At 45.3% G+C, this 71,811-nt stretch overlaps 1 protein-coding gene and 1 pseudogene across 2 annotated transcripts; one reads left to right on the top strand and one right to left on the bottom strand.

Moving 5' to 3' along the window:
* The window catches only part of LOC103354608 (cysteine/serine-rich nuclear protein 3-like), a 7,291-nt pseudogene extending 6,443 nt beyond the window's left edge, over positions 1-848 (bottom strand).
* A 15,910-nt stretch (positions 849-16,758) lies between these two features.
* Positions 16,759-71,250, top strand: xirp2a (xin actin binding repeat containing 2a). Of its 2 annotated transcripts, XM_008278030.1 has the most exons (10): positions 16,759-16,973; positions 40,540-40,651; positions 51,127-51,284; positions 56,784-56,921; positions 58,979-59,059; positions 59,230-59,299; positions 59,652-59,755; positions 60,310-69,604; positions 70,941-71,074; positions 71,159-71,250. In XM_008278030.1, exons 1-9 carry the CDS (start codon positions 16,770-16,772, stop codon positions 71,033-71,035), a joined length of 10,257 nt encoding a protein of 3,418 aa, XP_008276252.1. In that variant the 5' UTR covers positions 16,759-16,769; the 3' UTR covers positions 71,036-71,074; positions 71,159-71,250. The 2 variants fall into 2 exon arrangements, with proteins under 2 accessions (XP_008276252.1, XP_008276253.1); XM_008278031.1 differs by lacking the exons at positions 16,759-16,973; positions 40,540-40,651 and adding an exon at positions 47,128-47,311.
* The last annotated feature ends 561 nt before the right edge of the window (positions 71,251-71,811 follow it).

Below are 71,811 nucleotides of genomic sequence, written 5' to 3'. Positions count from 1 at the left end.
ATTGAAAGTCTGCTTCTGATAAGAGGTGATTTGTTCAGAACCACATGTCAGAACCAGCGCTGATGATGGGAAATGTGTCTTCAGCCCACCGTCGGCACTTTGCTGATAGTTAGACGTGAAATGTGTGGAAACTGTTGAGCTGACTGCTTTGACTGCTGGAGGATTACATCATTTGCAGCAGAGCTGAACGCCGGGCCAAGCTTCTCCTCTCTGACAGTCTTTGTCTGCCTCCTCTTACTACCTCCTGCTCTACAGTTTCCTTCTCCACCATGTCTTGTGCACTCTCATCCTCGTTTCTTCTTTCAGGTACCGCTTCCCTCTTTGTCCTGCAAAATGGTGCTATGTCTGTGTTCAGCCTGTGCACCAGTTACATGTCTTTAAAGGGAACCAGTAACACCAGTGAGCTCTGTGGTGGAGGAGACACTGAACACGTCGATGCTACAGGAGATGTTGCAGCTCTCCCTTCATCCAGGAGGATTTCCTGAGCTTCCTGCCCATGCCTCCTCCACCTAAACATTCATGGTGAAGCTCTGATGACCGGTACCGTATAGAGCAGCCAACACACACACACACACACACACACACACACACACACAAGCCTGCTCACGTGTCTGCATGCATGCGCAGCCTCCCACTCCCCATACATGTCCCCGTCCCAAACACTGACACGGGAATTCTTATTGACAAATGTAAATGGGCATCACCCGGTGACGTGATCAAAGCCGGCGGCGGCGGCCACGCTGCTGCATGCGTTAGCGGCTCTCCGCGGGTCCATCTGACCGCACTGACCTGTTTCCTCGGCTCGCCTTTGGTTTCCAGGAAGTCCTCCTCGACTCTCTCCTCTGCATCACACGGTGTTCACCAGCAGCAGCAGCAGCAGCCAAACATCCCCATGTGTCGTGATGATGCAGTGAGCGCTGCCATGATGCCCCTCTCTCTCTCTCTCTCTCTCTCTCTACCTCGCTCTCTCCCTCCAGCAGCCTCTGGCTTTACCGTAAAGCACCGAGCACCTCTGTCACTGTCTTATGCCTCCTCTCTCTGCACCCTCATCCTCTGCTCATACTGTCAGCTCGCTCGCTCGCTCGCTGTCTATTTCTCCCCGGCTCTGCACCCCCCTTCCTCTCTCTCTCTCTCTCCTCTCTCTCCTCACAAAGACTTGTTAGCTCGGTGCTGCTGCCGGCTGGAAGCGCTGGAGCTTGACTGGGGTGAAGCAAGCCCTACCAGATCAGAGAGAGAGGGGTGGGGGGGTGTAGTGGATGTGGTGGTGGTGGTGGATGTTCTGCGGTGGGGGTGGAAAGTGCATATTCTGCCGTGTGGATTATCTATTTTTCACAGTTTTCAGGGGAATGATTGACACAAATGAAACCTGCAGTAATTCCTGCTGTTGGTGTGCATCCCAGTTCCTCACCGGCTCCAGATCAGGGCTCCTCCCGCCTCACATGTTTACTTTTAGGGTATCGAGGATGTAAATTTAATTAGCTGTTTTGTTTTTGCTTTGTAATGTTCGTTCTTTTTGTTTCTGGAGATCTCATTTGAATTTTAAATTGATGGCAGAGACAAATAGAAGGGAGGAGATGGAGAGAGTGGCTCAGGAAACCAATCATTCTCAAAAATATCCAGAATGTAGGAAGGCTCACGGGCAGGCGTCCAGGCAGGGAAAAGAAACGACCGCCGTCATTACAGAATCAGTTGAGAAAAAATGAACCCTTCATACAAAAAATACAGATGCTGCTCCCTGGTTCTGACAAATCTGTCCAGAATTCAAGTGGAAAGAGCAGCATGTATGAACAAACTTCACCTTTCTTGTCCATTTTAATCTGTTTATTTTATATTAGAGTCCACAGGATGACGTCCCTTATTATTTTAAAGCATAAATTTCCATGAATCTGCTCGTTAGTGATAAAATTCTACATCCAGGAGCTTGAAGTGGACGTTGCTGCGAGCTCGTTTTGTCATGAATGAATTATCTGCTGCTGACTTTAATTCACGGCTACGTAGAATAAAAAACATGTCAGTTTGTCACAAGGGAATTTTTTAATCCTGATACCAGTCAGGGGAGAAATCGACAAGTTTACCTTCAGCTAAAGCTTTAGTTGGGTGTTTCTCAGTTACAGGTAAATCTAATTAAAGCTGCAGTAGGCAGGAATCTGGAAAAGGCACAAATGTCAGCAAACAAACTAAAAACATGAGAATTTAAAGACATAAAGCTCTTCTCCTGTAATTTTTAATCTCTCTGTTCTAAGCCCTCCTAACAGGCTTCAAACGCAACCAAGATATTCACACAAGAAGTCAACGTTTATTTGAGGCTTCGCCAGAGTTTCAACCCTCCTGAACGAAAGTCCTTCATCTAACCAGTGTACCGCCACATCCTCCACTAATATAGACTTTTTTTGTATACGATCTCATCTTATTGGTGAAAAGCCCTGTAACGTCTGAACCCTCCGATCACAGGCTCATTGTTCTAAAGCCTGGAAAAAGAGGAGGTTCAGGAGTCTAGAGTTCTCTCTAAATTATAATATGCTGGAAGGTTAGTGGGGAATTATCACCAGAAATATTTCCCATCTGTAGTGACTGTGTTTGGGTTTGTAGTGAATGGACAGATGTGCTGAATGCTTCACAGACGCATTAGTTGTTCTGTGAACTCAGGTTTTTAACTCCCAACCATCCAGTCCCAACTTTTTATTTTAAAAAAAATCAACTAAAATCTGAATTAGAATGATGTCTGGAGGCCAGCAGACTATTCATGGTTATGGCAAACACTACGTAGCTTATGTTAATACGTTTTTGTATTAGAGGAGACTTAAAACTAGCATTTGAGTCCATAAGGTCATTGGGAAAATGTTTCCTGACGTACAGATCAAATGAGACGTAGGATCTATTTCTCATAGACTTACATACAGTCTGACTTCATGCTACAACCAGAGAAGTCGCCCCCTGCTGGCTGGAAGAGCATTGTTCTCGAGCGTTGTTGATGAACATGTTATTTATGAGCGGTGGTTGTTCAGTGTGGCCTTGTGATGGAGGAATGTAGATTAAAAATGAGATTAATGCCAAAGAAAAGCCAAAGATTTGTCCCTTTTGTTTGATTTTATGATGTCTTGAGAACCAAATCCAGTCCAAGTAATTTTCTAAATCAGCATCATGTTGTAAACAGATCATTTTAAGGCATACGTAGTGCTTTGGAGGGTTAACGTGAACACAGACTGCAGTTTAAAGAAAAGAAAACGTTATAAACCGATCAAACCCCCGCCCACAAGTCCATAACCGCAGTTGCTATAGCGATGACAGACCCTTAATGTCTAAACGTTGTCGCAAGGTTGAGAAATATTAGAAATAAAGCCACCAAAAAGCCTTAACCTTGAGTTTGCATGTGCTGAACACAGGCGGTGGCGTGTTGCAGTGATTCTGCCATGTTCTCTGAATGCAGCACGTAGAACACGGGACACGATGTGGACCCAGATGGAGGAACCCACTGACCGGATCAGAGGCGCTCATCGGTACGGAGTCACACTTTGACTGTTTGTGGGAGACGATTAAAAGTTAATAAACACAACGATCTGTCAGGTTGGAAGATAATTGCACCGCGTTAAGATCGGCGGCGGCTGATTATCTTTGTTTCCTGCGAGGAGCTCTGTTAATCATTTTAAAGGGTAATTTAAAAACGTGGGTGTCTGTGTTCTGCTGGGTTCTGGAGTGGAACGTCCTTGACCATCAGAGCAGAAGTCAGAAGAAATACGTGTGTGTCGTGGAAGTTGAATTTAAGCGTTGAATTAAAAACTTAAATTGTGATGTTAGAAACGGCAGCGTGACTCGTATTATACGTGGTTCGTTATTGCTGCTGGGAACTTAATACGTGACCTCCAGTGGCGGCTCCGCAAGGACGTTTTCTTTTTTTTTTTGGTTTTGTGCTTTGAATTGTCTTGTTTTCTCCTGGCAAGGATGGAGTGGCAATGTGCTGGAGAGACAGAGTGATCCTTCCAATCAGCTTCCATGGCAACGGGCCACAGGAGGGAGGGGGGTAGGAGGAGGAGGAGGAGGAGGCAGCTAGAGGGGTTGTGGGAAGGTGGGGGCTGGGATGCTGCAGCTCCTGACGCTGAAGCAGGAGGGGAAGGCTGGAAGAGGTTTCAGAGAGAACGAGCTCAGTGTGCCTGGAAATCTGAACAATGACCAAAAGCTGACATTGAAATAACAACGTGCAGCTCAGACTTCAGTGTATTTTCTTCTCTTTATTGCAGGATGCATCTGATGTCTGAAGTGGAAAACGTACACAGTAAATACCACATTAACTCCTGAAGCCTCCTATCTGCCCCGCTGTGGCACTTAAGGTCAATGGAGGTGCTGTAATAATAATGATCCCAACATCTGGAAATCTATTCCCATTGTTATCATATACACCAAACAAAGTCATCACTGTGATTATTGTTATTCTCTTAAAGGGACCTGCAGCGTCTCATCTGTGGCTACTAGTTGAGTTTATCGTGACCTTGCTGACCATCTGCTGCACAATGGCTTCTTTTCTACGACGCTACAGAACACGTGAGCGAAGTACGGCTATGAAAAGGCAGCTTCACTCTCAGCTACCACCGATGGATACACTATAGGGGCTCCTCAGTCCTGAATTGGCTATAAAACAGCACATTTACAACCAATTCAAACTGTTTTTAACCTCATCAATGGTTAAAAAATACAAATAAAATGAAATTATGTTGAATTTATATTGTTAGAAATCTATAAAAGCTGGTTAATTATCAATAAAGCAATGATATAAACTGTTACTCACAATGAAAACAATCATCCTCTCCTGTTTTCAGCTATACGGCGCTCATCTGTGGCCAAAGAAATACTGAATCTGACGTGTGCATTAAGGGTAAGTAGGTCCCCTAAAGCACTGAACATGTCATCAAGAATAAATACTGAGTAGAAGCTGAACCTCTGTCCTTCCACAGACCCCCTGCTTTTCTGTTGGTCTTTCCAGTCTGTTCCCTTCACCACATGACCACCAGATGACCTTACCTGTTCCTGACGTGCTCCTGTTACCTGCCCGCCTCGCTGTAAGTCATCGGCTGCCTGAGCACCGACAGCCTACAAAGACTTTTACAGCAGCTTGAATGTCGTTTAGGTCGTTGACTTTACAGTTTTAGTTCACTTTTATTGCCCTCCTCATTGGTTTCAGTGGAAAAAAACAACAAAAAACCCATAATTTGCTGCCTGCCCAGCACCAGACACCAGACACGTTAGCTGTTTGCTAACAGGTTAGCCACCACAGCCTCATTAGGTGACGCTCAGTTTACAACTAGCTGCATTAACAAACCTTTATTTATTAAAAACAAAGCAGGTTTACGTACAGTAACTTGGTTTTCACCTCCAATTCCTTCTGCGTGGTCACTATAATATCATAATATTTTGAGGAATCTCTTTTGTCTTATTTTATTCACTAATTAACAGTCCTTCAGGTTGTCGTTTGTATTCTTTAATTGGGATATATTCACTACTGGGATACTGTGCTTTCTTGCAAGACGGTTTAAACGAATGGATGGTGGGAGTTAATCAGTCTAATTTGCCACGGTGGCGTCAGTGACCAGCAGGGGGCGCTCTGGGTCCGCGACACCATCCGTTCACTGTGAGTTTTCGCTGTGGCTGGAGTCGTGAGCCCATCATTAATTCCCAGCCCCTGTCCGGCTCTGCTGCCTGGCCGGGTGTAATTGTTTCCCCGGGGACTCAGACAAATGGCTCAGCTGTCTAGTTCCACCCTGACCCACAGACCTCTAGCTCTGTGTGTGTGTGTGTGTGTGTGTGTTTTATATGTGTGTGTGTGTGTGTGTGTGTTTTATATATATGTGTGTGTGTGTGTGTGTGTGAGGAAGAAGTAGAGAGAAAAGGATGGCAAAGGAAGTAGTTTAACCTAAGGGGGGGAATAACGCTGTGTGTTACATCTTTTTGCTGTATTTCCATATTGATCAGAACAACTTACACAGTATTAAGAAGGTTAGAAAACACAGGGCTTGTATAAAATGCTAAAGGGAACCCGGTGTTTCTGCCAGAACCCGACATGCAGATCAGTTCCTCCAGCCGTGATAGCAGACAGAGAATAAAGAGCCACCGAAGCTTTTCTTCCTTCACTCCTCTAAGCGCATACAGCCGGTTACGTGCTTCGCTTACAAGTTAATTTTTCCACCTGTATCTCAGTCAGACCTCGTGCTGCACACATTAATATTCTTCCTTTCAGCTGTGATTAACGCACTAATTATTCATTGTCTTCCTGTTGGCATCATGAGGGCAGCATTGTGACACAAAATTAGAACCAGATTAAACTTTGCCGACGGCTTTTCCTGGATCAAATGGTTTCTAAGCATTGGTTGACTTGTTTTTTTGTTTGGTGTAATTTATTTTATTGTGCACACATGAGAACGTGCACCATCAGCCCCACCGTTGCATCCAGGAAAGGCAAACAGCTGGAGCAGATAGCAGGTGTTGTGGGGGGTTCCTGGCATGCAGGGGTTAGCGCCTATCAAACGTGGTCCAAGGAGAGCGATTCCTGAACCTGTAATGGGGTCATGGGTGACCGAGGCTCACTGATACTGGTCTACACACTTGTCTGTGGTCCCAGTCACTAAACTCAAGGCTTTTTGAATGAAGCATGGTGTGTATTTTGTATTTTAGGTTACACTGTGGTTGACAAGTCGCTGCTACAGGATGCACAAAATAACGACAACCAAACTTTACAATATCAGTCCACAAACCAGTTAGTGGCATCATGCTAGCTGTGTTTATCTGATGAGTTTGTACCTGTTATAGCTCATATTATTAGTCCTTTAGTCAAGTAGGTGGCTGACAGGAAGTAAATAACAAAGAATTATTGATCCCTGGACAGTTATAACGGGCATCTTTGCTTTCAGATTTATTATACACTAAAATTATTAAAATAAAATACACAGTGAGCTTTAAATAAAGTTAATTGAATTGAATAAAAAGAGCTCATTGATAAATTAAAAATCAAAACATCAGTGATGAGCTCATTTCTTCTATTTCATGAAGACATGCAGATAAACGTGTTGCCTTTGTCATGTGACCTGACCTTCACACAGTTTATTCATAAAACACATTTGAACATGTAGTAGCAAGAACAGCTGATAATGGAGGATGATTGGGTTTCACGAGTAGCTTCAGTGTCGTGGTTCTGGTAACCTTCACGATGACTCACTGGGACACAGAACCGCTGATGATGTCAGTACTAACTCCCTGCTGTGCTTCTCTTTGGTTGTTCTGAATCCTGACAGTCCAGACTGAGACTTCAGCGGTGAGTCAGATCCTCAGCAACTGGCTCAGAGGACAACTTTGGTTCCTGGATTGAGTAACAGTGGCGAACGCTGAAGCCAATTTGCTCTTAATTTCCTGTTTAATTGCTTTTAGCCAACTCTAATGACTTCCAGTGCTGCTGCCAGTCAGGACTCCCCTGATAGTTCCTCCATTGAATTTATAATGTGAACGTAGCGGCATGGTTTAACTAAATTTACCCTCATTACGCTTAATAATCAATACAATCTAAAGAAGAAAAAACCCAAAACCATGCAGCTAATTGTTTCGCTGCAGGTGGTGAAGCTCCAACCAGGACTTTTAGATCCACTGCTGGTCTTACAAAGCTTTGTTTTATTGTCATGTAGACTTTCCCATCATTTATATTGTCAACAAAGTCTGAGCTTTTTACTGAATACATGAGCAGTGAGCCCATGGTGTGTTTCCATGTAGTGACCACCAGAGGGCAGACTAGACTTTGATAAAAATGTGATGATCCAGGGGTCCTTCAAGTAGCACAAAGAGCTTCATACGTCCAAGCAGCTACATATAGGAGCATCACTTTATGTTAAATATGACCACATGCTTACAGCCCATGATAGATGTGACGATACTGCAGGAAAATAAAAAAGAGAGGCCACCAGAGCCGATACAGCCCGCTACAGGTGCCCACATCCTACTCTGGAAGCCACATAAAAGCCTGATGTCATACCGAGTGTTCTTGTTGGATTAAATGAAGTATTTTCTCCATAAAACCACAAGCTAAATGAGATTTTTTTAAAAGCCTGTCAAGCTCGTAGCCCATTGAAAGGCCTATTGAAAGAGTGAAAGGCGTTCAATAATAAGCATCCTTTATTGTGGCTGGCTGCTCTCTTTAAAGCAGAGTACAGCTGTGATGAGTGTAAAAACGAGGAGGCAGTCAGTTTTTCCGAGTCAGAGGAGGAGGAGGTGGCTGAGAGCCGGTCAGGGAGCAGATGGCATCTCCGTCTGTCTGGTCTGTTTAAAGAGCACCGCAGGCGAAGCCCCAAGTCAAACAAGCCAACTACACGGCCTGGGATGATCTCAGAGCTTCCACTCGTGCTTTTCACCCTAAAGCCATCGAGGTTTAATCCTTTCTCTGAACTTGTTCAAATCACTGGTCGTGGCGGTGCAGCACAGTCTTACAGAAATGATGTTTAATTATTTTACAACCAGCTGAGTGCGTGTATTCTAAGTACTTTATATCTATTGATCCAGAAAAGTGCAACCGTACATTTCCGCAGCTTTACCTCGACACACTCTGGTCTACGCAGTGTTTTGCTTTCTTTGTTGTTGGATCAGGCTGTTAATGCGCTACATTACTAGCCTCTGGCGCTATCGGATGTCCTGCTGTGCTCTAATGAAGGTGATGCAGGAAGTAAAAACCTCAGTAACTGGAGCAGTGTTGCTGTCATCGGATCTTTACTGACTGCTGCCTAGAAAGTGAGCAGGAAGTGTTACAGTCTGTACAGCGGGAAGTCGGATGCACAGAATACTCAAAGAACTCCGTCTGGACAGAATGAAAACATTTTACAGATTGTTTACGACTAAATGTGCTGAAGTGAATCTGTTCTGGGGTCTGTGGATGTTTTTCTGAACCATCATTAATCCTCATTTTGTGATATTTGCTGCAAATATTAATCTTCAGCGATAGTCTATTTATTATTTATGGTCGTGGGGCGCCACAGGGATCTATTCTCGGTCCAGTGATGCTTACATTACATATGCAATGAACAATTTCAAATTAATCACATAATAACTTGGAAAATATCTAATACTGGAAAATGGGTTGGTTGCTATTTCTGACAGTTTCTAAACTCAAAAAATTTCATTCGCATCAGATAACCCAGAGAAAATGAGCAAACACTCACATTTAAGAAGCCAGAGTTTTTCTTTTTTTGGTGTATTTGCTTAACAAATTGCTTGTCAGAAGTGCTGTAGATCAAGATCGCTGAGTGTTGTGACTTTAAAAAGTGCAAAAACTTTTCTGGTCGCTGGTAAAGATGTGATGTTTTAGCATCTCTCTCAACGAGAAGAACAAGAGCAGCAGCTTGTTTACAGTGTGGCGGTGAACACGGAACCCTTTTTGATTGGCTCGTTTGGATTTGTTGGACTGGTAAACTATTAAATTCTCGTTGACTGTCAGAAACTCTGGTTCTGTGATCGGTATGTTGACGAAGCAGCTTCCTCAGATTGGAACCTCTTTCCTCAGAGACACCTGTTGTTCACTCTACTTATGCAACACAAATGAATGATGATGACAAATGAGCGTACAGTTGAGTTTACTTTCACAAGTTTCTGTTAGATGACTGATCAGTTAACCAACCAATGATGTCCAGATGACACACAAATGAAATGATTCCCTATAGTCAGGACTTTAATGTGTATTTTCACCCTGAACACATAACTGTAGACGACCACTCCAGTCTGGTCACTCCTTCCTCCTTCCTCATCACAGATTTGCTTGAAGTCGTGGTTTTCTGTGCGTTCATTTCATTCTTGCTGAGTTGCACAAATACTCAGAACAGTGGGAGTGATTCATTTAGCGAAATGATTTTTTTTTTTAAACGAGCCGAGCGTGCTGCAGAGAATCGATGGCTGTAACGCTGTTGTTCAGTCAATTTTTATGTCTGTGCTTGATGGCGGTGACGCCGGGTCCCGTCACGCCGCCTCGTCCTTACATCTGCAGTTTATTTATCAGTAATGACGAATTCCACGCGTTTCATCGCTCTTGTATCGCATTAGGATGGATGTCCTAATGGGAGAAGAAGAAAAAAAGATCCTACATCCCATATTTGTGCCTTAATATCGCTGCCAGTTTCCACTGAAATGCTCTTTTCAAACTGTCCTAATTCTGAATTCCTCTCGTCCGCTTGGAGATTTTAAAGTTTAACTATTACCCCCTTTTCCAGCAGACTGGTTCCAGTGCTGCTGCGGTTTCATCTCGGACAGATCTGACATCAGAACGCCCTCGTTTGCTCTTTTTAAAGTCGCTTTTGGTCGCACACGGTGCAGAACAACAGAAAATGTTCAGCAGGTCGTGTGTTTTTCCTGTGACAAGGTGGGAAGTAAAAACAAGTCTGGAGTCCTGTGTGGCGCGAGCGTTGTTTGGTAGATGGATACGTATGCAGTGACGTACGGCGTGGCTCTAATTGTGACTCTGACTCGTCTCCTTGCTGATGGAGAAGCCACCAGTTCTTTGGAGGGGCCAGATTTGAACCATCTAAGCACTGGAACTAGCACCTGGTTCTTCTTGGTGGAAAAGGCGTACATGAGTAGTATTTGTGGCCTTATATGTGTTGTCCTTGGATGCTTGTTGTGTGTTTGTTAAACTAAGTACGTTCCTTGTTCTCCCCTGAAGAGACGAGACCACCTGAATATGTAAATGAAGAACAGGGAGGTACAGCAGTGCAGAACGAACCCGAATAAAGCAGCTTCAGAAAATGCAAGTTACTCCCTCTGCAGTGACCTCTCCACATGTGCCAGGCTCTACTGGAAAATCAACACTAAAAACCCTTTTAAAATACAGCTGTTGAGGTTTTCTCTTCTATCTCTGGGCCTGTTTTGTGCGTTTGATGGCGTCACTTTCCACATTTGACTGAACAACTGCAGCCAGTTCAGCTGTCAGAGTTCAAACAGCCAATCGTGATGCTGTTAGTTAGGACGTGTGCTTGTGTGTGTGAGCCTCTCCTGTTTACCGTAGCGCCATGCGAATCATATTAGGAACGGAGAAAAGGTTCTAGAAACCGTCCAGACCCATAAGTTCTGACATCTGTGGGAAAGCCTTCCAGCAGGCGAAGGAAATAAGCACAAATTGAAGTGAAGGAAGTGGGTGTACAATAAATGACTGCACCAAAAACAAACTGCTGCTTCGTATCGTAAACATTCAAAAGTGTGTGTGTGTGTGTGTGTGTGTGGAGATTTTTCATTTAAGATGGTGATGATGAGATGAAGCTTTATTGAACCCTGCTGGAAAATTAGAGCAGCGAAGCATCGAAATAACAGGAAAAAGGCGAAACAAACAGAGTGCAGACAAATAAAGTCATCGTCTATAAAAACGGGGAACAACGAGGCAGCAAAGTTTACATTTCTCATGAGCTAACGGATTATTTTAGTAATTATGAAAGAGAAAATGTACACAAGTTATATGCAGCAGACAAAAAAGGGCCGTTACACACTGTACAGAGTGTAAATGAGCAGAACAGTTGATTTAACTTCTCTTATAGATGTACGTTAGTATGAAGCATGGCCTCCACATGGATAGAAAAAGGCAATAAAAAATAAAATAATCTACCATTGGTGTTACCAAATCAGCTTATATTAATTTAGTCTCTTGATGCCTGACAGATGATGAACTGTTCGGTTGAATTCATGTTTTATTTTTTGCAGTACAAACTTCATCAGCGGCTTTCTGGAAGCACATTTAAAGTATGTCAAGAAGTCTGAAGGTTTATGAACTGCTAGCTAAGGTCAGGATTTGTTTGCTGGCTTGTTGTTGTTTCATGTTCAGAACATAGAATTAATTTTTATTTGTTTATTGCTTATTAATCCAACCCTAATGGAAGCTTATATGACATGAGTGTTTACATTCTGCTTGGAAAGTTATTATTTTTGGATCTACAGCGATGTAAACTTAGAATGAGTCTTCTGAAATGATTTCTTGTTCAAGTTCCAGTCAGATTACAGACGTACATATTCCATTCCCTTCCATCTCTACAGTCTTTTCATTTACACGCTTTAAGATGATCAGAAAAGCACAATTATATTGACAGCATCGTTACTGAGCTCGTTACAGAAATACATTCGCTTCTAATACTTAAAATGAAGAAACTGCTTTAGATCAGCCACAATCTTGAGCTTGATTTGACACAACTGAACACTTTGACTATAAACTGATGCAGAAAAGGCTCAAATTCATAATTTAATGTTGATAAAAATTCACCAGAATGCAGGAAATTAAGGTTTTGATGCTCAAAGATGGCAGCTTAATGTTTGTATTAAATCAGCTGCTACAGCTAGACGTCCAATCAGAGCACAGACCTTCATCTCAGTTTTAAACAAAGTCCATTAACTCTGAGTCATGTTAGTGGTATGGAGAAGGGCTCACTGACTTTTTAAGAGTGTTTCTGGGTCTAGAAGTTGCTAAAAGCACCACGAGCTACTTGCTAGCTGTGCCTGGTGTTTGTTGCTAAGCAGGTTTCATAAAAGCTGTGTGACTGAACCACAACTGTCGATATTAAAGATGTTAAAAGGCTCAACAGAACTAAAGCAAACTCGACTCATTCTCCTTTGTTTCATCAGAAGAGCGACGTGTTCACATGGTCATTAGAGACGTTGTTTGTAAAGACAAATACGGATTTAGGCAGCTTTAATAGAACTCAATCAGGGCTATAATAATAATAATAATAATAATAATAATAATGCAGTTTAATGTTGGTGTGGTTTCCAACTGGAAGCCCGTGTTTGGTCTTGGCCTGAGAAGCAGCGATGCCATCAGAAATGCGAGCGTGGCGTTCACTGTAATGTCAACAAACCAACAGGAATGAATCACCGGACTGAGATTTTCCTGGCAGGACTCTGTGTCAGGACTATTAGATGTTGATCTATCTTCTCTGTGTTTCCAGACGTTCTTCTTGGGAACCAGAGGGACCTTTTGGCTCTGTGAGTACATACCATGATAAACTATGCTAAGTGGGGCTTTTTCAGCGATCTAGCAGCTGGAAAATGTGACTTCTGTGTACGCGGCTTTGTGCCACTGTAGACACAATTAAAATAAGGGCTGTTATTCCCGTCTTCTTATCTTATCGGAGGTTTAATATTTCAGTCTGTCCTCTAAATAAAGTCGTCTGGAGTCCTTGGCCAAGAATCAGCATGGGAGCCTCATAGAACCTGCACCATCTTTTATTTAATAGAAGCAGACAGTGTTTTTTTACCCTGGTGGATCCTCACCAGAAAGTCCCGCCAAAGCCCCACTAGGGCTCAAACACTGTCTTGTTGTTTTAGAGGAAGGCGGCTCTGGAGCTTTGTTTTCGGGGCCATTATGTTCACACAGAACTCTGTTCGGTCCGTCACTTTAAACTGCGAAGGGGCTTCCACGAGACTCACAAATCAAGATGCACATCACAGAAAGTCTTTACTGCTCAGTTAGTATCCAGCGTGTCCTCAGCGACCGTCTGCAGGCGCTAAAACCAAACCAGACTGGGATGAAAGTTAACAGAAAGTGACATAATCGGATGTGTACCGGCGCTTGTGTTTTTATTTCTTCTGAGCATGTGAGTAAGTGCTGTAAGCTGAGCATCCTCAATGGACACAGGATCCAGCTGAAAGTGACACACATACCTCTGGCCCGTCCTAAATAATGTATCTGCCTGTGGTATAAATGGAGCGACACCGAGTCCTCCTCAGCACTATCAGATGTATATATCATGAGCGCTCATTCATTAAGATTGGATTATCTGGATTGCCTCTCGACTCCTTTCTCCGCCTCCCGGTCTATTGATGTTTCTATTGTGGCGGTGACGGACTGTTAGGGCCTCGTAGCTCCGCTGTCTTTCTTTCTATCCGATCCTGTAACTAAGCTGTCAATCTCCTCTGTCATCCCCGCTTACTCTGCTCTGCATCATTTGACCCCTGCTTCTCTCTCTCAGCTCTCATGACTGTAACGGGGTGAAAATTCGGACTCCGGCTCCGTCCTCCTCCTCCACCACCACCACCCTCCAGAGCAAAAATATCACAATGCTGAAATGTGAGTCACGGAGGAAACCGAGTTAAAGTGTTAATTTCTCTTTTCTTGCCAGGATCCGGTGCAGGAAAACACTCCCAGGGACGAGCTGGTGAAAAATTAACAGCACATTCCCGGTCGGCCGGCAGGTTAGCTGTTAAAGGCCTTCCTTGATTTGTTCAGGAATAATGAGCTTTCCTACCCGGCCCAGACCTGGTGTCAAAGGGAGGATGGGTGAGGCGGAGAGTTGTTAACCTGCTTCCTGGAGGCATGAGCTTCACTCAGGACCAGACCTGAATGCTGTAACATCTAAAATAATTCCTAGTTTTTTCCCCTCGCCTCACATATTTCAGCGTTAAAATCAAAAAGTTAAGTGTGACTTGACACCAACATCTAGAATGTACAGCTCTACGTTCTCTGCTGCAAGCCGAACGCTCTGCATAGCTTAAACTTACTCCAGATTCCTAGAAAGAACAGTGCAGATGTATTGGATTCATAGGAATTGAAGGCATCTCGAGTAGTCGGAGTGAAGCTGTCTGAAAATGGAATTACAGTGTGGGTGTCTATAATGGCACTTCTGTATAGGAAGACTGATATCTGAAATATTCTTCTTGACGAGGAAGAATTGAATTATGGATATCTGCGGTGCACATCCGCTCCAGCTGTGAAATGCTAAAATGGCGAATCTCTGAACTCACAACCAGCAGCTCACATAAATGACAGATCGTGTGATATCGGAGTGATTTAACCACACATGCACCTCCAAAGAATCTTGGGATCATCTTGGATCCTATTCTGACATTTGATAAGCGCGTTAATTCAGCAGTAAAACGTTCCATCCTGTGTTTGAACGACTATAATGTCTATGCTTCTCCTCACTGTCTCGTCTCAAAGAAAGTACGAAGCACTACACCGTCGTCCCCGTGCTGGTTGCTGGTTAAATACAACATGTCTCGGCACCTGGGTGCACTTGAGAACTTCTTTGCCGCCACTCCACCTCAAGGCCTCTTAGATCAGCTGCTTTTAAGTGCTCCAGGTTGGCGGGTAAGTCGGATCGAACCTCAGCAGTCGCAGCTCGACAGCGTAGCAGCAGCCTTCATGTTTTAATTCAAGAAGAACCTCAAGGCGTGCGGCTTCCAGGAGGCTCTTAGTGGAGGTAATAGTTCAGATTTATTGTTATTTTTGAAACTGATCTTATGAGTTGCTATCCTCTATGGACTTGTCTTAGTATTCAGTACTTTTTTATTTTGTTTTAGTAACTGATTTCACTAGTGTTGTTTATATGTCCAACTGGCAGGAGACTCAGGAACACCTGGATCAGCTGGAGGGAGTTTACATCTCATCTGGCCTGGGAACGCTTCAGGAGCCGACCCCGGATAAGAGAACGGATGGGTAAGTATAACTCTACAGCCTCAGTAACTACATGAACATATTCAACACAGATATGAAGCAGCCATACTTTGGGGGGGAAGCCTTTAAGGTGTTAACAGACATTCGAGCCACAGTTGAAGCATCTGTTTCCATCGATGTAATTATATCGTTGGACACACAAACAAAAGCATCAATCACTCCAGTTGCCCTGCACGTGTAATTTATGTGGACAGTAGCAGCTTTTTATTTATTGCTTTTGTTCATGCCGTGCTCCGTATCGCTGAACTTGCTCATGATAAATGGCGTTATTAGTGTTTGACTAAAGGGAAGCAGTTTTATGAGCTTCTAGGTGTGGCGGCGACATCCTTCAGGTTATGGGCAGCCTCACAGGGACGAAGGTACGCAGAGAGCGATGAGACATTGAGTATGATGGAAGCATACACGAGGACAAGAGATGGGTCAGTGTTTGTTTGTTGATGTGTGTTTATTGTTACTGAGATAAGAAATGGTTTGGAAGCTGTTCCTGAGCATGACGGGGTGAGGAGGGAGAGCAGGAGGCAGGGAGCGAACTGAGAGAATGAGCACATCGCTTAAAAATGATTATTAAAGATAAATCTTCTCCATACATCCAGCTGTGTTTATGTCGTGTAGGTTTTAGAAGCCCAGGTGTTGCTTTGAGCAGTAATGATGGCAGCACAACATCAAACGCTGAACTGGTTTTATCGTTTACATCTGTGCCTCGTGCATGTGTCTGCGTTTTGTACGTAAATTCAGAATCTATTAAATAAGTTAGCATAAAGTGGAAACAGCTAAGTACACGAGGTTTCTTAAATCTGTACTTGATAACAGAACTGGAATCACAGACACATCATATGAAAGTCTTGTGTGTTACCCTCCTGAATTCTATGCTCTGTCACATCAAGCTGAAGCTAAAGTTGTTTTTTGGGCTGTTGAAGCCAAAGGGAACCAGAACATTCACAGCAGCTCCTCTCTCCTCCTTTTTTCTCAGGCCTCCCTCCCTCCCTCCTTTCCTTTGTCGTCACTGCTTTGGCCTGCCTTACAAGTCATATCTCAATTTGCCTTTCTGAGCCCACATGTGAGTTTACATAGGCTTCTGAGTGTATGAGTAATTACAGGGCAGAGGAAAGAGGGGAAAAAAAACTCCCCCTGTGAACTTTTCCTTCTCTCCTCCTCTTCCCTGCAGCCTCTTGGTGAGCGATCCTGAGCGCTGCCCAGACAGAGAGGGACCCCGCTAACATCTCTGCCTCTCTTTCTCCCTCACTTCCTGAACCACCTTTCACAATAGACTTCCCCTCCGATCAGCGGCCTGAAGGGAAAAGGGGGGGTGTACGGTTTCTCTGCAACAATGGAAATTCAATCAGGAAATGGAGAGGAGGTGGCGAGGGCGACCTCGGGCTTCGTTTCCCGTCGTCCCTCCGGGCCGCAGGTAGAGGCATCAGACGATCCGGTGCTCAGAGAGGACCTGCAGGCTGCCAAGAGGATTGAGAGGTTTGACATCCCACTTGATAGCCTGAAGAGGATGTTTGAGAAGCCGGCTGCAGAGAACACAGTAAGTACTGCCGCTGTACGCTTTTGTTTTCTGCTGTGAGCTGTGCTTTTTTTTTTTCCAGGTGAGTGGAGTGCCGGGTCACTGTCAGGCCGTGTGTTCGGTGCAATGTGCATTTCAAGAAATCAAAAAGCTTTTGCAACCGTTAAAGTAATTTAAAAGTCAGTAGTGGGGACATGAGCAAGAGGTTGAGCTTCAGGTGAAACGGATTAAGTGTTGGTGTAGTGAAACTGTACACGATGTAGATCTCACCGTCCTCTAACTGTATGTAATGACTGTCGAGGAACACGCAGGTTGACCTGACCGGTGACCGAAGCAGAAGAAAAGAGGATTCTGTTATCATTTACTTCTGTGTGATTCACTTGCCAGCAGTTTTCTCTCAGTGTGCTGCTTGTGGTGAAATGTGCTTCTAGGACACGTCTCCTCGCCGGAGAGTCGGGCGGCCTTCTCTCTCCCGCTTTGTTTTTCCGTCCCAGCTGGCTTCTCTCAGAGGAAAAATCTGCGTCTGTTGGACGTGAATCGTTCCATTATGAGGCAACCTCCCATTTACCAAATGTCTGATGGAGAGACAAAAAGGCCCAGATGACCTACTTTCTTTGCCCCTAATGTGGTTGTTAAATTAAATGGAACCCTTTCAAATGTTCCAAGGACTGTGAGCTCAGCGGTGCTGTATGGAAACCTCTCTGCTCATAGCATCCAAACTCCTAAAACGAGAGCCGGTGAATTATGGGGAGTGTAGTCCTCAGTCGGGGGCAGTGCTGGCTGGTGGCGGAGGGACGTCGGGCTGCTGATATCCGACACCCTGTTATTTAAGACTTATTTTGGGGGGACTTTATGGCGAAGCAGGATTTTAAAAATAACCCCGTAATTGATGTGTCGGTTGCTGCTGGAAGCATCGCGAAGCTTCTGTCAGACCAGAGACTCTATCCGAATCACATCTGGCTCCTGAGATGAAAATATTTCACAGATTACTGTGGTTAATGAGCCACATCAGCAAAGACTTAATGACAGGATCTTTTGAGGTTCTCCTTTTTTCTTTCAGTCCAGTTTTTTGAAGACTAATCTATCCTTATTTTTCTTATCAGACGTGTGTGGTATGACCCGTAGCAGTCTCAGGAGATAAGCTTTGGTTTTGTTATGGCTGCTGCATTCCTGTTTCTCATTGAGCCCTCTATCTTTGGCTTATCGTCAGGAGAACTTTCCCAGCTAAACAAAGGGCCACTGAGCCATTTGTGTGCTCCACTATTAATCAGTGTGTCTTTGTTCAGAGCGTTTGATTCTTTAAAGCTGCTAGAAATGAATCAAACGACATGTAGTGATGTGAACTCATTATCCTTGTACTTTGCCGTTTTCCTCATATGTGGATTTTTTTTTGCATTTTTCAACTTATTTAGTTTTATGTGGTCTGCAGCTTTTGGTTAGACTTCAGCTCTCTCATTAGCATCATTTCCTTTTGTAGGAAGTCTTGTTTTCTCTAAAAACCCCATAAATTCACACCCGCTTCAGCAGACAGGTAAAGTTAGCCACTAGCTCACGTTAGCATTTAGCACTTTAGCGGAGCCGACAACTGCCTCAAGAGTTGGTGTAGAATTTTTAAAAAAAGAGTAAATATTAGACCGACATTACAAGGTGGCAGGAAACACAACTCCAGACCAGTGTTGGTGATGTTTCATATCTGACGTATGTATACTTGGACAACAAGTTTAGCAAATGTAATGTCAGTAGGGTGCAAAAATGAAACCTGAAATAAATAAGAAATAAAAATCTGTTAATGCACAATAAATACCCTGAATGACACATACTTGTACTGTGTATATAAAGCTTCAATTGGTAGATCTACATCATCATTATTGTTTATTTTTTAATGTCTTTATAATAAATCCTCAGGGAGCTTTTGAATTGGCCCTCGGGGATAAAGAAAGTTAATTTAATTTAATCCGACAAATTGATAACTGTTGTTGGCAAAAAAACAATAAAAAATTGTCATAGCTATAAAAATACTTTCTGGGTTAAGGTATAGAGAATAATAATTGTAGTATATTGTTATAAGGAGCTGCTGTTGACTGTGGAGAGGAAATAGAAATTGAACAGTGACTTTCCAAGTCCATCCACTCCAACCTCCTCCCTCCGTCGGTTTGATGCTGTTCCCTATGTCTCCTACGCATTTTACTGGTAGTACAGTCACATTTTTTCCTAAATAGTATTTTCAGGACTTTACACTGTATTTGTGACAATGGTTTTTTTTACTGCAGCGTTAATTCACACATGAATTCTTTTGGGAAGCTGATTCGTTCCCTGATTCCTACAACAGCTAATTTACAGTAATCAGTCTTGTACATTATGCGGTGGAGTCTTTCCTACTAATCTTTACTGTTTGGCCAGGGGACAGAAACAGATAGTTTATTCACCGTGTTGTTAAAATAACGAGTCAGATTGTCTGTGTGCCACAAGCAGGGATTGCAAAACATGCTGGATCCTGGCATTGTGTCACGAGTGCTTATAGTCTCTTCCTATCTTTGCTTGAAAAAAAAGCCTGTAGTGGGTGTCAATGGAGCATATGGGCAGTGTTCCCAGATTCCCAGAGAGAGGAGGGAGGGGACTGTGCAGCAGCCTGCTGGTTATAAAACCCGACCTTGTCTCCAGCTCATCTGTAATGCTGAGCTTAATATTTGATGATGCACCATATTTTTCTGTGCCCCATTTCATTTATTTAAACAGCGCAATGTCATTGGACGGCCAGCCCTAACAATGACTGATGGACTCCCGGGTGGTCGCTCAGCTGTGGCCAGAATCCTCAGCGTGAGGGGTCGGGGGTGGACGGCGGCGGCGGTGAGGGGGACAGTCCGACGGTCCAACATTTGTGAAGCAATGCAACGGTTTATCTCGAGAGCAAAGAGCGTGTTTTTCTGCTTGTGTAGATGGCCGGTCCTCCAGGGATTGTGTTTACAGCATCTGTCTGACCTTCTGGTCATGACTGTGCACACAGGAAAGAACACACACACTCTGAAGCGCTGCCCGACACAAGCTTGTGTTGGTGTAATGCGTGTTTTTATCTATCAGGAAGGAGAGCTAGAGGTCTCAGAACGCACACACAGCAAATAGAAGACGGCTCAACGTTTTACTTCCCAGTAGCTCGTTAATAAATTTGCAGCAACATATCTGAAAAGCTTCTAATTTCCTGACCTGACTTGGCACCCAGTCATGTTGTAATGGCTGCCTTTGGCCAGTGGGTGGCAGTGTAGCACCTGTTGGATTGAGCTGGTGCTGGTAACAGAACCAACCTGTGTGAGAGGGACGATAAATGATATGCACTTAATCAGGAGTGTGTCACAGCGAGACAATTACTAATCACCTATGTTAATTAAGGTTGATTTTTATTTTTTTTTACTGCCTGGAGGTTTCTCAAAATGGCCTGTGTGTGTGTCTAAGGCTGTCAGATTATCAGGATTTACATAATTGGTGAAACATCTAATTCTGATGTGTTTGGTAAATTTAAAACGCAGGATAAAAGATGCTAAAGGGATTTCATAGCGCGGGCTAATGCTAGTCACACCTGAGTAACAGGATAACGCGGGTAAAGATAGACGGGGAGGCTTATTTTAGGTGAAGGACTCATGCTCTCTGGTTTCCCACTCTGACTGAGGTGTCTACATAAATTCGGACGGCGGCACTAGAGGTCTGGAATGTTCTCTGGGTTTATTTTCATAACCGGAATCGTCGCTGTCATTCACTCGTGCTTTTGAATGGATCGAAGAGACGGCTGTAAATATTTTCTCTGTGGAGCTTTCAGGATGTGATGGTCTGAATTCAAAAGGCAGAGTTTGATCTAAAAGGCAGTAAATGCGGCGACGCATTAGGCTGCTCGCATACTTCATCTCTATGGCTTTTTAAAGTCACCTTTCTCCAGCTTTTAAGCAAAGAGAGTTTTGTCACTCTGCCATGTTGGAGAATCGCAGTTTGAAGTGGCGGATGACAAGCGAGGCAGCCTCTTGGCTAATTGTGAACCATTTCTCCTGGAAAAAAAAAAAAAGAATCAATCAATATGCAGCGCCGTACCTAAACGCACTTAATTAAATGTTAAATAAACTAAAAGCCATAATGTGTCTGCGAGACATTGATCCAGACTTGATGAGGACGCCGCTGTCCTCATCAAGTCCATTGAGCTCGTAAAAATTCCATTAACTTATACCAGGCATCTCTTTCGTCTCAGTTTCCCAGATTCAAATCTTTTAATGGAGCTGGCAGCGGAGGCAACGTGTGAGCGCCGCTACTCCGCTGTGTGCTGATGACTTGTTGCTCACCTCCTCCAATCTGAGAATAGTCACAGTCTGCGAAACAAACGCGGCACCGAAAGCCCCCGATTCATCGAGTCTAACAAGTCTACCTGCCGTCTGCTTTGTTGATGGACTGTAAAAATCTGCGTCTCTGTGTGCTGTCGGTGCTTATTAAGACGGAGCTTTCTTCTCCAGAGCTATTGTGCTAGCATGTGCGCATTCATTCCCATGTAGGATAATCCATTCCCATCGCTGGGTTGTGTCTCCGGGCCCTTTTCCGTACAGATTTATGTGTGACTCAGATGGTCTTTTCTGTGAAGCAGTTTGACACCCACAGCCCCACAAGAGCATATGTGTTCGACAATTAGCCAAAGACCTCGAGGCTCGCTGCTTCAATCATTCATTATGGTGTTATGACAGTGCGAGGGCACGACCACGCCGTCTCTCATCTCCGCCATTCATCGCTGCCGTGGCAAAAACAAAGAGGAGGCACTCTGGAGATGAGGCGCACAATGCAAATCTTTTGGATGTAAATCCTTTTGACTGGAGCTTAGAGAAAACAGAGCATAAAGAGGGAGGTTACAGTGAGGTTACAGACACGCTAGCAGATCTGTCAGACTGAATGTGCTGATATACAGATGTTTAGACGTGATGCGGTTTACTGTCTTAGTTTAGCATGTTAGCATACTTAGCTATTGATTGTATAGAAGCACTATAGCGACATAGGCTGCAACAATTAAGCTCCTGACTAGCCTTGAGCAGTACTGAAAGAAACTCTGTGTATTTATTGTGACATGAAAGAAGAGCTCAGTAGATGCAGGGTCCAACGCACCAACAGCAACAAAGCAGTGTGTGGCCGAAGACGCGCAGCAGCTTTGTGCACTTGTTCATCATGTTCCCCACATTGTCTGGTTTTATACATCAAGGCCCCGAGCAGCCAGACAGCGCTCGTCTCGTCCCCGCTGCCGCGTTGTCGCTCTGTGATCATTAGGAAAAGTTTTCACTTGTTAATAAAGTGGACGCTCAGACTTGTGTAGTTCTCTGTAGTCCAGCTGCACCACAAGTCCAGTGTAGCTGCATGACGGTCCGGTTGGGACGGTTCTGTTTGAACTGGTGCCGTTTGCATACCTGTGTCAGGTGACTGGATTGTGTCTTTAAACCTTCTTTGGTAAATGTGTTGAGTTCAAAGTTATTGCATCATCTCGTACGGTGTGACACTGACAAAGACGATCATGAACGTTAGGATGGAGTTCAGATCTGGCGTCGCCCACGTGCAGAGCTCTGTGCCGCTGATTTAAATGGTCAAACAAATCCGTTGGGTTCCCGTGTAGCGAGCAACAACTGTTTTTAGTCGAGATCCTCCTTTCTGCAGCTGAAATATTTCCATACGTCTGACATCGTGCTTTGGCTCCGAGGTGGCTCGGTGGTTAGCATCGTTGGTGATTCTAAAGTGTGCTGGTTGTCTGTCTCTAAGTGTAGCCCTGTGATAGACTGGTTACCTGTCCAGGTGAACCTGCCTTCACCCTGAGTCAGCTGGGATAGGCTCCAGCCCCCCATGACCCTAGTGAGGATTAAGGTGTAGAGATGATGGATGAATAGATGACTTTGCGCTTCTTTTTCCAACCAAATCTTCATTTTCAGTTTCTCCAATGTTCCCCCTACGCCTGTCAACAAGACAAGACTTTTTAGAAAACGAGAGCTGCACAAGTTTTCTTTTTGTCCAAGTGGGAATCAAAGTTGGATCATGACGTGTGTGAGTAATTTGCTGTACTTGACGTCACACTTTTTGCAGTGTGATTATACCGGGACCATTTTGGTCATTGCTTTGCTTTCTTGGCAGAAACTGAGACGTATTCCTTCCTGGCCTGCTGAAGGAGCTGCAAAGATTGTTTTAATAAAAATAATAAGAAGTGAGAATGCCAAGTCATGCTGCTGTGTTAATCTGAACCAGTGAAAGCAGCAAATGAATCATAATTAAGATTTGTTTTTGACATCAGACAAGAGGAAGTCTTAATGTTATCATGTGGATGTTTAGCAGATCGGATTGTGTCGTCGGTTAGCATGCTAAGGCTGCTAATGAGGTCAGGAGACATTACAGATAGATTCAATCTAAGTCACAAAGTTTGCATAGAGTTTTAAAGAATAACACATTCAGAGGATTAAAGCAACAAACAAGGTCCGTCTGTAATTACAAGAGAACACCAGTGTGAGTGTCGTGGATGATGTAGAAGGCCTCGGTTCTGACCTCAGCACAAGAAGCCTCTCAAGGCTCCGAACATCCTCCTGGAGAACTCAGCCTGCTCCAAAATATTACAGTCACACCTCTGCAAGGATCTAACGTGAGAGAAAAACATCACATCAAAAGACAAATTTGCTCTTGCAAGAAAACATTGGTAGAGAACAAGCAAAGCTGGATCTGATGAATTATAAATGATGCTCGCACACGTCCTCGCATTAGCCAGCGAACAAACAGAAAGGAATCAAGCTCACTCTGCTGACAAACACTTCAGCTGAGATTAATTATACATGTATGACTTCGTAGCCGGCTTGCCAGGTTCAATCATTGTTCAGTTTAATACGTTCATGATCTAAACTTTGATGATGCAAGAAAACAATCCGGGAAGTTTTCTGATGCCTACAATCTACTGATGCATTTCATACTTTCTAGTCAGCTCACCTGGTTAAAATTAACTCGGTTCTGTTTTGTTCAAAAGCATAACTTTTGCAGGATAAACAACCGTCAGACTCAACAATCGCTTCTTCAGCTTTCTCCTGAACGTTTATTCTATGAGCCACATTTGTGTTGAGTCCTCGCTTGGCCCGTGGACGACTCTGAGCCCCATTCAGACGGATTCACGATGTGGGGGAGGCGGGCCTTAAAATGTCCCTGCTAATTTAAGTCGGGATTTTGAATTTAGCGAAAATGCAGGATGTGGTCCGTGGTGGGCATTCAGCAGAACGAACCCGGTGATGGTTCAGAACAGCGGCGACCGCCTACCTGTAGCTGGCAGTGCAACAGTCCATCGTTTTCACACAGGAGCCAACTTTCACAGCGAGCTGATAAGAAGGAGCAAAGATCTTCCTGCGAGAAAAGCTCATTTTAAAATACATGGCTCAGGTTGGGATGGAAACAGCAGGTACGCTGCAAAACAGGAGGTAATTTTGGCTCTAATTATCAGTGAGAAGAGGCGGGGGCAGGAATTCCTCACATGTGGTCCCCGCATTGGATTAAAATCACTGACCAGGGCAGGTAATATTAAAATCAATCAACCCCCTCCAGAGAAATAAAGGCTGCCGGGGTCACATTCGCTTTAATATAACAGCCAGTTTGTTCACCTGCATGAGCTTGAATTACGCACCCGCATAATTATAGACTTTAATTCCCAGAATATGAAGTCGGCATGCGGCGTGTCAGCCGATGTCACTTCCACGGTTCGGTGTATATTTTGAGAAGCAGAGTTGGATCCCAGGCCACTTTGGAGTCGTCGCGTATAAATAGTCGGAGCCTGGTGATGCTGGCGTTGCTCAGCGAACACTTAGAGAGCACGGAGCCTGATGAAAGAGACTGAAATATGATTTACATTCAGTGAGCATAGGCCCATATTGTGAAAGAGCGGACTGAGAGAGTTGATGGGAGGGGGCAGGCAGAGGGTAAGGAAGATGAAGATGGATAGGGAGTAATGGAGATTCAGAGTGAGTCGGTGGGAGGGGGGGTTTAAAAGAGAATCAAAATGAAAAACGAGTTCATATTTTAGTAGGTGAAGCAGGTCAGAGTCTGATTAACAAATTATATTCATGTTTCAATAATGATTAGCTTCATCAGGGCCCACTTCAGGGCGGCAGAATCACTGCCACTTACACTTTCTGCTCTTTTTTTCTTCACTCTACTCACTTTGTGTCTTTTTCCACAACTTTTTCTCTCTGGACTCGAGCAGATCCGTGTCAGGCTTCAGCTTTAGTTAAGAGCAGTGATAATCAAGGACGAGAGGCCCAGCATGCAGAATGAAGAGCTGGCTCATGAGCCTATGTGCAGCATAGGAGGGATTCTACAGTCCCTCATGTCTTAGATGACTTCATGTGTTCACTATGAAGCTATGTGAGCGCAGTATCACAAAGAACACAGAGCTACAGTATGTTATCTATGCACCATTTCTACATCTCTGTCCCATGTGACTCACAGAAACGTCTAATATTAGTTGGTAAACATTTCCATCGTGTGTCAGGGCCGCGCTCACCTCCAGCCTGCAGCAGCGTCCTGCCAATGTCCCGGCGTCAGCACCGAGCTTCTGCTGCCAAGCTTTCAAAGTCACAGTGCGTCTATCGAGCTTTAATTTATCTTCTGTGCGCTAGATCTGGGTCAAATTTGTCATTTGGAAATGGACCCAGTTGGGCAAATTAAATCGCTCGGCTCTTCCTTCATAGCTTCCATCCCGGAGTGTCCCTGAGCAAGGCACCCGAGGAGCTCCTTTCCTTTAGGCCTCCGCTCCAGTGAAGCCCAGTCTGCTGTGATTGGGTGGCTGGCACAACAGAAGTGTGTTTTGTAGTTCAGATGTCCGTGCATAGAGACGTAGTCCTCGCTGAAGTGGCTCGAGCAAGAAAATAGTGGAAGCAGCTTATTCTGTTTCAAGGGTAAAGCCATGCTAACACAGTCAGGTGTTATGCAAATGTGTTCCATGGTGATGCAGACCGGTAGGAGAAGAAAAGCCTGGACTTCTACTGAGGCATTTCAGGCAGCGAAGCTGTGTAGCAGAGAATAATGGATTTTGCAGATGTTTTACATAAAAAAAAAAGAAAATACTGCACACTAAAGAAAAAGGAAACCCAAAAAGCATAATATAGGCTGAGCCGGTGGCTAATAAATGCTGGAGTGGGAACTACATTACTGTCATGTATGGTTTGTGTTTTCTATAAAAAGAGCCTCACTTGAATTAATCTGTGATTAATGTTGGATTAGAGACGCTGGGTGCCTACTCACAGAACATACCAGCCCTAATCAGTCACATTAACCACCAAGTTTTCTTCCTGTTCTGTCACGCTGCTCTGTTTACTCCCCTCTGGTGTCTCATCCTCCTCATCATACATCATTTCATTCAATAAAGATTTACTGAAAAGGGAGAAAGCTCTCAGAGCTCATCGGTTTGCCAGCGGTCAGCTCATTAGCTCAGTCGCTAATAAGTGTTAATATGTTGCACACAGTTTACACGTAGCTCTGCCAGCCAGGCCTCTGTAACGGATCGGCTTACACTGCCAGAGGAGGTTAGGTACAAGTGGACGGTGCAGCACAGCTAATCAGCTATGATAGCATCTCCCATTTTGGACTGACTCAGCGCTCTGTTCCCTCAGAGACCTGCACTGTCAAGACAGTTTCCTCACAGCGAGAGCTTGCAGGTCAAAGTTTGGGCAAGTTGGACTAAAAAAATAATGTTTTCTTGCTCCTGTGAGATTCACTCACTGTAAAGATTACACTGTAATAATAATAATAATAATAAAATCTGCTTATAGAGCATGTTTCTAAACTGACAGAATTATTTAAAACAATGATGACAAATAAATACAAGAAGTACCATATAAAACACACCATGAAGCAACAAAGCAGTGACCGTGAGTAAAACAATGACCATACGTATGGAATGAAAAGACTTTGCTGAGAAATTACTGGAGCGTAGTTGAAGTGCTGATGCGCGTGTATCAGCTTATTGGCGTCAGCTGTTTGGTTCATGCTTCACAGTTATTGGGAGTATGTTCTCCCAGCAGGCGTCTCGCTGCTTCTCACATTCTTTGCCTCATGGCAGATTATTTTTGCCTAACTGTGAAACAATTTGTGATAAATGCTGTGTGTCTGACTGGACTGGAAGTCATTATCCATGTTACAACTCTACTGGAGTCCCCCTTATCTGTCCTGAAGCAAGCTGCCCCGTGATGGTTGTTAGGAACGCTAAAAATAGCAGCAGGTTTAGTTATGAGCAGCTGCTGCAGTGAAGCTGCTCAGTGACCAGCAGGTGATAGCTGAGGTTGTACTGGACGGACCCAGGTATGGAAGGAGGATGTAGTGGGGCTGGACTTTAGATCTGGGAAAGCGTTGCCACGTAGAACCAAGAAAAGGAAATGTCAGATTTGTGTGACTGAGGCACCATTTTGCAGCTTTCCTATGGATGTAAGGGACGCACTAGAGTCCTTCTCCAGTCACATGATAGATGCGTGTCCGAGACTTCATGTGAAGAAACATCAGATTCCTCAGGAGGAAATCAACATAACTGGTTTAGCTAATGTTGGGTAATGACTAGCTAATGTTAGGGTTGGCATTAGAATACAGGATTTGTCTTTACATGTTTATTGCTTCTATGCTGGAGCCTGATGTGCATCCTCTCTCAGATGCTCATCGCAGCGGCTCACAGCCAAACAGCTGTAATCGATGCACTTAGTCCGGTGGCACTACTAGCGCTGTGTTTAGGCGGCTTATTGATCTGAGCAGAGATGATGCCTCTGTTAAGCCAAATGTAATATCTAGGAAGCTGTAATTGTATCTGACCTGCTCATTGATGTAAACACCAGAGCCAGCGTTGTGCCGATGTTTTCATGGTTCTACCAATCTGTGCATCGACACAACATCTCCTCCATGTCGCAGTGTTTTCATCAGAAGTAGCTGCTGTTTAGCATTTATTAGCTTCAACTCTTCAGACGCCGTCACTCAAAAAGCACACAGTAGAAATAATAAAAAAAAAAAATCCTGATGCCTTCATAATAGACTTTTTTTTTCCTCATTATAATGTATTTGGAAATGGTTTTGGGGCCAGTGTTGATCACATGATGAATCTAAAGGGTATTTTATCACAGTTTGGCCACACTGATAATATTATTTCACCGCCCACAGCTGTTCCTGGGTCCCAGTTTAACTTTGGTAAACTCACCTGCACCATCGATCAATAGCAAACCATCCTGCCTGTGCTGAGCTAGCTTATTAGCTCCGCTGCACGATTCGCTTTATGTTCTGCAAACGACCAGTATTGAGTACTGGACTAAAGACGAGATGTTTGTGAGACTCGAATCAGTGGTACAAAGACAAGAATAGACTGAGTGACCAGACTGAGCTACGCTAACAAGCTAATGAGTTTGCAAGTGGGTTTAACTTGGAGAGCTTTGTTTTCCCCTTTTACTTCCTGTTGAACTTGTGTTTAGAATAATTGACGATATAGATTCAGGAAATGAAGGCACAGCCGGGGTGAGGAGGGAGTCTGGTTTGGCCAAGTGGCGTCTCCTTTTTTTGCTGATGATGTGATTCTGTAGGCTTCAGCGAGTTGGTTTGCAGCTGAGTGTGAAACTGTAGATGTGACGCCACGATTCTCTGAAACTCAGGATTGCTTCTTCTGACGTGGGGACGAGCTGCTGCTGCTGCTGCTGCTGCAAGGAGTTCAAACATCTTGTGATCTTGTTCAGAAGCGATGGGAGACGGACCAACCGGTTGGTGCAGCGTCAGCATTTAAAAGTTGATCTACGCTGCTGATCGTAGAGATAGGCTGAGGACATCCCAAACCAGCTTGGAGTAGAGTTGCTGCTCCTTCACATTAAAGAAGTGGTTGGGCGTCTCGTTAGGAGGCCTCCCAGGAGCCTTCCTTTGGAGGTTTTTCCAACTGGGAGAAGACCACTGGGTCGACCCAGGACTTGCTGGAGCCTCACAGAAGAAGCAGGAGTTCCCAGTAAAGTGAACACGACAGCAGAGAGGAGCTCTGGGAGACATTCTGCCGACAGCGCTGGTGAATTAGCAGGTAGTTAATGACTCATGTTGCTGCACCACCTTCTGTTTGACTAGACATTCAGACAACACCTGTCAGCACAGCCCGAATCGCCTAAAGTCAAAGTGTTTATTACAGAAACATGTACGCCGTGTTTTTATCTCGCTCAATGCAACAAGGAAGAGAATTCTGACAGGACAGAACCACAACTAACCCTGAGGGAAAACTCTGACTAACTGTTGCATCATATATCCAAGAAAACCAACACGGGACGGGATGAAAACACGTCAGCCGAGTTTTAACGTGTCAAAGAGCTGCCAGAGTGAAGAATGAAGCCGAGGCTGCGACCAGAGCAGCGATCACGGCGCTCTTTGCTCATTTATCCAGACAGGATTCATACCGGAGAGCTGGAATATGAAAATGTCCCACCTGTTGCTGTTGGTTGTGTGTCTGAGCATCCTCTCTTCTGTTTTGCTGCTTCATTTCCTCTGCCTGTCTCTCAAAATCTTTCTGTTTTGCTGTTATCCGCCTCTCAGCCTTTCACTGTGGCTGTGTTTGGCCTTTAGTTAATCCATTCTGTCCCAGCCGGCCTCGAAAGAAAAACAAACCAGACTACCAAAGTCTCCCTCTCTTCCCCTCTGTCACTGTTTTTCTGCTGTTTATCAGACTTTTTTTAATGCTCCATACAATACCATCCTCTCTCCGTTCCTTTACTTTTTCACCCAGACTCTATTCAGATTTTTTTTTCTTTTTTTGGCTTTTCGGCTCATCTCTTCTCCTTCTGTTTCTGGACCGTGTCTCTTTTGTGCCCATGAGTGCCTGAAATATTGATGTGGGCGGTTCTCGTCGTGCTTCTGTTTAGTCATAATGAGGACAGTCGATGGAGGATTGAAAACAAAATAAATTGTTTTCATACTTCTGGATTGCAAAAGGGAATGCTCTGCAACTCGGCACAAACAAAAACACTGGCGAGGAGAGAGCTGCTGCCAAAGACAAGACAGGGGGAGGAAGAATGAAGGGAAGGATGGCATAAGAGCTGCAATGACCTTCAGATGAACAATGCACACAGTTGCATAACCACGTGCATTGTTCCTTAACCAACGAGGAGGAGGTGATGGACGAAGGCAACCTTGAGATCCAGATAGAGGCATTGTATCCGTCAGGCTTCTTACTTCTGTGGCGCAACGAAAAAAAATAGTCTTAATGACTCAAAGAGGCTGCGAGGTTTGGTTTCATTTGTTCCAGTTGTTTCGGCTGCTTATCTTCTTCTTTATCATCTTCCAAACAATCAGCAGCTGATTCCGGTGCGTCCCGGATCAAGGGCAGCAAACATCACAGGAGAAAAGGGATGCTGACGAATCTGCATCTTCCCGGAGTTAAAATGAACAAGGACACCGTTCAGCCTAGAACATTTGTACTTCTCTGACTGGTTAGTGGGTTTTAAATCTAATAAATCCAAGGGCAGCAGTTGCCAGAAAGACACCCACGTAGAACAGAATCAACAGATCTCAGAGTTAGCGAGCAGATAGAATTAGTAAACAAATGTGTCTCAAGTGGTGCTGACAGCTGACCCGGCTGTCTTGTCTTGTTTTGACATGTGTCTTGTTTAAAGCTCTTTGTGTACGTACGGAGGCTGGAGACTCACTGGCGGTGCTGCTCCGGGGTCAGTCCGTGTCAATTCAGACAGAGTTCTGGAAAAACGTTGATGCAACCGACCCACTTTGGTGCATAGAGTTTCCCCTCACGTCCTGCTCGTCTTCATCCTTGTCAGTGATGAATCCCAGCCATCACTGGCTGTCATACACAAAGGCTGCGTTGATCACATTGCCTCCATCTGATGCTATCTGCTGGCTGCCGAGGCGACGTGTTCTGTCACCAACTCCAACTACAAACACGGTCGTAAACAAACATTTACATACTCATGTAGGGATTGTGTGTATCGTGGCAGTCTTACGTTTTCAATTACGACTTATTTTCTATGATGGAGTCACTGAAACAGACATCACAACAAACATTCATGCATTTTTTTCACCTCATAGATTTATTCTAAGTCTTCTGGGAAAAATCTGCTTGGTCACAAATATACAGCAAGTTGAAATATCAATTCTGGTTATGTAGGAAGTTGTGTTAGTCAGCTTTTCTTTTAATAGATCATGAGTAACTGCACCAGTTCAGGAGTGGTCAAACATACGACCAGAAACGTGCTGGTAGCTTATCAACAGCTGCCCAGGACCAAAGGACACTTAACCACATACCAGCATTTCTGTATGTGTGTGTTTGACCCAGAAGATTTGGTTGTATTCCTAAAACATCTCCAATAAATCTATGAAAGAACCAAAATGCAGGATTGCTTGTTCATGAGTGTTTATTTGTGACACATGTTCTAATGAATCCATCACAGACGATTCAGAGTTACAGGAGTCACTGGACACTCAAGACTGCCCTGATGTGTAAGTTTAACTCTTGTTCACAACTGTCCTGAACTTAGTTTAGTTTTAATTTGAAGCTCACCAAACTTCATAGCTGTGGTAGTTTCATCTCTGAAGATCCTGAACCCTTAAAATGGCTTCACACATGAAACTCTTCAAATTCAGCCAAAATATTTGACAAACCTTGTGGTTCCAGGAGGACGTCTGATTGATTTTGGTGGTTTGCGACTCTACCGTTGGTGCAGCGTTGGTCAGATACAAGTCATAAACGTTCCCTTGATGTTGCAGGCTCAGAAAGTATTGACGAGTGTTAGCCAGTTGGCTGCGCTTTCAATTTGCTCGTAGCTGGATATATATAAGTAGCTAGAATATATAAGTATTCCTCAGTCTGCTCTCTCTCTTTTTTTTCTTTGCATGCCTTGATTTTTAGCATTATGTCTTAGCAACTATTGAATGTATTACCATAACAATAGGACTCAGTTAATAATATGTAGGACCAATTTTCAATGTAAACCCACTCGAGGAACTTCACATGCGAGGTCAGAACCTCACAGTGTTTTATAACAGAGTAAAGCTCGATGAATTCAGCACAGTCAAGGCCGCTGGGTCGCACAGATCACGTCTTAGTAGTTACAGCTCCAAAGCTTCAGAATAGCTTTTGTCAAACGTTCCTCCTTTGTGGACGTTTACAAGAGAAACCTCTAGATGTGTGTTTTAATGGCTCGTGGTTGCTCACAGTGATCTAAATATTTTTATTATTACTGATCTGAAGTTGTCATCCTGAGTGTTGTGTTTTTTAGTTTTATTGATTTTAAAACTTTCCTGCCTGTCTTATAACATGTGCAGCACTTTGGTCAGCTCTGTGCTGGTTGAATAGACTTGGTTTGATTATTTATTTGATTTGAGGACAACAGCAGGTCAATCTGGAAGCTGTTTGGTGGATTTGTTGTGTAGGAACCGGGCAGTTTGGGGGAAAGTTAGCTAGAGTCGGATCTTATTTAACTCAGCCATGAGGCCACAGAGCAGCACTGGATGCTGTAGAATGAAGACTTAAATCACTTCTGTTTTCTTTCCTAAATGCATTTAATAATGAAGCACTTTGTGAAGACGTGTGAATTGTTCACAAAGAGGAGCAGCAGCAACCAAGACCAGCTGACCAAAACACATTTCACACAGTGTCGGTTCATAATCTCTTTAATTTCGCCGTCTTTATCTGCCTCATTCCCGTTTTTCGCTCTGAACTGTGCGTTATTTGTTTGCCCAGAACAGCTGCAGGTGCAGGGCTTTGCTTTCATTTACTGCCACTCACAGAGCACATAAAGCTGCCTCCACAATGCCGGGCAATCCATCACATTAGACATGAAAGCTTTATGTAATTTGGTCAAAGTTTCTTCTTTCTAAACTTTATTATTTCATTATGCTCAAATTGAGTGTTTTCATTTTCCTCTGCTCACTATCAATCACCCAGCAGCCGGCGGTAGCAACGGGGATCCCACAGGAAATAAGGAATAAAAGTAATTTTTAAAAAGTCGCCTCCACAGATGTATTCTCATATCCATCTTTTCTAAAGTAACGCATCAGTACGAGCAAATCGGGTCAATGTTTGGAAAAGTAATTACACCTACAAACATATCTAAATGATTTGGGTGAATGTGAACTACAGCTGAAGGAAAGTGAACGGCTGCACCCTGCAGAGGAATCCTATTAGATCCCTTTGTGCAAGTCTCTGTGCAATCGCTGTCTCTTTCAAGATTGCATATAATTAACAAAGCTGCTCTCTCGGGCGCTGATGCATTCATTCACTCATGGATTTATTCACACCGTCACAGTGGTTTAGCTCCAGAGGTGGAGGCTGCAGCCAGCTGCGACCACAAAGCAGGACGGCCTTAAGGGTGCGTAGCTGCAATATAACAGACGACCAGGTATCCTCAGTTTAAACCCTCTAGCATGGGGTGTGAAAGTTTATGTTTAGAAGTCCAGAAACCCATAATTCTGTTTCACTGTCTCCTCTAGTGGCTGGAGTGATTATAACAGGAGCCAACAAAGAACTCAGGAACAGAGTTACAGAGCAACAAAGTCCACGTAGTGAGGAGGTCGGGGTGGATGGATGAGTGGTCGAAACATCACACTTTTTGTTCCTGTTTAACTGCATCTTTATTATTGTAGCCATGACAATGCAGCTCCAAACCTTGATCTGTCCCTAAACCTAACCAAATTATTTTATGTTCTAACCTCAACCTAACTTTATCGTAGCATGTCGCAGGTCTAGATAGTACACCGGCCTTCACACACACCTTGACGTCCAGGTTGTCAACCCTCGAGGTGGTGGGAGAAACCGGACCGTGGGGGTTTTTAGACCACAAGGACCGCTTTGCAAGGGCAACCGCTGGTCCAGACGAGGGTGATGATCGTCTGGCCTCTGTGATGGAGGGGTTCCATTATCAGGGGAGATAGATAGATAGATAGATAGATCTTTATTGATCCCTTTGGTAGAACCTCAGGGAAATTGTTTAATTAAATGATTGGCTGTTTATGACTTGTTGCATTTCCATTTTGTGCTTTCATGGCTGATTTGCGTCGGCTGTATTTAAGTGCAACTGTTCTGTCCAACAGCCGTCTTACTGCTGTTGATCAGGTGTCTATCAGCGGTACGTTTTATTTCCTTGCCCCGTGTCCGTGGAAGTGGACGTCCCCAAGCAGAATTGAAGGCTCTCTGTAATGAATGTGTAGTTTGAGTGCTTTTATTTCCTCCGGCTTGAGGACAGAGACATTTATAAAACTGGTTTCGCTCCTGACAGGATTCCTTCCAGTGAACGCTGCCGCTTCCTGCAGCCCAGAATTAAATGATGCAACTTTATGAGTATTCATGCGTTTTTTTGAATAAATGATGTAAAAATTGCGACTAAAGAGTTCACCCTCTGACACTTTCTGTCAGGAAAAACAATGTTGGTCAGATAGACTTCATCAGACATTTCTTGAGGCCTTCTGGGCTGTTTAGTTTTCCCTCTGCTGTGCCAACTGAAACAGTCCACTTTGTCTTTTTGACCTTTTAAACTCCATGAACTTCTCAACTCACTTGAGGTGGAGCGACTCAGGAAGAGGGAGTAAAAGTAAAGTATGAAAACCATGTTGGTGAGATTATTAACCCGCTACTACCAGCTCACTGCTGTCTGTTAGCTCAGCGTGGCCCAGATGGACTGAGACCAGTGTACAGAACCAGCGCTCTGTTAGCATGAGCTGTCTGGGGCAGCCTGTTAGGAGAAAGTCCTGGAGCAGCAGACCACTGCAGTCCTTCCTGAGAGCGCGGCGTCGGTCTGCTTGGACGACCATATTGCATACGTTCATCTGAGGTCATATGTAAGTATTAATTGCACTGCTGTCCTTCTAGCACAACCTGAATGGACCCAAGTTTCTGCAGCATTGTTCAAAGCAGTTCATGTTGGATCTGGCTAACTTTGGGAGTCATATCTCTGGCCTTCATAGTCAGCAGATTCCAACCTAATTAAACACCTTTGGTAGATTGAAAACCAACTAGTTAGACAGTTAAATGAGGTGGTTTTATTAGGAAGATCGGTGTTTTGCTCTCCAGTAGAGCTGCAGAGGCTTGTCGAGTCAGTGCCAAGGACCACTGGAGCAGATCTGGCCTCATGTGGTGGTCCAACTCCTTCCTGAGATGCTTCATGTTTGTTAATATATTCACCTGCCTGTATTTAGGTGTACAGCATCCTGACTGTGGAGTCAGCTCGCTGAGTATCTTTACTCTTTCAAATATTTCACTCATTTTGTTTGGTTTACTCAACTTTACTGATTCCTATCACACCTGGAAGTAATCTGAACCGAGGACTGAAATAAATGGATCTCGCTCCGTTCTGCTGGCCTCTGATCCCAGTAACCCCGACACAAACCCAAAATCCAAGCTTCAAAAAAACCCTTCCGACAGTTTTGGACAAATTTTCAGAAGCTCATCCTTCATAGTGGATATTTGAAATTACTGGCATGACCTCCGGGTCGCTCCTTTGATTTGTTCAGAGAAAGTCCGGCGTGTTTAGAGAAACGAGTCCAAAGCAACTGGTTTCCTCTTGTTGAGTCTCATGAGTCATGTTCAAGAGCAGCCACTTGTATGTTATGCCAGCAGAGCCATAAGCCAGATTTCACAGCCAGAAACACTCGGCGCAGAGTGTTTGAGGGAGTGTGAATGTGGCTAAACTGTACGTGTAAATACAGTGCATGTGTCCTCACGCACACATTCACTTATTTGTCCACAAAGGAATCATGTAATTTAACGTGAAGTACCCAAACAGTGAGTCATGTGAGGCTGACTGCTCTCCTTGGCAGGTCACTAAAGGCACTCACCATAAAGCAGCCACAACTAAAGGGCTAGTCCCCAGACATGAGCCGCTTTGAAGGCTTTAAATGATCTATTTCATTTGTGAAATGACTTGAGGTGTGGGTGGGCGTGCATACTGTCTCCCTACGCTGGAATCCTTTATAGATGTCACCTACGAGATTAATCAGGATAACAACCAGGCTGCAGACTAATTCATGGAGTCCACAGAGCCGTCACAACACAAAAAGAAGGATGAGAAAGTACGAGAGTGAAAGAGACAGAAGCCATGTTAAGAAAATGAAAGCTTAAAGCGATGGAGGAGGAAATGAACAGTGAGCAGTCCAAAAATAAGATCCTCAAAGTGCATAAGGAGCACATCCAGTTGAGGTGGGCGACCTCTCTCTGACGAAGTGTCACGTCTGATATCGAACTGGAGCACCTCATCGATTTGAGCTGCTGCTGTAGATCCAACCAGCTCCAGCAAAAAGCACTTGGAGCACATTTCTGAGCTATTTGATTCCAGAGTGCTCAGGTGCAGGCGAGACAGATAGCAGCCCTTAGTTTTGGCAAAGTGGTGATTTGTATTCAAACTCGCCGTGACTACAATCATTTGCTCGGGAAAAAAAAAAAATCCATTTTCAGATTTCCCATCATGGCTATAACCTTTGTCAAGGACAAGATTCAAACAGTGCTGATGGATTAGGGCTAATAGAAAGATGAGACGTGGTGAGCACACATCCTGAAAGTGAAAGTACAGTCACACGGTAGCGAGGCTTTGATGAATCCAGTCATCGGAAATTTGCATAAATGGTAGAAATACATGCGATGCAATGGCAGCTCAGAAACATTGGACATAACAAGTCCAGCTCTGTCAGATCTTAGAAGCCTTGGAGGCCTCATTAGATGCCCAAACACCTGGCGGTTGTCTCAAAAGCCCCTTTCAAATATGCATTCCTTTATATTCATCTGAGGGCATCTAAACTTTTTAAATTAACCTCTGGATGAGCTCCCTGGTCACTTTTTAGTACTAGGTTCAGACATGTGCATACAGTCGAGCCTTTGTCAAAGTCCCCTTGTCGTGCCACTTTCAGAAGAAAAGTCTGTTTTTGGACAGTTTTGCTGCATAAACATGATGTTTTAGTCCTCAGAGCTTCATCATACAAAAGGGTTCAAAGAGGAAGTTTGAGTTATCCATCTTTCAGGACTTTTAGATCTTTTAGAACTACAGACTTCCCCTCTAGTCTTCCATAATGTTTATTTGTTCATACAGAAGCTGTACTTGTGTGAAGAACAACTCGTAGACTGACGCTACGTTCTCTCCTCCCCACACTCGGCCAACAGCTTTGGAAGATGGCGTCCAGTTGTCAAGAACTGCAGCCCAAAGCCAGGAGGTCGTGAATGTCACATATTAGGTACAGTTCAGCAGTCAAACGTGCACTTTGTTTGAAGCATAGCCTCAGTGTGATTCCATCAGTTTAATCCTCGGATCACCAAACATCAGAGAGCACGAGTCAAACCTCTGTTGGAATAAAGTCCAAGACTGACCTCTGTGAGAACATGCACTCCATCCCAGAGATGTGTGAAACATAAAGTCTTCAGACTCCGTTCTTGATTAATTGACTTACAAAAGGGACATTTTTCAAACAGGAGCAGAGAGGCAGAGGACTCATGGAGAACATTTGAGGAGAGACGGCTCTCCGCTGAGACCCTCCATGTGCCATTAAAGTCCTGCTAGGAGGAGCTCGGCTTGTTAGAGGACATAAATGTCAACAGCTCATACGAGACAATCGGCGCAGGATGTAAAAAGTGCCGCCTCGTGTGATGTTAAGCTCGCAGCTTCCCGGATCGTTCAGCGTCTCCCCTTTAATAGGCGCCGGTGTGAAGGTGGAGGGTGTCGCGGTGTCACCTCGTCTAGCTAGCAGCGCGTGCATTACGATTTCCTGTTACCATGGTGCTACCATCACGGGTCCGACAACCCCCTCTGTAGGCGTCTGTCACACATGGAATAGTCCCAGATGGCCAGCATTGATTTCATTAGCCGAGCTGCTTTAAAGAGGATCCAGTGATTTTTTTTTTTTTTTCTTTTTTTACAGGGATTATCTCTGGTGACAGGCCAGCCAGCAACGTTTAGACAGATTTCACCAGGCACTGTCCCTTATTAACTCTGTCACTCTGTTGGAGATCTGCAGAGACAAACCCCACCCCCCCACCGCCACTGCTGCCCCCATTCCCTCCTTCCTCTTTCCTCTTTGACAGCCTGCGCCAAAGAGAACATATGGCAGGGACTCAAAGCTAGATAGCACCAGTGACAGTTGCAAGAGACGTGGCGCGACGGCACCGCTGCTGTTCGTCCTGTGATTGTGTTTCATAAAGTGGATAAGTGCGCTCCACAGCAGTGATGGGCAGAGTGAGACATCTGTCCGTCAAGGTGACGTCCACGATGTGTTGCTCTGGCAACAGGATTAATCACTGTTTGGATTTGGTCTGATGCAGCCTTCAGATTGTGTTAAAAAAAAAAGAAAACAGCCTTCTGTGGTTGTCATTAGTTGTGTTTTTGAACTTTCTGCTCCATGACATTAATGTGTTTTTTTTTATAGAATTCAGTGTGATGCTCTGTCCTGTTTTAATGGAGCACAGCGTGTTCTGTTCTTACATAAAAACAGTGTTTAGTGAAGCATTCTGTGTCCTTTACCAGCATTGTAAAGAGGTTTACATTATAAATCTCTCTGCTTTGCACACTGACTGTCTAATTCTGGGTTTGTAAAGCTGTCTTCATTACGCCCGTCACATGAATAACTTAGAAACAGCTCCTCAGTTTGATGAAGTGTTGTTTCACTACCAGCTCTACGCCTTAACTGGCTTCAACACGAACTTCAGTCTTTACTCAGAATGAGGCAGGATGAGGCTCAAACACATCAGTGTGTCTAAACGTATTTGTTTGTCACTTTCTGAGCTCAGCGTAGTCGGTTATGAATCCCTCTCTGGCCGTGCGGGTCCATGGAAATACCAGACTTGCCTTAAAATGTCTAAAACTCTGCTTCGTTGCTTCTTCTAGCACAGGGGTGTCCAATCCTGGTCCTCGAAGGCCACAGTCCTGCATGTTTTAGATGGTTCCTTCTTCCAACACACCTGATTCACATGATCAGGATCATTATCAGGCTTCTGCAGAGCTTGATGATGAGTAGTTCCCAAATTGATTTAACAAACTGTTGCTGAATCAAATCAGGTTTATTTGTTACGTATACAGTTGTACATCCATCCATCCATCATCTATGCACCGCTTAAAGTGTGAAGTGAGCGCGTGCAATGTATGAATCCTGAACTGCTGCAGACTTTTTCTTCCACACAGGAGAGATTTGACTCGAGTTTCTTCCTTCTTCATTACAGTATCCAGCCCCTACTCCGCTGTGAAACACTCACAGTCTGCAATGAGATCCGTGTGCGTCCATCTGATGCAGCTGATAAGTGTCTATTAACATACAGAAAAATGTGTTCCCGCCCACGCACCACATGCATACATAATTCACCATACGCGCCGGCTTTAAGTGGCGAGTAAACAAAGCCATCGGATAGACGGAGAAGGGTAACGGCTCCGTCGGTGACATTCGCTCCTGTAACCAGCTGTAATGAACTCACGGCACTTGCAAAGCACACGCACAGACATTTTTCACACGCTGGCCTTTAAAACATCTGAACCGCTCGTGTAGCTAATCATCCGCTGAGCACGGTAACACTCTGTCATAGATACAGTTTAATATCAGAATAAAACACAGAGCACCGGGGAGCTGTTCTCCCATCTGAGCTTCGTTCACCGTGAGAGCTGAGAGCTGAGAGACCGAAAGGACGAGTTAATGTTTACATCCTTGTTTTGCCGTAGTGTGTATACGAGTGTGTGTGTGTGATGCTGCATGCAAATGACCATGCACGTCTTTCTGGAGATTTGCTAAATGGGATTTTTGAGGCCAATGTTTTGTCCTTTATTGCAATTCTGAAATGACAGTCGACACCTTGAGCGGAGAGGAGAGCAGGCGAGACACAAGCCGTTTGCATAGTGTGTATATGATCCACGTGGTCCTGCCCTGTGCAGAGCTGTTTGTTGTCAGTCTGCGTTGACGCGCGGCTAGAAGCTGTCGCGAAAGCGCTATGGGGGTAACATTTGATTTGCAAATGAAGAAACACACCCGCGCATTTGCAAGACACACACACACACACAGACACAGGTGTGTTTGTTCCCCACGGGGATGATTTGCAACTGAATAGGCGTGTTGCACCGGCTGACTTCTAAGTTCTGACAAAATGCTTCCAGGGGAAAAACAAGCGGGTGCACCAAGGACATGCCATTTACCAATGTTGTACCTTTTATCAATAGAAGCCTGTGAAAACACCTTTAGTTACAGCCAGAGTGGCTCTATTAAAATTCAACCAAGTGCTGTTTACACTAACTTTCCAGTCAATGCCTAATGTTCACATTCTGTTCAAGGTCGTCTCTCGTTACACTCAGCTGTGTGTGTGTGTGTGTGTGTGTGTGTGTGTAGTTCTGTGTGTGTACCAGTGCGTGCAGACCGAATGACAACAACAAGGTCCCACTGGAATTCAAATCTTAAATGCTGCCAGACGCTTGATTGTGTCATTTTTCATACTTGAGGTGCGTGTGTGAGCATGAGTGTGTCGCGTTTGTGTGTGTCGGGGTGTTGGACAGGCGATTCGGGCACGGCCAGCTGTTTTTGATGACCCGTAGCGTCACCTCTCCATCTCCCTGTTGAACCAGCACAGGTGTTTCCTCTGATAGCGCTGTGTGTCTCTGACCAGGAAGTTGCAGCCGTCCACGCCTTCCCAGCCAAAAGAGTGACGTCCAGCAGCCTGGCTCAGACCGACCCGTCAGCAGATCGGACCATGGCCTCACCTCAGGATGCCACTCTCTGTAAGTACTTTTCTTGTTTTTCATTTGGGACTTGTATTTTTTAAAAGCAGAGTTCTGAAAGTTATTTTTTTGCAGAAAGCTCTGATGCAACATCTGATGTGTTGTAACATATTGTAGGAGGCCTCGCTCTGCGATTGCATCACGGTTACACGACTCTGTCAACCAAACAACAAAGGCTGCAGGATGCTTAATGCAATGTTTTGTCCCATTTGTTCTGCGAGATAAACATTTGGCAGAAAGCACGTTTTGAAAACTAGATTGTTCATTTCCAGATAAGGCTGCCTCCCTGGCAGCTTTTTTAATGGGAATCTGGGGGCTCGCTAGATACTGGGCTTCCATTATTGCGATAGCAACGCTATGGTGGCTACCTCCAGTTTGTTTTTCACCAGCGCTGATAGTGAACACACAGATGGAGCTTACAGTGTCAGGTACAGTCCGTTTTTTTAGCTCCGCGAGGATCACGAGTGAACTAAATGCAACACACTGGCCTCTCAGGTATCACACAGTGTTGACTTTGTGTGTGTGTGTGTGTGTGTGTGTGTGTGTGTGTGTCTATGTGTGTCTGTGTGTGAAAGAGAAATCGGTTCTAAAACTCTGGCTTACAAAAAACGACAAGCATAAAACCGTTCACGTAGAGCAGAGCACAATCTACTTTACCTTCATGTACAAACTAAAATAACACTAAAGCTGCATTTGAATGGGGGGCAGAGGGGTAACAGTCCCCTGTGGTCCATTTAGCTCCTGATGGGATTCCAAAGTTCATAAAATTAGAGGATGAGATCGATATTAAATGCAGACTTTGAGCAGGACGATAAATAAACTTGAACTTAATCCATAACTATTTCTGTTTTAGACGCAAAGTAAGTCGTGTGTACGTCCATGGTTACGTTACAGAAAGCCGATAGCTAATCCTATATGTTGTTTCATGGCACAAATTTAAGAAAATGTCAACAACCAAAGGCTTAGAAACAACAGCAGCACCTTCCACTAGCAGCTCAGGACTGATGGTTTATAAGACTTTCTTTTTGTTGTCGATGGGCAAAAACATTTCCGACTCGCTCCAGTTTCACACGACGCCAGATTTCACATTGAGCTGATAAAATGCATGCGATGAAACTGTATTCTTGGAGGAAAGAAACACTCCCTTCAGAACACAAGGACGTGGCTCGGTGAATGGACAGAACGCTGAAAACCAGACGGAACAAAGACGCCGTTTCTATGAGTCAGTCGTAGAAAGTGAAAAGTTGTAGTCGTCTTTGGAAACTGCCAGGATGTACGTGACCTTTACTGTTGTATGGAAAGCTTTCAGTTGAAAACTCTGTCAGTAAGAAGGTAAAGAAACTCAATCCTGTTTTCTGATTTTGCTGATGTAGGCAGACTAACTGTAGCTGTGCAGATTTTAATTTATGTTGTGTTGTGTTGTGCATAAATACGTAGAACTCTCTCTGTGGAGACTCTCAAATGGATCCTGATCTAATAAACTCCAAACAGCTGGAGGCAACAAACTAAACTTCAGCTACCAACGTGTGCACCTCGTCAACTACTTAACCTGTGTCCTTTACGACTGGCTGCTGCCGTACAGTCATCTCATGGTGCTTTCATTTGTACTTGGACATGAGAGTTTGAGTGAAGTGGCGCCTATAAGAGTGATGAGAGTGAAGTATGGAAGGAAAGTTTCCAGCTGTGAAGCCAAAACCAGCTGAAAGATGCTAAATGTGAGCAGAACTGCAGAGTTCAGGTTCCAAGCCTTTCATGTACAAGCATTAGGGTAATTGATAGAAATGTACTTAGTGTAGCTGCATTAATGTTTATTTCTTTTTGTCGTGTATAGTCAACACCACCGTCTCGACACACGTGTGTTTACATGCTACGCTGTTGCACAACGAAACTGAAAAAAGACCCGCGTGAGGCAGTGATTGGTAAAAGTAGAAATCTAAAGTGATGGATGCGTTGACAGGTTTCCAAATGGCATGAAGGTGTGCACACGCTCATCAAGCCAGCCGAGCATTCACACAGCCAGGCGGAGCGTCTCCATCTCCACCTGAGATCAGGCAGGCTTTCGTGTGGCTGCGCACGTCTCTAAATCTCCGTGCCACGTCTAAAATTGGAGCTTGTTGATGATCCCCGGCGTTGTCCCGACTGAGCGACAGCTTTTTGTCTTGGCTGACAAGTTGACGGTGACAACGGCGCGTAATCTGCCAGGTCAGATGACAGACGGTAGTGACGGAGGGTTAGGGCTACGGGAGCTGTTCCCTGCAAAGCCACGGCGTTTAAATAAAGCACGGTGGCAGAGCAACCGCGCTTTAAACAGATGCAAAGCTCACCTCTAAATCTCCACACCGCGGCTCTTCGTAATCAGGCGTCCATGTTTACACGTTTCGTCTCGTCTGGCAGGATCGCAGCCACCGAACTGTTGCTTTCCTTCTGGCACACGCAGTCGTGTCGGTGAAACAGGAAATCTTTTATTCTATTATTTAAAAGTTGTGTGTGTGTGCGCGCGCATAAACATCTATGAATTTATTTAATTAAGTCTGGGGCTGATTAAACTTGTCAAACAGGATTCACCCAAGAGAATTTTTCAAAGTCTGCGAGCGCTGCCAGTTGGAGGTGGATTTTGCCAAAAGACTGTTTTCGTTTTAATTAATCTCCTCCCAGATTTTCCTGCCTAATGATGATGTCTTTATAATATCATCCTGTAAAAAACAAAGATTTTCTCTCTGTCACTTTAGAAACTGATCTCCTTGGTGTCTATTGGGGGACACGACTGTCTCTGAAGACACAAATGGAAGTCGAGGTTTGACGATATTGTGCATTGATTTGAGATCGCTCTTGGTTTAATGGCTGCACACTTATTGGGTTTCGACAGAATTGTGCAAATTGTTTTTGACACTTTGACCTAATGTAACCTCGCTTAGCAAACAAGCTAATCTCAATGTGTAGTCTGTGGTTGATCCTTTTCTACCCAAACGGTTTCCATTTGATAGTGTCTGTTTTTCATTCCCTGACTTTCATCTTTAAAGCAACATTATTCCTGTTACATACGACGAACACTTTCTGCTGAAGTCCGGTGTTTTGTCGTATCCATCCGCCCCAACCTCCTCCCTCCAGGACTTCGTGACTCTGTAGCTACGTCGCCTGACTTCCTCCTTTGGTGCTATTTACAGCCGTTAAAGCATAACTACGGGGGATAATGAGGCGATGGAGGTTGGTTAGCTTAGCAGGAGGAAACCGTCTGTATTTAATAGTCTCTGTCCAAACTTCTTGAATTAGTTAATAATGTTTTTGAGTTGGCACCCTGAGCTCACCTTCACATCCAGGGACAGTCCCCGTGGCGGGTTGTTTCCACGCTTACATTTCCTGGTTTACCTTTAAAGACTTTGTGTTAATTATTCTTTAGAATCTAGCCGTTGTCAAGCCTCCTAGCGATGACAAAAACACCACACTGGCCTGAATAACGAGACGTTTGTCATGTGTGGACAAAGCGTCTCTTCCATCAGTTGTTTTTGTACAAATATGAACTCGTTAAGAGGCCAGGCGTGTTAGGAAGGATTCCCAGGATGCTTCTGGCCCAAGGATAAGATCAGATGAGATTCCTGAAGGCTTGTCGGTCTTTAAAATGGACTTCTATCAACCGTATGCACCAGGGTTGTTGTTGTTGTTGTTGTTGTTTTACATTTTCTTCTCACTCAAAAGATGTCTTCTGCATAATATGACACAGTGACAGTGGATTCAATCATTTAAAAAATCAATTACTTTGATTATTTACTTTATAAAAAATGATATAAAGTCAAATCTGCTCGTCCAACATGAGGAGCAGTGACATTTAATTAGCAAGAATTTTTAAATGCGACATGTAGACCAAAGTGATTTTAAAGAAACATCACAATTTTAGAGAACCGTACCTCCTCATGCATGATGCGTTCACAGACCATCGAAAAGTCAAGACTTTGTTGTTCTAGAAGAAAACCTGCTCTTCCAACTCCCTGATGGGTTTCAGGGCTCAGAGGGTTAAAGCAGAATATAAAGTCCATGTTTGTGCAGCTTGTTCAATTACTTTTCTGAGTTAAGCTAAGATGCTTCTTTTTTCAGAGCTTTAGAGACTTTTGAGGACTGACTTTAGTGTCTGTTCCTGTCACATTATAATTCTGAGTAGTCTTTTTCCTGCTGGTAGTCTGACCCTACACACCATAAACAGACTTAATGTACCACTTCAGCACATAAACACTACATGAAGTCATCAGAAATATAATTATTGATGTTTTTTTTTGGCCTGACAATCAAATTATTAGAGGTTGGGAACATGTGAGCTCTGCGTTCCCACAAACCAAAATACCAGGAGAATTACTCCCAGAGTCATTAGTGTTTATTAGCACCGCTCTATTGAACCCAGATACAGTACATTAGCTTCACTGTAAATCTCTTTATTGGCAACTTGCTCTAACAAATTAAAGATCTCATTCGGCTTCACTTTGTTCACTTGTTTCAGTCTGACTGTGGACGCGCTCTGGACCTCGGTTTGGGGATATTCAAAGGCCCCTTCATTTGGTATTCTGCCGGAGTCTGTTTATTTTCCTCTTTAGGAAAAGGAAATCCATGTGCAATTTCAGTGGGATTATCAGCAGAGTGCAGCTTCTCCACGAGCCCGATAACCGAGCTTTTCTCCAGTCGATGTGCTGCCAGCGGCACCTCATGGGGTGGGCTCTCCAGAACACCTTGTGTTTCATATGTGAGGCGGGTAAACAGTCGTGATCGCGGCAAATAATACGGAGAGAATGGACGTGGAATGACTGGTGCATTCTTTTTGTGTATTGTCGAGACGGATGTAGGTTGAAGCAGATTGAACGGACGCCTCGGGCTGATCAGATACAAGCAGGAGGTCACTGGTTTAAAAGTGGACCTTTGCCACTGCTGGAGGCTAATGTATGTCCAGGAAAGAAGGAAATAGAGTACAGACAGAGAGAGAAAGGAACGAAACATGATGATACGATTAACTGCGTAAGTCTTGATGGTTGAACATTTCCTGCTCAGACCTCCAGGGGCCAGCACTGAGCTGAACCCTCTCCTTCACTGACCTCCTGTGAGTCTGAGGAGCTGTTTGTGGAACAGGATCGTCTCCACTGCAGACATTTAGGTTTCAAGATGAGCAAAGGTCCCACCAAGAAGTGTGCTCTCAGTTGCCAGAATGTTCTCAATCATTCACCAGTTTGACAACGTTCAAGGTCGAGCAGCTTTTAGTAGCAATATTTAACTCAAGAGAGGAAACAAACACACAAGGAGGCAGATCTTTGTTAGTAGATTAGTGGACATCTAAAGGAATAGTGAGATGCTCCTCCTGAGAGTTAATTAGACACCAATCTTGGTAAATATGGTGCAGTAGATTAGCTTAGCTTAGCATAAAGACTGGAAACATAGGGACTAAAGCTAGCTTAGCTTTCCAGATAGTTCACAAATACACTTTGCAGCACCTCTAAAGTTTTACAGAGCTGAACAATTCTGTGTAACTGCACCGTAAAGAGATTTGTCATGATATGTTTTGTTCAGTCTGTCTCCCAACTGATGTTCTTATACAACTTTACTGCATTCTCAAGACTGTTTTGAGCAAAACATATTAACAGATGAGCTCCTTTTGAGTGTGACTCATTGCCTTGGTATCCCAGAATATGGAGGAGAAGCATCTAACGGGTTGTATTTTAACCCAAACCACGCTGTTTTCCTAAACTTATCAACATAGTGTTGCTGCCTGGACTTTACTGAGCTTTAAACAATTAGTTCCTGTCATGAAAATGTTGACCAAACCGTCATATTTTCCTAAACTTAACCATGCAACCTAAAAACAGTGAGTGAAAACAGAACGTAGAGGTAACGGTTCCACACAAGATTTGAATCAGCGTCTTTCCCACTGCTTATGTTTCCAGAAAATATTCTATTTAAACCAAACAGAGAATGTACTAGTTGTGTATGAATAGCTGTTGGGAGAGTTTTGTTAAATTTCCTGAGCTTTTGTTGCTGCTCTGTGTATTTTTTATGCCTTTGAGTTGAGCGATCATTTCCTGCGTCTATCAGCATATAGACACGAGGGTGGGATTGATTTTTTCATCCGACTCTCTAAGAGGAAGCAAAGAAAGCTATTTCCTGAAACGTTCTCCTTTTTGATCAGTCTGAACCTGTTCCTTTCTCAGTGTTTGTGTAGTTATATCTATGTTATATATGTGGCTGTATGAATGAAATCATCTGCGCTGTGTGCTCAGTCGTAGAGTGAATTGATATGGAGCCTATATAGAGTCTGCCGGGGTTTTCTGCTTCACACACGTCTGTGTCCGTAAGTCTACTGTGACATAAGGTTAAGGGCATGTTGGGTACCTCAATTCTTACAGCTAAAAAAAGCCAGCCTACATCCACTTAGACTCTCCCCCCGAAGTCCGTCCTGTTTTTTTTACGAAGGGGGACTTCTAAAATAAAATCAGCTGTCACTGGATGCCAGGGCCTCACTGAGCTGTGGAGCGCACTGCTGGAGCTGGTCTCCAAGCCTCACTGTCCCTCTGTGGCCGGGATCGGGTCTCTGTGCCGGGCTGAAACTAGGTGACCATTCTGGTTTCTAGAAGCTCCTTTTCTACTCGGTTGGATTGTATTGTTTTACTCAAAGAGCGACGTACACAGAAGGTAAGCAGGAGTCCACCAGAGCACAAGTGGACGGAGAGAGATTGGAAATGCTAGACAAAGCTGATAATGAGTCCGTGTGATGCATCCAGGCTGCGCAGTGGAATCAGAAATGTAATGAAGTGTTGTGTTCATGTGATCTGAGCTCCACACACACTGAGATGTGATGTTTCCATGATCCCACCAGGATTTGTGCTTTGTCATAAAACATGCATGGGTCCTTCCTGTTTCCTTCCACCAGTCGTCCCCGGCAGCGGTTTGATCTGGAATATTCTGAAAGCGCGGCGAATCGGAGACAAAGTGCTTAGCCTAGCATAAGGAAACGCTCGAGGGCAATCCAGTCTCCTTGTAAAGAAGTTATTTTGATAGATTTGACAGCTTAATTATTGTGCCTGTTTTGCTTTCGTCTGTAAGGAAGAATTCGCCCTCCACGGCTGACATTTCAATTAGTGTAGCTTGTTTTGGCTTTCCTGTCAAACCTCACCAGGCAAAAGCTCTGGTCAGTAAGTAGTGAACAGAAAATTGGGTGGCTTAAGGCTTCCGCTGTGAGGAGAGGGCAGAACAGGGGTGACGCCTCCGTGATTAGAGGACAACCTCGGCCCGACACAGATCTGTGCTTCCTGATTTTGCTTTTAGCTATGAAGCCACGCTGCCTTCCCTCACACCCCAGAAATTCCTCTTCTGTCCTCTGCCGTCCTCTTCCCCAGCGCCCCACCTCGCCTCGCCTCGGCTGCATTAGAGCCGGCGGCGGCGAGGAGACAGTGACAGGCGGGTCGACAACCCCGGGCTCAGCTCAATATAGCCACTGAGTCGTGCACGCCGGCAGCAGCATGGCCTCCCGTGTTGACTTTCCCTGGCCTCTCCCACTTCCATTACCCCTCGGTCAGCGCCATCTCTTGTGCCGCCGCCGCCGTGGCATCGAAGAGATAAGCAGCTAATACACAGAGAGGAAGAAAATAGTCGTGGTGGAGATACTTGTAAGCAGCCCAATATGCTCCCCATAAAAGGATGGAATGACACAGGTTGGAAGTGTAAGCCTCTAAAGAAGTTTGTTCTGATATCGGCACGCCGCTGTAAACAGAGACTTGGCCCTCATTATGCCGGGGCATCTTAAGCAATGAGAACATGTTTGAAAGCTATTATTAATGCTAATTAGACATCCGTTGGTGCCAGTACTAATTAGCAGCTGCATAGGGAGACGGTGAAACGACTTTCACATCTTTGAAAATATCCTATTAAGAGTTCTTCAATTTTCAGTTCTCTGTTTTTTTTCCCCCTTTCATTTCCCTCTCACACACACACACACACACACCCCTACACACACACTCATAAATCTCCGTGTTACAGGGGAACATGACGCTGCAGACAGAGCCGGTTTATAAAAAGGCTGGGTTTATTTTATTCCTCCGCTCAGCCTCCCCCCTCTGGAGCCCGGTTACCTCACCTCCATGCTATGGCAGCGCTGCACACAGCATAGCCCTCTGAAAACCTCCAAACCGCTGTTGTCAACGCTCCAAGCCGTCAAAACGCTCGTGTCTCCGACTGTGACAGCTCCAGACCGTGACACCAGCGTTTATCCCGGGTGATAAATGAGGGCATTATCCTTGTGTTTCTGTCATCGGGCTGGTATGAGGTCACACCGCAGCCTCAGGTGTAGGATTTCTGACCCATATTTATAGGATGTAGCGGGTAAAACCCTGTTTATTTTCAGATGCTGCCGTCTCCAACGGCCTATTTCCCCCTCCGACGGGTTCTTGGTTACACTAACATGCCGGACGTAGCGGAGGGCTAAAATTGGTGGGATGAGCAGAGCTTTGGTCACATGGCGTTGGAGTGGAGGCCCAGTCACACCAGTATGTGTCACAGTACAGTTCCTCCCTGTGGCTTTGTTAAATATCTAGCAGCATGGTGACGTCGTTCATGTCCTGCCGTAGCTGGATAACATACCAGGAAGGACATGGTCACGCTGTTCTGATGATAACCCACCAGATAGAGAGGTCAGCGAGGAGCTAGCAAGCGTCTTAGCCGTCGTAAATAGACAAATAAGTTAACGCATATTTAAAAAATGTCTGGTTTTGTACTTTAAACTGTCTGATTACATTTGAGCAATGATAGCTTCCTCCATTTTGGACTCTTAAAGCTTTTTATTCAGTCAGAGTTCAGCGTTTCTATCACAGCTTCTATAGAAATATTAACAGTAGTTCACTTTTTTCCCTTAGATGTTGGGTTGGGGCATTACTGACACCTTCCTGGGTCCATTACACAAAAACTATCCAAGTATTGAGGTTCAGATCCAGTCAGATAGCAGCGCTAAACGTAGGCAGAAGGTTTCTTATATCACCTGCTGCTTAAATTCATTCATTTTTGATGAATTCTGTAACTGTGGCATGTTGTAGTTTTTGAACTTTTAGAGAAAGAGACAAAACATAAGTTCTTATACAGTTGGGATAATGAAAACGATTTGCCATAGCATAGATCTGTAGGACTGTTAAACGTTCTCAGACGGTTGTTTTTATGTTAAGCAACATGGCCTCTGGTGTTAAAGTTCAACAAAGGTGACGTCAACATAAACAACTGATGCTCGTTTATTCCGCCTGCGCGACCTCGCTGACCCGGGTAACACCGGATCCTTTGTAAACAACATGTTTTTACACTGAATGTCGTTGTTTTGTGAAGGCGGGTATCAAAGTTTTTACCCACTTCAGCCACAGAAACGAGGAGCGGTGCTATATCCAGCCACAGAAGTGACATTAGGATAGCTTGTTCTGCACAGCTAAGCATGAACGGTATGTACTATAGCGAGCGCTGCATCTTCCTAATCTGTGAGCTACTACGGCACCAAGGGGACCTTCATCTGATCCATATGCATTTTAGAAGCAGCTGCTACGAGACTTTTCAAATAAACATCAATCAGCTCTGGAGGAGAACTCGCTGACCTCCGCTTGGAGCCGAACGTACGCCAGTAAACATACATGTGGAGGAAAAAAATGTAAGTGTGAAAATGCAACAAAGAGGAAGATTTCAAAATGTCAAAAGTTTACAGCGCGAGCACATAATGAGGGAGAATAATTTCTATGTGAGGTCTTCTTTCATCCCACGGTGTTTTTGCCCACAGAGAGAAAACATGCCAAGAGCTAAAAGGTCCAGTGTGGGAGTATGCTGAACCTTATCGGAGCCTTCTCTGTTGCCTAATGATGCTTTGTAGCGCTGAAAAGTCAAATGTAAAATCAATGGTCTTCTCTAATTGGCTTTCCGCGGGGATGCACGGAGCGATATGAAGACTGGTGAAGCGGCGCTTTATGATTGATGAGCGTTCTGCTTCGGTTTGGTGTCAGTATTTGCTGCAGGTCGGCTGCCTCCGGCCATGTCTTGGTTAAAACATCTACGATGAATTGAACTACGTCTTCATCAAACTCCTGGTTTGAGCTGATCAGAGTTTTAAAGATGGCGCCTGCGTTTAGTGAACACGCTTGTTTCCTCTCCGTGTAATTTAGGAAAGCACAGTGGGGTTGAGTAATGCTTCAGTCAGGATGCTGTTCTCTCTGAAGCAGCTAAATATAAAAATCCATGGCATTGATTCAGCCTGTTCCACTATAATAACACAAACCTCAAGTACAAAACTGTCCCTTAAGTCCAATTACTAAATGGCAAGCTTTGTCGCAGCCTTCACTGCCGAGCCAAAGGAGTAATGAGTAGGAGGTAAATATCAGCAGATCTCTTGAGGAGACGTATCCAACAATTACACCGGTTTGGTTTGCACGCATCGTCGAAGGCCATTTGCATCTTAAAGGGTAACGTCTTTGTGTTTGTGTGCGTAGCTGCAGGCAGCGCTGCCGCATCCAGGTCCGGACGTCCCGAGGACAGGGCCCCGAGCGCCGAGGACCAGGAGGCCGAGCCGGTGTCGGTGAAGGAGCGGCTGGCGATGTATCAGGCCGCCGTGTCCAAGAAGGAAGGCGGCAGCTCCTCGTCTGCCGCGGTAAGACGATACTTCCACATGCACGTAACGGGAGACGGAGGTGAGGATGTGCAGGCAGCCGGAGAGACGGCAAACAGTCGCCCACAGGAAACCCACCGTCCTGCTGGTGCGCTAGATGGTTGGACAGAGAAGGGAGGGGGTGGACACCGGCCTCTGGAGGGTTGGTCAGGGAATGTGTCATAAGACTAAGAGATGGGAAGAGCAAATCTCTGGAGGGGGAATAAGCTATTCCATACAGGCTGCTGTTCCAGCATGATGCCAAGTACGATCAAATATAGAGTCACAAAGAAGAGCCAATAAAGTAGATCTGAATGACGTTTTACTTCAATATCTTTAGTCCAGTTTTGAGGTATTTATATGTTTGTTTTTTATGATTTGAATGATTATGATGATGACTAGATTTAATGGTAAAGCTTTATTTCATAGGTTCTGTTATTTCTTGCAGGTGTTGCTATGAGGGAGGCAGTGTTTGTTGCTACGTTGCTAAGCTACTCGTTGCATGTGATTTGCATAAATTATGTATTCGATAAAAGAAAAACTTTTCATAAACTAACAAATCATCGTCACAGTTTCCTAAAAAGACAAACAAAAATGGACATAATAGAAAAATGCACGAGCAAATAAAGCATCATCTGGTATGACAAGGCTATAAAATATAACTATTAAAAGTTAAAGCAGTAGTTTTCCACATCAACCTGGTGTTAGCCTCACTCAAAAGTTAACAGATGTTGGAACAGAACAGTGTTTTACTTTCTCAACATGTCCATGACACGGACCAATAGGAGCACAGAGCACTGTTCTGCTCTCAACTATAAAAAAGGCAAATCAAAGGCCAGATGACAGGCCTGACAACACATCCTGTCCTGTAGTTGTGACCCACAGTCAGCTCCACGGTCGCTCCTTCCTTTCACAGACGCCCAGCATCCTGCGCACCACTTTGGGAGGTCATTATTTTTCAAGGCGCTCCTCGGCACCTCCCTCCTGCTGTCCTCACGCGGGTCATGAAAGACGGCAAGCTATGATTGTACCGCGAAGTCGTCACGCGTCTCAGCCGAGTGAGGCCAAGAATTTACTCTGTAGTCAGACGCGGTGACCTTCTCATCAGAGGAAATGTTCTGGAGTCTCAGCCCGGCAGTGCAGAAAGCAGCGTGGCTCTTCCACTCATCCTCAGGTGTCTGGAAGCATCAAAGACACTCTTTTCTTTTAAACTTGATTTCATTCAGATCTTTAATTAGGTCACAATAAGTGTAAGAGAGAGACTCGTCGCTTGAAGAACGCTTGCTGAGTGGCGCCAGCTCGCCTGAAAGGACTCTGGTCAGGTGGTAGTTTTTATTTCTGTCATGCAAATTCATTCCTGGCTGGAATTAGAAAGCATCGTCCAATAAGAGCACAAGAATAAAGTCTAACAACATATTCATAAAAAAGAGCTGCTACGAAACTACAGTTTATCCTGATGAAGATCTGTTCTCTCAGGATTCTCCCAGATTCTGGCAGATGTTTTATATATGATCTGCCAACATAGTCGTCTCCAGTTTGAAGTTAAGAGGACCACACAAAACAAAGAGAAGCTCATGTTCTGCGTCACTCAGACCATCAACTCGTCTTCCCTCCAGACTGACACTGAAGCTGAGCTACATAAATTATATACAACCTCGTTTACAGCATCGTTCTCAGATTTAATCATCTACGACTCTGTGTCACATCATTCCTGTACGACTAAACTGCATTTATGTTTTTAAAGACACAACTAAACTGTTGGGTTTAGTATAATATAAAACTATCCATCCTTTCACTGCGTGTATGAAGCTTCCCTCCATTTTCCGGTTCATGGTTGATTCACGGTTTCTACATCATGGTGCGCTGACCGATGCAGACCTTGAAAGCGGGCGGCCGGCGTGTACATGCCTTTGTTTATTCTAACAGGTCCACGTCGGTCCACTAACATGCAGGGATCCGGAGGCTGTTTACCAAAGGCTGCTTGTGACTTTGCACTTTTTCCAGCTGGTTCCAGATTGAACTGCAGCGCCGTGTCGATGCGGTTGTTCCTGAGGTGTGACGGGCACAGTGGGCCGAGGGGGCGCAGGGTTTCTGGAGAATTTAGAACTTCCTACAGCGTTCGGGCTCCATCGATGGAAAGCAGTCAAAGCACCTCCAAAGTCCTGCAGCGACGGCTTCAGTCACAGCTCTGTTAAAACATTTGTTGTGGGCAGATGACAAAATTTACATCCACTGGCTTCTGCTGACATGCAAACGTAAAAAGCATGACTTAGCATTTATCTGAATGACGACCTCATGTATTATAGGGGTGGTTGTCTCATAGGGGATGATAGTAAAGGCAGGAAATAAACAGCTGGATTTATTGATCAGACATGTTTTTGTGATCTATGTAAACATATGTTTCCCTCCAGTAATTCAGAGAGCAGGTGGTTGTATAGGAGTGGCATTTTTAGTCGACACTGGTTTAGTGGACATTATCATCATCATCATGACCCTGTAGACGGACCTCAGAGGTTTGGTACCACTGGGCTCAGCTACCTGACTGTAACCTGGTACTTTTGATGTGTTGGTCCCATTTTGCTTATGTACTTATGACCTAGAATGTTATTTACCAGGGCGACTGAATTTTTGTTGTGCCAGAGTCTGAATCCTAAAAGAAAGTTGACATTGCTTTCTCCTAACAGGCGTGTGTGTGTGTGTGTGTGTGTGTGTGTGTGTGAGTGTGTGTGTGTGTGTGTGTGTGTGTGTGAGTGTGTGTGTACGCGCCGGCACCCTGCTGACAGCCGTTTCTACTCCACTGCTTTTACTGTACGAAGCGGCAGCAGCAGACAAAACCATCAATCGCCGTGTCAGACCCATTTTTACAGCATCTATGATTAAACAGAATGCGTATTTTGCAGCAAATTCAGATGAGCCGACACAGCCAGCACATCAGCAGGACTTCACACATTATTCCTCTTTTAATTAAACCCACAAAAAAAAAAAAAACAGGAAGAAAAAAAATCCTGAATATCCTCGAGTCATTAGTCATCACCAAGGACAAAAAAGCCTCAGTGGCTTTGAAGCGCCTGCATGCACTTTATAAACCCAGTAATTCAACTGTGTGAGCAGTTTGTCAGCCAAGGCCATTACAGCAAGCCGCTCGGTTTCTAAAACAAAGCCCTACCTACTGGAAAACCTCTCTTCTTTCCTTGTGAACTGTGCTGTACAGCGACAAAACACAACATCACGCGGCAGCTTTCACATAGTTTTCTGTTTCTTTGAGCAGAAAGCTGCAGGGATGCATCGTGGTTTATCTCTAATCTGACAGCATAAGAGAGGAAGGACAGAGGCGTCAGTTTTCCTCCGAACCATCATCGTCTTGTTGTTACACGAGGTGATAAATAATCTATGCAGCCGTCACCAGGCCACTCTGGCATGTTCACGGAGGGCAACCTGCCACCCGCTGGAGCCTTTGCACATGACGAGCCGCAGCAGTTGCATGCAGAAAAATAACAAAACGCTTCCAGTGCGTTCGCTTTCAGCCGGTCACAGTTCTGCATAGCAACAAGGCACTCGAGGGCGAGATGAGAGGTGTTGTTAACAACACACGGTGCTTCTCTAGCTGCACTAAAATCACTGTAAAGCACTGCCTCGAGTGCCTTGTTGCTTTTTACAATGAGCTGTAACACGTAATTATCCTTTAAATGACAGCCACTACACAAATTCAATAAATCCTCGACGTTATTTTAAATAAAACCGATAGCTACTGATTGTTTTGCTCTTGAGTGATTGCCAGTGTGGCGGCGCTGCAGCCTCGGCTGATCCTCGGTGTCATGGCCCCCGACAGCTGAACGTCCATGTGTGTGTGTGTGTGTTGGGGGTGTGTGAGGGGCAGTCGATAGCTTCCAGACGCAATCAGCATGGGGTTTTTTGCTTTCTACCTTTTGCAGCTGTTGTCCTGCGTGTCCTAGTGACAGCATGCTTAAATATAGCAGAACAGCATCCGACACATTCCTCTGTTCACCGCTTCCTCCTCAGCTGGTTTCTTATTGCGATCGATGGAGTGTTATTGTTTGATCAGAGGAAGCTTATCTCCGTTCTGTCCAGCCTTACTTTATTAGCATTAAACCAAAACCTTCCCCCACCTAGAAGAACAGTTTGGGAAGTCTACTTTTTAGGAGTAAAGGGAGAAGATTGATGCTACTCTCAAGGAGGTGTTAGTTTTTATGCTCAGATAGACTAGCTCCGTCCTTTAACTTTATATTAAGCGTAGACACAATTGGGAGCCTAATTAGGGGTATTTTATTTCTGTTAAATTCAGCACCGTCAGCATTGATCACAATAATAAGTGAGACAAGACGAGACAGAGTGTGTATGAAGCCTGAATGTGCTGCTCAGACGGACATTATGAGCATGACAGTCATTATGAATGAAGCTATTGTACCCTGAAGTAGTAAAATATTGATAACATGCTGCCCTGCACATAACATGTCACTGACCTAAACTCCTCGGCAATAACTTGCAAATTGCATTCTAGCCCTCATTTGCATGAAAAACGGAGGGTGACAAGTGCGTGTGTTTAACATTAACTCACACAGACACACATCAACACACACACACAGCAGCAGCAGCAGGCTTGGAGATTCTCATATATATTGCAGTTTCCCAGAAGCTATATATGCAGAAGCTTGCATATAAATGTTTTATTCAGAACGTAATTGACAATCCCAAAAGGAGATTATTGTATCAAATAGTCAGAGTGCATTCTCTCCCAGATCTCGTAGGGCGACGGCTGCACTCTCCATACTGATGAGATTTACAAAGTCTTCTGCCTTCCTCCTCTTCTGGCTTTTCGGGGGGGAAAAAAATAAAAAAATCCGCTTTTGTGTTTTCTAGTTTAAAGGAATAATCTCTGATGCCACTCAGTGGAACAGAAATTGAAAAGCATTTTTGTTCCATTAAACTGAATACTCTGAAAGACTAAATTATCTACTGATGCTTGATTCCGAGCTGCAGGACGCGTATGGAAGCAGTAAATCCCTTAAAACTGGGTGTTTGTGAAATCTCTGCCAGACGTGAACACAGAAGCCACCTCAGCTCCTGCAGGTCAGCTTTTGTTCCCTTTCAGCTGGTTGGATTGTAAAGCTGCAGCTTCGTCCCGTTTGACTCATCCCTCGTCTCGGTGTTATGTAAGGTGATAACTACGATCTTTACGCCCTAGAGGATCCTAAAAGAATGTTAATGTTTTATATCACAGCGTTCATGTCTCATTTAGTAGAGCACCAGCGCTGTGGAGGGTTGGGAGCGCATTAGCATAATGCCTTTGCATTCACTTTTGTATTAGCATATTACAAATATGTATAACATAACACAAACAATGGGAGCAGAGATTAGCTCTCCAAGGTCGAATCCAATCTCCTAAATCCCAAATAAACTGTAGAGCGAGTGTGTGTTTCATCTATTATATGTATACAGATGAGTTTCCAGGAGTAATTTATGTTATCTGGTTTCTGCTGGTAGGTGATGGATGAGTCGGAGGCCTGCTCGCTGCCTGGTGGTCTGGCCAGTGTGAAGAAGCAGTTTGAGAGCCAGGAGTTCACCTCCACCTCGTCCCAGTCCAGCGTCACCCAGTTTCACTTCCAGCAGAGATCAGTCCAGGTGAGACTAACTGTTCATACGAAGGCAGATCAACACTGATGATTTCTGGGACTTTGAACAGAAGAGAAAAGTGTATAAATGTGTCCACCGACATGTCTGAAGTTTTCTCATTAACATGTATGATCTGTTTGCGTGATCCAGACATGAGATAGAACATGTGGATTAATGAGCTTTAGAACCACTTGACAGGGAAATAGTTCCCAGAATAAAAACCAGAATAGTTGTTTCTGTTTCTGTGAAGTGAAATTAATCTTCTTCTGGCCTTGCAGTCATATTTAGAAGGTTATGTTTGGTTTGGATTTTAAATCTCAACAAGAAAGCAAATTAATACATTTAAAAACAACAGTTATTTAAAACTGTTAAAATGGCATTAATAAAATATTCCACCTAAATGCAGCGCTGCACCTCTGGTTTATCAGGATTATGTTAAAGCTAAGCTAAGAGCTAAGGCTACTGCTAAGCTAATTGTGAAAAAAACTATTAACTTCTTGCTATTTACAAGTTCCCAGATATTTCCTAATTAGATTACCAAGTCAAATAACTTATTCTGACACCTACAAGAAGCAGAAAAAACGAACATCATATCTGAAACTAACACTCTCTGGTTTAGGATAATATTTAGATTTTTATTCTTCTTACTGGTTAATTTATCTTCCATCTTTATCGGAGCAGACCACAAACTGCTCTTATTTGTTTTTCATGGAGTAAAAAAAAAAGGATTTCAGCATTTAAATCAATTAAAAAAAGATGAAACCTCTTAGTTTACTGTTGAGCTTCACCTGCTAGTTAGCTTGTGTTTTGTTTTCCATCTTTGTGCTGTGCAAACTTTACCCCAACATAGCTTCATATTTAGCATCCTGGCATTAGACTGATGCAGATCTTCTCATCCAGAACCAGGCTGTCAAACTACTGTTAGCAAAAATTAAAGGTCAGTTGTTTTTCAGAGAAGAATATTTCATGCCGAACCGTCTCACAAAGCCAGAATCTGACAAACAGCGAGGCCGGAGGACCCGTGTGATAATATCATCAGGTATTGACTGCGCAGCTTTTTCCTCACACAATGAATTGTTACAGATAGAAGACAATGGATGGAAAGGACATTTCTCTTCCTCCTCGTTAAAGTCAGCACAACTTGGAAGACAGATGCTGCTGTCCTCTGTGCTCTGAGCTCTGTGTAAAGTGAGGAATATGTGAAAGCCCCCCGAACGATTTACATTCTGCTGTAGATCTTTATTGGAGAAACTTGGCCGGTGTGGCTGAGGCGGGTCAGATCGGAGAGGGCACCTTGAACCCTGCTCCGCTGTCGTCAGGAGCGTGAGGAAAATGCCAGAACGCGTTAGCAGCAGGACGGGACAGGGGCCGGATCTCAGGGAAGTCAGGTCAATCCTGCCCCTGCCTGCGTTCTCCCCATCTGCTCATTCAGGCGGGAAGGCAGAGTGGATTCATCGAGCACGCCACAACCTCGCCGAATGCTAAATTTTACATAGGGCTTCATGAGGGGAAACGTCTGTTTGATCGAGTTATTGCTTCTTCGCAGCAACAGCGAACCACTTTCCCCTCAAGTATTTTTGCACAGGTGTAATATCCAAACTGTGTTTTACATCAGGAAGGATGTTATTATACCGACATGAGTGGTTTGTGAAGCACGGCGCGCCCCCCACCCTCCATGATTCTTTCATGTTAACAGCAGAGGATACAAGCTCAAATATCACATTTCTCTTTCATCTCCTTCAAATTGCATGAATTTCGGCGGAGCAAATGGCTGATGCAGTTTTGTACAGTTTTTGTAATCTATTGCCGTTTCTCGCCAACACTGAAATCCTCCTTTAGTGGAATTCAAACTTAGTTGCTCCCTGGGAAGCAGCGCGGTAATGGAAAAGCATTTGTTACCGGCCACAGAGGGCTTTTATTAAGCTTTTCACAACATAAAAATTACTTACTCTCCCACTGTTTCCTACGGCTCGCAGTCGCAAGGTGATAAAAGCAGGTCGAGTGGCTTCCTTCCTGGTGTGGAGGGTTCGTTTGAGCCATCATTTCCATGTCTGTGTGCTTCACAGGAGATGTCGAGCTCCTCGGAGGTGACGGTGAGGAGCAGTGCCAGAGAGCTCGCCCCCTCCACAGCCTTCACTGAGCACGAGGTAAAGCAGCATCTCAGTACATCCAGGCTTCATTGTTGTTTCATAACTTTATATGCCCTCCATAGAAAATAAGCCCCTCACTAAGCCTTTTACTTCTCGCTGATTGAAAACAGTCGGCGGCTACGCTGCCGTTGCCAGTATGCTAATGATGTGCCACCATCTTTTCACAGGTGATCCATGATCAGAGAGTCCACCATAACAATGTGGCTGCCAGTTATGGGAACCATTACAATGAAACAGGTTATTCTGCTCATGCCTTTTATATTGTAATTTGCACGTTTTTATCACAGCACAGCTTGTGCCCTGTATATTAATGATTGTTCCCACTACGGGCTGAATAAGGGATGAGCTCTGAAAATGAGTTGGAGTGCAGATGATTTTCTATTCAGTGCATAGTAGCAAATCTAATCAGGGCAAAGTCAGGAAGGTAAAATATTGGAAAGTGGAAATTGGGCAATCACTGCTGCATGGTTTCAGAAAATGAAAACTATTCAGGTTTTTAATGAAATGATTTATTTCCCTTTCCAATCCCCATGAGCTCCCTCACTGCGAATGACTTAATGAGGCTGCCTTCTTCTTGTGTCTAATTCAGTTATGCTTGTCGGCGGAGAGGACCTACCAAAGGTTTCCACTCAGGCTTTGAAGCAGCAGTATGAAAAAACGATTGAGGAAGCTGCACCCGCCAAGGAAATTAAGGTAATGACGCTGTCTGTTTATCTAAATAGATGATGGTTTAGGTTTTTATGAGGTATCAGTATAAATATGAAGCCACATCATGAAATAATCAAAAGGAAATTGTGCATGCCACGAGCTGATGGAGAATAAATTGGATTCGATAAAAGACCTCATGTCATTACACAGCCCAAGTCTGAAAGTTTTTTCTCGACTGTGTGCAAAAGGAAAAATCCGACTGAAACAAGAGCTCGCATCGCTGTCCGCAGCTCAATGAATATTTAAATCGAGTCAGTAATTAGGAACATGCTTAACTGTAAATGTCTGCGTTTGACAGATTCAAGATCAGTTTGTGCGTTTACGTTCAAATTAGAGCTGTTTGGTGTTTTAGAAAAGAAATACGACTCAACCACACTGACCACAGAAATCATTTATCCTGTGATTATTTGACGTTTAAATTCATTTTTTATTAGTATTATTGTCAACTTTCAAGCTCTCTCTTTCTGTGAAATGAACAATTATTCCAGCGTTCAGCCTCATTGTGATCCTGTGTAACTAAACCTACATGTGAACCGTAGGTTGATGTGGATTTCAACCAGTTTCAGTGGGCGCCTGTGAACCAGTCCTCCAAAATGTCAGCTTTCACGAGCTATGACGCTTCGTCCACGGTAAAGACAGCCACTGCTTCATCTGTAGCATCTGCGTCATCAGTGGCTTATGAGGCGGCAGAACATTTCCCTCCCCCACCTTCTAACCTGCAGCTATCACACCAAGTCCTTGAGCACAGTGGCTCTTCCCAGCCTCAGGAGCAAGCCTCCCAGCAGAAGCACACCATCACTAAGGAGCAGTACTTCAAGCACAAGAGTCTGGCCGAGTTAAAGCGTCTCTACAAGCACATACATCCAGAGGTACGCAAGAACCTCGAAGCAGAGTTCCTGAGTCAGCTGAGCGACGCAGAAAGGGCAGAGTTGGAGAGCAAGGAGTTGGTGGGAGACGTCCAGCAGGCGTGTTATATGTTTGAGAATGACGGCAACAGCTCGAGTAGGTGTTCGAGCCCCGACAGGGAGTACCTGGAGTGGGACGAGATCCTTAAAGGGGAAGTGCAGTCCATGAGGTGGATGTTTGAAAACAAGCCCCTGGATACGATTAAAGACGACACCCCAGACGAGAGCGAGGAGAGGAACAACATCTCCCAGCAGGAAATCATCGCAGGGAAAGATGTCCGATACACAGCTTGGATGTTTGAGACGCAGCCCATGGATGCTCTGGGCACAGAGACTCCTGATACGACCGAGCAGTCGCAAAAACAGGCGGATCTGGCGAGAGGAGACGTCCGCACTGCGACGTGGCTGTTTGAAACTCAGCCGCTTGATTATCTGAATAAGATCTACCAAGAAGACGAGCAAGAAGTGGACGTTGTTATCAGCAAAGACATCACCGGCGGAGACGTCAAAACCGCTCGGTATCTGTTCGAGACCCAGCATCTGGATTCTCTGGGCAAAACAGAAACCATCGAGGAGAGTCACTTCCTGAGCCTGAAGTCTGAGCTGGAGGAGATCAAGGGAGATGTGAAGACCACAACTCGCTTGTTTGAGATGCAGCCCATGTGTGTGATCAGGGGAGATTCAGGAGAGATGCTGGAGATCACCACCATCAGCAGGGAGGAGACGGAGAAGGGAGACGTCAAGACATCACGCTGGATGTTCGAAACCCAGCCTCTGGACATGATCAACAAAGACCCTGCCAAAGTGAAGCTGATATGTGGCATCTCCATGGAGGACAACGTTCAAGGCGGCGTGAACAAAGGTCGCTGGCTGTTTGAGACGAAGAGTCTGGACACCATTAAGGATGAGGAGTGGGACAGTTCCAGGAGGCAAAAGGAAGAAATAATCGGAGCTGATGTGAGACAGCACTGTCTTGTTTTCGAGACTCAGCCTATGGATACTCTGAAGGATAACGCCAATGCTCGGCCTTTAGCCTCCGAGGAGATTGTAGGAGGTGATGTTCAATCAGCCAAATATCTGTTTGAAACGGTGCCCATGGAAAATCTGAAAGAGCTGCTGGAAGTGGGAAAACTGAAGAAAATGGTTGCATCTGAAGAAGAAAAGGGTGACGTGAGGCATCAGAAGTGGGTCTTTGAAAGCCAGCCTCTGGAGAATATAAGAGAGGAGAAGAAGGAGATGACAAGAACTGTGAACATCGAGGCCCTCGACAAAGGAGATGTGACAAACTATAAAGAAAGGTTTGAAAGTATGGATTTAAGTAAATGCGAAGGAACACAGAGAATCCAAGTCGAAGGCGTCACCAGCGGCTCTGTCATGTCCAACAGAGTTCTGTTTGAATCGGCCCCGATGTACGCCATGCAGGACAGCTCCGGCCATTACCACGAGGTGAAGACGGTGAGGCGTGAGGAGATCGTGAAGGGAGATGTGCGCAGCTGCAGATGGATGTTTGAAACGCGTCCCATTGATGAGTTTGACGAGAGCATCAATAAGTTCCAGATCATTAAAGGCATCTCCAAGCAGGAGATCGAGTCAGGCGACGTGAAAACAGCAAAGTGGCTGTTTGAGACGCAACCACTGGACGGCATCAAATTCTTCAGTAGTTATGAGGACGAGGAACATAAAACTAAGGAAGGTATTGAAGTTGAGAAAGGCGACGTGAAGACGTGTCGGTGGCTGTTTGAGACTCAGCCGATGGATGTTCTGTATGAAAAGGTGGAAAAGAGCGAAGCAGACGTTGAAGAAGTTCAAAAAGGTGACGTGAAGACGTGCACTTGGCTTTTTGAGACTCAGACTCTGGACAACATCCGCGACCATTCAGAGGCGGAGACCATTCTGAAAACCTGCACCGTGAAGCAGGAGGACATTCAAGGGAAAGACGTACGTCTGGCTCGCTTCCTCTTTGAAACGGAGAATCTGGAAAACATCACCGGTGAGGACAGCGGCTCTTTCAGGAGGGTCACAGAAATCGACATCCAGTCGGGAGACGTCTCCAGGATGAAGTACATCTTCGAGAATCGCTCCTCTGACATTATGAGCTCCACCTCCGAGGAGATGATGCAGAAGCTGAAGACGCAGCAGGCCGAGGACATCCAGAGGGGAAACGTGGTCAACTGTACCTGGATGTTTGAGAACCAGCCCATGGATGCTATCAGAGAGGATACGGCAGAAGTGAGGGGAGTTCGCACTGTGACCGATGTTCAGGGGGGAGACGTTGACAAAAGCCGCTTTATATTTGAGACGTACTCTCTTGATCAAATTAAAGAAGAGTCCACTGAGGCGGACATTTCAAGACTCACCAGTATCTTTAGAGAGGACACTGAGAGGGGGGATGTGAAAAACTACACCATGATGTTTGAAACTCAGCCGCTGTACGCCATCCGTGACAAGGAGGGTCATTATCATGAAGTAACCACGGTTACCAAGGAAGAGATCATGAGAGGAGACGTGGTCGGAGCGCGATGGCTGTTTGAGACAAAACCTCTGGATTCAATTAGAGACTCAGAGGAGGTGTACGTCATTAAAGCTGTGACTGAAGAAGGTGTCAACAAAGGAGACGTTAGCTCTGCCAGGTGGAGGTTTGAAACACAACCTCTGGATGAAATCACACAGGAGATTAAAGTCAGGTCAAAGACAGTTGCAGATATCCAAGGCGGCGACGTGAAGACAAACAAACAGCGATTTGAGACGGATGAACTGTCGCAGAAGTACATCAGGACCGTTAGCGTGAGTGAAATCCAGAAAGGCGACGTCAGATCTGCCACGTGGATGTTTGAAACCCGCACAATCGATGAGATCCACGGCGATGGAGCCGAGTACGATGGCATGGAGAAAGTGACAAAAGAGGAAGTAATGAAAGGGGATGTCACGCAGTCTGTGTGGCTCTTTGAGAAGCAGCCCCTCGACAGCATCAAAGAGAGTGACGGCACAGAGCTGGTTGTGACAAAGGAAGAAATCCCACAGGCCGACGTGAAGACGACAACATGGCTATTTGAAACCACTCCGTTTCACGAGTTCAACGAGAGCAGCGTGGAGAAGACGGAAATATTAGGAAAGAGCATCAAAGAGACGCTGGAGGAGCTGTACTGTCAGAAAATGGTGGACTCACAGGGCATTCTCATCGAGACGGACGAGATCGGTGACGTCCGCATGGCAAAGTATAAACTCATGAACCAAGAGGCTCCACAGATCCAGAAAGAAGAGGTCATCAGAGGGGATCTGAGCAACATAATGATGAACCTTCTGAACCGAAGAGAGACCACCGAAAGGGCCATAACGATTGATGAGGAGGAGCGGGGCAACATCAACACCACGGTGCAGCAGCTCTTCAGCCAGGAAAAGGGAATCAGTGTCGAGAAAGAGGAAATTATCTGCGGGGACATTCAAGAGGCCATGAACAACCTGCTTAAGAACGAGGGCTCCTCCAAGCGTGGCATCCTTATTCAGGAGGATGAGAAAGGAGACGTGAGGATGACTATCTATTCCCTCTTAAATAAAGGCGAGAGAGCGAGCATGGAGAGAGAAGATATCATTCAAGGGAACGTCAGCAAAACGCTTCATCGTCTGCTTTCTAACTCGGGTGGAGAGGATTCTAAGAAGATAAGGGTCGGAGACACAGAAAGGGGTAATGTCAGCTTTTACTCGACGTGCATCGAGTCTGGAGCTTTGGATTACCTGAAGCAGCTTCAGTATGAGCCCGATGAAGACCAGGAAACCGTGCAAAAGGAGCGGATCATAGGCGGCGACATCGAAGAGACCAAAATCCTGCTGCGAAAGAATCAGCAGCAGATTGGTCGCACTGTGGCAGAGGTGGACATACTTCCTGGTGATGTGCACAGCATTGTTAAAGTCTTTATGACAGAGCCTGCTGTCACGTACAGAAACCTGGAGAAGAAGGACATTGTTAAAGGTGACCTCAGCGCAGCCCTGGACTCACTGACCCAAGCCATCAATCAGAAGGTGGTGATAGAGAAAGAGCAGGTGGTGAAAGGAGACATACCGACCACTTTGAAGTCTTTAGAAGAGGCCCAGCATCAAGCCAAAGAACTGGAAAAGCCTGAAATTGTCAGAGGAGACATCAGGGGGGCTCTCGAATCGCTGGAAAAATCAGCATCCACCAAAACAGAAGTAACTGTTGAAGATTTAGTGGCCGGTGACATCAGAGGGACGCTGAAGTCACTGGAGGAGGCGAAGCAGGCTGTGAAGGAGGTGGAGAAGCAGGAGATCGTCAAAGGAGACATTCACACCGCCATGCAAAGCTTACACGAAGCGTCGAGCGAGAAAAAGGTTTATCAGCACCAAGTGAGTGAGCAGGGCGACGTCAGAGCCACCATCCAGCTGCTGCTGGAGCCCACGACTTCTCCAAAGATGCAGCGCAGAGGGAGCATCGAAGGAGACGTGAAAACATCCATAAAATGTCTTTATGAAGGGCAGGAGGCGACGCAGGTGGAAAAGGAGGAGGTTGTAAAGGGCGACGTTCAAGGTGCAATAAAGTGTCTAATGCAAAGAAAACAGTATTCAAATCCCAAACGCATGTATCCGCCGAAGAAGGCGAAAGCGCCCGTGAAAAACCCATTACCTGTAAAGCAAGTGGAGCATGAATGCTTACATGAAGCCAAGAGTGAGAGTGTGTCAGACAATCCAGCCCCCACTGTGAAAAACCTCTCTCAGAGCAGTGAGTCACAGAAGCACACACAGAGGCACCAGGAAAGCAAATCGCTGAAAACACAGGTAATAACCCAAGAGGACCACTCTGTTACTGTAGCCACAACAGACAATCCAGCAGGGGCCTCTCAACACAAGAGCACAAAGGAACAGAAACAGAAAGTGCTGCCCCCACAGAAAATCCAAGCTCCTAAGCCTGTTATGATAAAGAATAAACAGAAGGTGAATAATGATCAAACAGAGACGAAAGCCGCTGATGTGACTGTGATGAAAGAAGTGCAAAACACATCACAGACGAATGTTTCGAGCAAGCAAACGTGTGAGATGAAGACAATCAAACAGGTGCAGACGACGGTGACGGAGAAAACGGTGCATAAGCAGAACGTATCGGCGTCGGAGCACATGTCGACGTCTCACAAGCAAACGGAGAATAAAGCTCTCGCACAGAAGCAGAGCGTCAGGAATATGAAGAGCGATCAGCGCAGCCTTGACATGAGAGCCAAGGGCGTGAATAAAAAGACAAAGCCGGAGATTCACTTCCCGCCTCCTCCTTCCTCGCCGCCTCCGCCCTCGGAGTCTGAACTCTCCCTCCCTCCGCCGCCGTCTCCAGTGGCGGAGAACCCAACGTCCAGGCCGTCCATCATGAGGCAGGACAGTGACCTCCCACCACCTCCACCTCCACCGCCCGTGGAATGCATGAAGTCTGAGCCCGAGTTTTTCCCTCCTCCTCCACCTCCTCCGCCTCCATCCATGAGCGGACAAGACTTCCTGCCTCCACCTCCCTCCCAGCAGGAGCTCAACGCGATGCCCCAGCCTCCCCCCATGAAGCTGGGGAAGCCCATTGGGAAGCCTTTGTTCAAGGTGCCCAAGCAGCCAGAACCGCAGAAGCAGCCCATCCAAGTTAAACCCAAATGGCAGAAAAAACAACCAACCCCTCCACCACCACCACCTCCTCCTCCACCAGCTCAGCTCCCTCCCGATCAAAAAACAGTAACGTCAGCCGTCCACAAGGAAGCTAAAGTTCAGGAGGTGAAACAGGAAACGACCCAGCAGACTGAAACCAGCGTTCAGGTTAGTTCAACAGCATCGGCACCGACGAAAATCCCAATCATCCCGGTGGTAAAGCCCAAACAAAGCCCACAGCCGCCCAGAAAAGCCTTTGTCCCTCCCATTAAACTGCCACCACCCCCAGATCCTGCTCCAGCCGCGAAATCTAGACCGTACGCCCGTAAATTTAAAACCCCGCTCATGCTGGCGGAGGAGCGGTACCGCCAACAAAAGCTGGAGAAGGAGGAAACAGAGAGGAGTAATGTCACGACCCCCACCTCTCCACCAGGTCACTTCTCTGCTGCCAGCGTCCAGCTTTCTGAAACGGAGAGCGCTGAGAAAGAAGTGGCTGTGGAAGCGACAAAGGCAAAGACTAAAGAGGCTAAGACGCTTTCCAAAGAAGGAGCACTGGCACAAGACTCACCTGCCAAGAAATCCCCTTCCCAGATCCCTTTGAGCAAACCTACGATCTCTGTGGAAAATAAGAAATCATCCCACGGATCTTCAAACGTGTCTCTGGATAGAAAACACGTTTCCAACGAGCACTCGACAGAAAAAACCCTCACGTCTGCTGATGTTGTCAGGAAGGGTCAAGGCGCACCCAAGACCCAGACGGCTTCTGTTTCGCATCACGAGGCTTCACATAGCGAAGTCCGGTCATGCTCCAGCGTGGTCACTTCTTCAGTCACGGAGCAGCAGCAGTTTATTAAGAAATCCAGCAGCAGGTCTGTCGCCGTCCACGAGAATGTAAATCTTCAAAGCCAGGCTGCGGTCACATTGAAATCTGAAGATGTAAAGAATATTAATGTGCCTCTGACACAGGAGGGAAAAATGAGTCCTTCTCAACCCACTAAAATTCCAAAGGTAACGCCAAGCTTCAAGGTGAAAACCTTTAAAATGCCAACCGAGAAGAAAGAGGAGACGTATGACAGTTTGGGTCAGAAAGAAGCAGCGAAGAGTGAAACGCAGTCGCAGCAAGACAAAAGTCATGTGTCGCAGAAACGTGGTGAAACACAAGCGAGCGTGGAGGTCAGCCAGCTGACGACGGTGAGAACTGAGACAGACGTGAAGGTGAAGGAGAAGAAAAGTCAGTCGGTCCCACCTGTGAAGGAAGCTGAAGTGGAGTTAAGCATGAGGAAGGGGAAGCAGGCGCAAAAAGAAGTGAGTGAAGTGAAGCTGTCGCCATCCGTTACTGTTTTAATGCCGAAGGTGGCGAAGATAACATCTGCAGCAGCCCATCAGGGACAAGGCCATGTGTCTGTCTCCCAGTGTCAGCAGAGCGTGAAGGCGGAGAACGTTCAGCGGCACCAAGAGGTGGTGGTGACGGAGAGCGTGATGCAGCAAAGCCTTCAGAGGCAAGAGCAGGTCCACACGCAGAAGCAGCAGATGAAGCTCCAAGCAGCAGAGACAAACAAAATGCAGATGAAGGCAGGCAAGTCAAAAGTGGAGCCTCAGGATGTGCTGGTGAAAGGGACGGGGAGGATGACCCATAAAGACGAGGCTCACCCACAACAGATCACAGATTCAGAGAAATGCAGCGTAATGCAGAAGCTGCTCGCTCAAATGAAAGAGCTGGAGGGCACGCCGAGCAAAATAGACTCCAACGCTGTCAGGATGATTATAGGCGAAGTCCCTGACTGGGTAATGGTCCCAGATGAGAAAAGGAATTTAAGTGAAATTGCTAAACAGAAAAGCAAGAAAAAGCTGAAGGAGATGATGGTCTATGTGAGAAATATTGTTCAAGCAAAGCTCACATTTTTTGAGAAAACTTTGACAGCTGTGGAAAAGGAAGAAAAGGAAGAAAAGGAAGAAAAAGAAGAAAAAGAAGCTCCACCAGCACCACCAGCACCACCAGTCCCCCCAAAGCCAGACAAGAAAGTCTTCAGTGGGGCGACTACAAAGGTGTCAAAGATCAGCATTGGCTCGTCCAGGATTGAGAAGAAGGTGATGGAGGAGAAAAAATCCATTCAGGAGAGCAGAAGGCATCACGAGCTGAGTGACGATCAGAGAGTGTCGTCCCCGTTGGCCAGCATCCGAACCCCATCGCCCACCTTCATCAGCATTGAATCCAGAAAGGTGGACTCTCCTCTGAGGGTCACTCCCTCTCCTCCACCCTACAAATCCGTCGGGACGCCTCCACCTCCTCCTCGCAAGTCCTTCACGCCCACGTCTGCCTTCAGCAGGGCCACGCCCTCTCCCACCCTGAGCCGCTCGGAGAAGCTGATGAAGCTGAAGGACACCACCTCCAAGCTGTCCCGTGGTGTCACCCCTCCACCTCCCATGCCGATCCCAGAGTTCTTCACCGCTGAGCGAGAGCGAACGTCCTCCTTCAGCGACAGGAGCACCCCCACCGAGAGGACCGAGCTCGACTCGGTGGACGTCGCAGAGATGGTGGATTCCATGATGACGGTCAGGGACAAAAAGTCTTTCTTTGAGGAAGCGCAGAAGGCCGAAGTGAACAAGACGTACATCCGCAAGGATCCCATCGACATCCCTGAACGTCTGGGCCCGGATGCTGAGGAGGCTGTAGGGGGCGTGACCATCGATATTCTGAAAGAGGATCTGCCGAGAGTTGATTTATCGAAGCTTGTCAACAGATTTGAATCTCCCAAACCAAAAGTCTACACCAGGAAGGACCCCATAGTGATCACGGAGAGGCTGGGGAGCGACACCGAGGACCCAGAGGCCGAGCCGCACACGCCACGAACCGAAGACATCCCAACGTTCAACGTCAAAGCCATAAAGGACGTGTTTGAGACGGGAGAGCACACGTCTCAGGCTGCCCGAGAGCTGAGAGAACAAATAGAGAGGAGGGAACCTGAAGCAGCCTGCTCAGAGCCGGCCGATCGCTCTGAAATGACATCAGTCACTGAGCAATTCTGCACCATTGACGACTTCGGCAACATGACAACGGAGACGAGGAGCGAGATGCATTCGGGGAGCTCCCTGACCCGCGGCAGCCCCCCGTCCTACGCAGACGTGGTGAGGGGAAGAGTCCCGACAGTCGCCGTGCCCCCCGAGGCCTCCACCGAGGAGCTGCTAAGGAACTTCCAGCAGTCGTGGGCTGAGAGTCAGGGAGTGTTCCAGAACCTGGGCTTCAGCGTCACGGAGCAGAGGACCTCACAGATCGTAACGCACCAGCAGGAGACGGTGGTCACGGGTAAACGGCAGCATGAGGACGCCAAAGCCGGCCGACGGTGTGTCTAACAAGCTTTGTGTGTGAGGACAGGAAAGAAGCATTAACATCAGTCTGACACTGTTTTTTATGCTGCTTGGTTTGTATTTTTTTGTGTTCCCCCTGATTTGAAACGTTCCCACTGAAGCGGTTTAGGCGCTGGCAGTTTCACACCTTTTAATATTCACAGGTTACACTTTGTTCTGTTTGTTTATGCCTCTGATGTGTGAAGCTGACGACGTCGCTAACATATTGAACTAATACTTCTCATGCATGGTGCTGGGATGCTGTTTTCTCAGCGGGGCGGCGTAGCAACAAGAAAACAATCATTCTCATTTACTTTTTTTGCTGCCGAGTCCAAAATAGAGTTTAAAAAGAATGAAATGTATTTTCAGAGCTTTTGCAGGAATTGTGAAAATGACTCAAATCCTTCAAGAAAATGAAAACTTAAAGTGAGACTAATGACAGAGAGAACACCTTCAAATGTCTGCATTTTGTATTTTAACCTTGTTTGCTGTCACCCTGATTAACTCAAACACATAAAAGGTTTTGATGCTTTTTTTAAAAATCATTTCCTCATAATTCTTTGAACAGCTTCGTGGGAATTTTCCTGGAAAGAGTTAAATACGGCTTCATTATGACCTCGCTGGTAGAAGCTTGTGTCAACTTGTGATTAAAACCTGCAAATATTAATATTTATACATCAATTTAAACAATTTCACACATTTTTAAGGTCACACACATTAGCTTCATTCTACAAACAGTGTGCCATTTGCAGCTGCAGCCTCGTTTCCTTTGAGATGCTGTGAAGCTGACATCCAGAACATCTTCCAAGAGAAGTTCACGTCGTACCATCCTGTATCCACCGTTTGTGGCTGCAGAAGCTAATAAAAGCATCAGTCTGAGCGTTTCTGCCTCGAAGCTGCCGATGACGACGCTGATTTCAGCTTCCAGGGTTTCGTTCATAACAAACCCGAGGAAGCGCTTCCATCAGCCTGCACAGTGGGGCGTTCTGCCTCGTTTCTCTTCTTCAGAATTGCTTTCTGATTCCAACACGTGTGGCTGAAGTGTTGGTACAGCGTTAGCGAGCAGAGAGAGAGGCTCAGAACACACCATTACTTCTTTACAGTTAGCATTCGTTCTTTTTTCTCTCAAATGAAGCACATGGATGATGTGAAGCAGCCACGTTTCTGGGTTAGACTTTAATTGAGAAGCTTAATTTTCGTCCCAGATTACGTTGTTCTTTCCAGGAAATGACCTAAAAGCATTCTGAGGATCTTCCTCCAGGCCTTACGTCTGACTCTTGTCCTCTCCTTTGCAGAGAATTCGAGTTCCAGACTCGGAGCTGTGCCGGGTGTGTCGGAAGAGGGTGTACCCCATGGAGTCGCTGATCGCAGACAAACAAAACTTTCATAAAAGCTGCTTCCGCTGTGAACACTGCAGAGGCACACTAAGGTAGAGGCGCTTCACAGAGCTACAAGCATTCCTATTGGTTGTCTTTTCCCGCTGTTTTAACTCGTGTCTGTCTTTTAAAAACAGCCTCGGCAACTACGCCTCTCTCCATGGACGAATGTACTGCAAGCCCCACTACAAGCAGCTGTTCAAGTCCAAAGGGAATTACGACGAGGGATTTGGACAGAAACCACACAAAGAACTCTGGAACAACAAGAACCAGCAGAACGCAGCCGTAAAGTCACCGTCACCTGAAAAGAAAGTCATGGATTCTGGGTTTGCTGCTGCTCAGAGCACAGCAGCCGCTCAGGACAGCGACACAAGACAATCAGTGGATGAGAACAAAAAGCCCACCAGCAAGATTTCAGTGGTGTGGCCCCCCCAGGCAGACTCTCCAAAGAAATCCTTCACCATCGAGGAGGAGCTGAAGCTGGCTAAGCCGTCATGGCCCCCGAAGGAGGGCTCGCCTCAGGATAATGACCCCCTAAATCAGCCGGCGAAGCCTTCATTAGAAGAGACCGGTGCTCCAGCAGTTCCAGCACAAAACGGTCCCCAGGAAGCCGAGCGGGAGCAGCAGAGCACCTGTTCAGCAGAGAACAGGCCTGAAGAGCCTCCAGCAGAGTGTGAGGCTCCGGCCTCCTCTGCAGCCGCCGGCGACGACCCGGCGACAGAAACCAAAGAGTCAAACAGCGGCTCTGAGGCTGCGGCACAAGTGGGTTCTGAAATGGACTCTGAAGTGC

The sequence above is a fragment of the Stegastes partitus genome, unplaced genomic scaffold (genome assembly GCF_000690725.1).
Source record: "Stegastes partitus isolate 25-593 unplaced genomic scaffold, Stegastes_partitus-1.0.2 Scaffold113, whole genome shotgun sequence".
NCBI lineage: Eukaryota > Metazoa > Chordata > Actinopteri > Pomacentridae > Stegastes > Stegastes partitus.
The sequence above is the reverse complement of the archived record's forward strand: the minus strand, read 5'-3'. Positions and strand labels throughout refer to the sequence as shown.

Coding starts and splice junctions, on each gene's coding strand:
- xirp2a (XM_008278030.1), top strand. CDS start 16,770: ATGGAAATTCAATCAGGAAATGGAGAGGAGGTGGCGAGGGCGACCTCG. Junction 40,652..51,126: donor ACCTCAGGATGCCACTCTCT/GTAAGTACTTTT, acceptor TTGTGTGCGTAG/CTGCAGGCAGCGCTGCCGCA. Junction 69,605..70,940: donor GCAGGAGACGGTGGTCACGG/GTAAACGGCAGC, acceptor TCTCCTTTGCAG/AGAATTCGAGTTCCAGACTC.